Source organism: Nicotiana tabacum, chromosome 18 (assembly GCF_000715075.1).
Source record: "Nicotiana tabacum cultivar K326 chromosome 18, ASM71507v2, whole genome shotgun sequence".
Taxonomy (NCBI): Eukaryota; Viridiplantae; Streptophyta; class Magnoliopsida; order Solanales; family Solanaceae; genus Nicotiana; species Nicotiana tabacum.
Window position 1 is genome coordinate 129,363,342 of NC_134097.1, and position 72,089 is coordinate 129,435,430.

At 37.2% G+C, this 72,089-nt stretch overlaps 3 protein-coding genes across 6 annotated transcripts; all 3 read right to left on the bottom strand.

Annotated features, from left to right (window-relative positions):
• Positions 1 to 19,848: 19,848 nt before the first annotated feature.
• Positions 19,849 to 24,487, bottom strand: LOC107831475 (GATA transcription factor 11-like). 2 transcript variants are annotated; one of them, NM_001326262.1, is given in 3 exon segments: positions 19,849 to 20,804; positions 22,821 to 23,081; positions 24,157 to 24,259. In NM_001326262.1, coding segments are annotated over 3 exon segments (918 nt in total). In that variant the 5' UTR covers positions 24,160 to 24,259; the 3' UTR covers positions 19,849 to 20,150.
• Positions 24,488 to 28,942: 4,455 nt separating this feature from the next.
• On the bottom strand, positions 28,943 to 36,627 carry LOC107831476 (protein-tyrosine sulfotransferase). Of its 2 annotated transcripts, none has more exons than XM_016659242.2 (13): positions 36,437 to 36,627; positions 34,752 to 34,839; positions 33,902 to 34,079; positions 33,706 to 33,777; positions 32,797 to 33,082; positions 32,370 to 32,510; positions 30,897 to 31,001; positions 30,653 to 30,800; positions 30,127 to 30,176; positions 29,943 to 30,011; positions 29,726 to 29,845; positions 29,444 to 29,578; positions 28,943 to 29,279 (listed from the first exon to the last, which is right to left on the bottom strand). In XM_016659242.2, exons 2-13 carry the CDS (start codon positions 34,807 to 34,809, stop codon positions 29,136 to 29,138), a joined length of 1,506 nt encoding a protein of 501 aa, XP_016514728.1. In that variant the 5' UTR covers positions 34,810 to 34,839; positions 36,437 to 36,627; the 3' UTR covers positions 28,943 to 29,135. The 2 variants fall into 2 exon arrangements, with proteins under 2 accessions (XP_016514728.1, XP_016514727.1); XM_016659241.2 differs by lacking the exon at positions 36,437 to 36,627 and adding an exon at positions 36,312 to 36,379.
• A 4,516-nt stretch (positions 36,628 to 41,143) lies between these two features.
• LOC107831477 (protein ENHANCED DISEASE RESISTANCE 2) lies at positions 41,144 to 51,662 on the bottom strand. 2 transcript variants are annotated; one of them, XM_016659243.2, is made up of 21 exons: positions 51,238 to 51,662; positions 48,590 to 48,664; positions 48,409 to 48,462; positions 48,278 to 48,343; positions 48,150 to 48,208; positions 47,580 to 47,710; positions 47,348 to 47,394; positions 47,166 to 47,263; positions 46,036 to 46,131; positions 45,895 to 45,959; positions 45,743 to 45,814; positions 45,310 to 45,456; positions 44,895 to 45,193; positions 44,357 to 44,420; positions 44,092 to 44,267; positions 43,544 to 43,645; positions 43,411 to 43,461; positions 43,176 to 43,319; positions 41,952 to 42,047; positions 41,566 to 41,667; positions 41,144 to 41,460 (listed from the first exon to the last, which is right to left on the bottom strand). In XM_016659243.2, exons 1-21 carry the CDS (start codon positions 51,391 to 51,393, stop codon positions 41,368 to 41,370), a joined length of 2,193 nt encoding a protein of 730 aa, XP_016514729.2. In that variant the 5' UTR covers positions 51,394 to 51,662; the 3' UTR covers positions 41,144 to 41,367. The 2 variants fall into 2 exon arrangements, with proteins under 2 accessions (XP_016514729.2, XP_016514730.2); XM_016659244.2 differs by having other exon boundaries at positions 48,150 to 48,204; positions 51,238 to 51,629.
• Between the last annotated feature and the right edge of the window lie 20,427 nt (positions 51,663 to 72,089).

A 72,089-nucleotide genomic window follows, 5' to 3' on the forward strand; every position in this document is an offset into this window, starting at 1 on the left:
CGATAATACTAGTTTCTGGTTCCTGGTCGACCATATTTAGCCTGTCTTTCGATCGAGTGTTGTAGGAGTGAGTTTCCAGAATGTCAGTCAACTAACCACCTGCCTGGACTTAATACATCACAGAAACAACCTTATTAGTGATTAGGCTTTAACAGATTGGCAACTGCACATTGGGCATGAATGCACCTAAACAGTTAATCGTCTCTATTATGTATTTGATCGGTTGCATGCGTTATCCCGACCTTTTCTTTCTTTTAATTGCAAAAATCCCCTTTTCTTTTCTTTTCTTTTCTTTCCTTTCCTTTTATTCTGGCCTCTATTCTCTCTTTGTTTTTACTCTCTCTTATTTTCTCTTTTTTTTTCTTTCTTGTTTTTTCCGCTCTTTCCTTTTCTTTACTCTCTTGTTTTTCCTCTTAATTTCTTTCCCTCTTTTCCTCTTTTTTTTTCTTTTTTTCGGTTGCGGTCGAATCCTATGGAGATTGCCTACGTATCATGACCCCGCATGAATCAGACCAAGCACAGTTTTTGTGGATAAGTGTAAAATAAAGTAAAAACATTTGGGATTTTTAATTTTCATATAGAAACGCTATTACAAAGACTGAAACTAACAGACTCGAAAGAAACTAATAGACTCGAGATACAGGCTTAAAAACAAACAACCCGCATGCTCTAATAACAGAAATACAGACTCCAAAACAACTGGCAGACTTTAACGGAAAGAAAATACGGACTCAAGAAATCATGAATACATCAATGCCTCAACTGACCCTAGGACCCGCGGGGCGTCATTCGGCCTTGCTGCGGGCCGACTTGCTAAATCCTCCTGAAGGTGGTAAAGATCTTCCATTACCCGACGAACAAAAATCATCACAGTGGCGAAGAACATAGATCTCGTCATATCCTCACAGCTACTGCACTTCATTGCGATATAGTTGGCAACCCTTTTGACTCGCTCTCTTATGACGCCCTTCTCTTGCAACAAACGCCCAATTTGTTCGATTCTAGCTTCCAAAGTTCGTTCGGCTACCTGGTTTTGCTCTTGGAGTTGTTGCAAGTCCCTTTCTAGACGTGTCATTAAGGCGTAACAATGTTCTCTTTCAACCTTAAAATTTTTGGCTTGTTTAGCCATTTCACCCTCGAGGTTGCCGATTGCCTTTTCCCAACCTGTGACCCCTCTTTAATATCTTTCTTTCATCTGTTGAATGAAAGCTGCATGCCCTTCGGCGCTTTTGGCCAACCTTGCCCGTGTTTTTGCTAGTTCAGACTCAGCTTTCTACAGGTCATCTTCGTAGTCACGTACCTTTTGAGTGAGGTTGTAAATGAGCCTCTCATCTTTCCTGCTTCTGCCTGGGTTCTCGGCTTCAATTTTCAACTGTCGAACCTGAGCTCTGAGGGAATCGTTTTCTCGCACCAATCTTCTCCTTTCACCTTCGGCCTCTTGTGCCTGCAAATCGTTGTTGAAGGTGACATTTCTCAATTCTTCTCGCAGACCGTGGATAATGGCCTTATATTCCTTCTCATTCTCCCCCCAAGATAACCTCTCTTGAATTTTATCATCAAAGGCTTGAACATGATGCCTTTTGGCGGGCCTCTCGGGTTTTGGCTCGTTATTTACATAAGACATTTCCTCAAACCAAGCAGCATAATTTGGATCTACTTCCCCCTTGGCGACGTCTGGTACTTAGGTGCCGTTTTTGAGATACCGGCAGCTATTCCAATCCTGCTGAACTACAACCTCAGGCAATGTGGCTTCTGGATGCAACTCTATGACCTGGATGCTTAGATCTTCATCTTCAGGCACAATCTGATACCTCCTCAATTGCATCAAGACCCTCTGCGGTGCATATGGCTGAATACTCTTTACTCTCATTATCCTCAAGTATCCTTTAGTAGCAGTTATATAGATGGCTTCTGTCCTCGGTAGCCATCCTATAGTCCACTCAACCTGACCTGCGTCAAGAGCTTTCAAATGAGAAACCCATGCTTCAAATCCTTCTGGTGTATTGTAATATTTTATCCTCTCCTCGTAACTAATGATGAAGTTGTTTGGGCTCGAACCGTAACTCATGAATCTGGGATGATGGCGAAGATGCTCGATCAGCCACATTTGCAGAATGATAATACAACCCTCAAAAAACTGAGCCCCTGCTTTGCATACAGTCAATGCGCGATAGATATCTGCTAGCACCAACGGGGCAAGTGTATGATCTTCCTTAGTAGTGAGGATTTGTGCAATTCTAGCCATACGAATATCCACCGTTCCTTTCTCATTTGGAAAAACCATGATCCCCAAGAATGCCACAATAAATGCGAACCGACGATGAATTTGCCAAAGGCCCTTGTTTTGTTTGTTGCTCAGACCCTTTTCATGTGTTTCAAAACCAGAGGAATGCCCGAACCTGAAGTATAAGAAATGGAAAGCACAGCACCCGTTGCTCACACGTTCCTTATTTGTCTGTTTACTAATATTCAAGAGGTCAAAGAACTTGTGCACCAATGGAGCCCTTGGAAATATGAGTTGTTGCTTCCTCAAGTCCCGTCCGAATTCAATGTACCCGGCTATCTCCTCCAAAGTAGGGGTGATCTCGAAATCTGAGAAATGAAAGACATTGTGGACAGGATCCCAGAACGTTACCAAAGCTTTGATCAGATCTTCCCGTGGTTTCATTTAAAAAATGTCTATAAGAGCACCCAAGTGATTTTTCACCCATTTTTGACCATCTTCGTCTAGATCATTCCACCACATACGCAAGTGTAGCCGAGCCTGTTCCCTGACCATTTCTGGCGGTTCTTGGATGGTACTCATTGTTCCTGTGGAGGATTAAGGTTAGGGTTTGACTCGAGTTGACCCTTTTGTAAACAGTTTTTCAAAGAAGAAAACAAAAAGAACAAATAAAAGAAGAAAAGAACTATAATCTCTTCCCCTGTATGCCAACTTTAGCCAAATGGCTATTTTCGCAAATGCGGCCCCTTCCCAATTTCACGCGAATTTGAGGCCGCGGGAATTATTTTATGACCCCTCACAAGCTTGTCCATTTTTTTACGAAAATAGCCTTTCGAAAACTGAAAAATACTCTTAGACCACCTTGGCAAGAACGGTTTAAGACATAGCCGAAGCTGGATCGGCTTATTTTGACCAAAATTAAGATTGCATTCATTCGACCACCGACTCTCTTTTCTTGTTTTTCTTTTCTCTTATTTCCAAAGAATAAGACCGAACCTTATGTAGGTTGCCTACGTATCCCACATCCGGTGAGAATCAGACCTTCGTAGTTCGGTCAGTTTTGACACATTTGAAAGAACATAGTGTTTGACTCTTTTAACAAAATAAACCCCCCCCCCCTATTTTGAAAAATTTTGGGCAGAGTTTCAGGACGTTTTTCAAATACCGGGATGTTTTAGAACCCGGTTTTATTTCCTTCCCTATATCACTCTTTGTTTTCCTCTCTTCTTTTTCGCTTTGTGTTCCCTAGCCGGTCAGCATGCAAGCCAAAATAATTAAATGTTTACATAGCACATAGGATACATCAGGATGGTCTGTTATTTCGGGCACACCAGTCCTAGACGGACCCAACCCCTGTGTTAAGTCCCCTAAGTTAAATGCACATGATGCAAACAAACGTTCCTACTAGGGATCCGGCATGGGGCTGTGTTTTTCTAGGTTTAAATCTTGGGGTTTTGGTATAGACTTGGGCTACCCGAGCGGACAACTAGGATCGAGGAGGGGGCAACGTGCCGGGAGCACTGAAGTCTACCCGGCCTTGTCGTTTGCCCAGCCTCGTTCTATTTAGTATAATTTCTACAGAAAAAGCGGGCTACACGAATGTATGCACCATTTTCAGAAGACTCAGATGGGTGGCGTAAGAAGACAGTTATATACGATTCCAACAATATCAAAGCGGTAAACAGATAGCAATTAGCATAAAGGTTCATAGAATACAGTATTATGAACAATAAATAAAGCCAAGTAAAAATCATGAAACAAGCTCGAATTCTTGAACCCTGAACTAGAGATTCTGGGTTCGATCCCCAACAGAGTTGCCAGAGCTGTCACACCTCCTTTTTACCACCCCCGGAAGGGTATAAGGATAAGGGATTTCCAATTAAAGGACAATCGAAACGGGATTGTTCATTTATTTAAAAATTAGAGTCGCCACTTGGGAGATTTATGGTGTCCCAAGTCACCGGTTTAATCCCGAGTCGAGGAAAAGATTGACTCTATTTAACAGTCCGCAAACCAGACATCCGGGTAAGGACTTCTGTTAACCCGGGAGAAGGTGTTAGGCATTCCCAAGTTCCATGGTTCTAGCATGGTCGCTTTGATCATACTTGGCTTATTAAAATCATTTAATTACTGATTTTAGATCCTATGTGCATTTGTCTATTAACTGTTTTTAAATCACTTGATTATTCGTAAATAAGGAATTGAGTTACGCGTACGTATACTCTTTTCCTTTGGCGCGTCAAAAATCATGTCACGCGAACGTGTCCACGATTAATGACGCTTTATTAATTATTAGGAGGATTTGGCCGAAGTTGCACGAACGCATACCTCGAGTTACTTTTAGAATTAAATTCGCAACTATATTACGCGAACGTATACACAGTCACAATAGTAGTCTAAGTTAAGCCTCAAGCAAACTACGAGTGTTTAAGGTTATGCGAGGGACATAGATTATTCGTATTATCCGATGTGTGTTAACTCAATTCTAACTCCAAATATGTTCGGACTGCTTTTTGAGGCTATGAATTACAGCCCTTGTCGACACGGCGCAATCCAATCTAATTAATGGGCTTGATCAGTTAGAACTAAATGTGATTACGGATTCTATGGGTGCTGATTAGAGTAATGCATTGCATAAAAGAAAACGGAATTACCACAAAGGCTTGGAGGCCCAACAAATAGAAGGTTCGTCTCAAGAGAGACCTTCAACACTAGGCCTCAAAATGGCCCGAATGTGGAGCCTTAAGGACCTCATATCGACTCCTCACTACAACACTTTGAGACAATAAAGGAATTCTAAATAAGCCATTCGCGAGACTAAAGCCCATGCAACCAAACTGGGTAGTTCGTTCTTAACTCGCCATTAGCCAACCAAAAGACATTAAACAACGATTTGAGCAATCGTGAACTTAATTAAAAAAAATCAGTAGAGGCAAATCGAATTCAAAAGCTTCTGACTCACCGCAATTCGAATGACCACCATATTCTACCCAGAAACTATCCTATATACTAACTTCGATTCATTCAACACTTGTTTAAGCAATTACCACTTGGGATTATAGAACTTCAACACTGAATGTGATGTCCCAATTTCATGCAGGGAAAGGAGATATATGAAACAAATGTTTGCACAGTAGGGGGGGTTCTAAGCTTATTCAAACAGACTTGGACTCAGGTCCATTTCCTTACATCAGTTTATTTACACAAGTAGGATCCAAACACTGTTATAATGTTAACACTCAAACATTTCAGCCAAATTACTTTGGGCTACTAGCCTTAACCAACAGTTCAATAGAGCAGAACTTTAAATTTATATAAAATAAACAGTTTGAGCACACATAGTTATAAAAATTGGTAAAATTACACCAGTAATCAGCACTTAAGCTTCAATTTGAATCCAGATTTTTATAAAGCTTATTCAGAACTCCAGTCTACTACAGTTGAGAATATACCTGGAATTCGAAAACAAAGAACAACAAGGAAGGATCAGCAACAGAACAGTAACAAGAGCAGTGTGTCAGCAACAAGACCGACCCAGAAATGCTCAGGAGAAGAAAAAACCACTTTGAACCAAATTGGAATCCACAACAGCAACACTCAAAGCTCAAAATCGGGATACAACTAAAATCTAGACCTACGCCCATGGATGACAACCAAGACTCAACTCATTTTTTACCCTTAGCTGTTTGAGAATTCTATTGAGGTGAGGATCTGAAGAATTTCAGGGATTTCTAATGGAATAGTAGACCCCTTTTAGCTGCATCAAATTTCTGATATTCTTAGCTCTTTCATCCTTCAAGTGGGCTGCAAGTCACTATGCCTTTATAGGCAAGCTACTAGGGCAACCTTAAAGAATTTGAAATTGCCCTCAAAACCTTTTGAAAATTTTCTTTTAGCTTAAACACTCCTAGTTTAAATTCAGTTTTTGCAAAGCAGTCCCCTCCCCAGCTTCCTAGAAGCTTCCCATTCAGTTACACTCAAGATTCCCTACCCCAATTTCCTAAAGTACCCTTTTAAAAACCCCATTATTACCCTATATATGCCAGGCAAGACCAGGGTCCAATTGACCCGAATTAGTGGGTATGAGCAGACCCAAATCAATCTCCTCTTGGGCTAAACAATCTTTGTGACCCAATTAATATGAAGAAAAAATCAGAGAACCAAATGTTCAACTTCAGAAACCTAATGACTCGGAGCCAAATTAGGCCCAAAACGAGCATGCAAGATTCAAACTATCCCAACTAGGACACAACTGATAATCAAACACACCCTAAATCTAGCATGCAGACACAGATGATAAACATAAAATAAGAGAAGTAAAATAAAAAGAGAAATGAAACCAAAACAGAAAATCAAAACAAAAAAAATGAGAAAGAGTAGAAGAAGATGGGAAAAGGAACACAAAATAACAGGGTAAAGAAGAATACCTAGGAATTTCGGATTAACAACAACAAAAGAATATGGAAACATGCCTTGAATTCTTCAAATTCCGGATTTTTCGGCCAAATATGATATTATAAGAACACACGACAAAAATCAAATTTAGGCTAGAAATTCCCTCAGAACCTGATTTGGAGTTTCTAGGGTTCATCCTTTAATCTACGATTCGAGGAGATTTGAAACAAACGGAATGGGGATTTGAGATGAGGGGAGTAAGGTGGTTGTTTGGTGTGAATCTGGTCGGGATTGGAGGCTCGTCGCTGACGGATGGCAATGGGGGATTTAGGGCGGCAGCCTCTAGGGTTTGGGTGTTCTGATCTGTAAGAGACAAAATGGGGAGGGGGGGGAGGCGTTAGGACATATATATATATATTATCAGGGGCGCACTTCCGGGACATTAGATCAAGTGCAACCAACAGCCAAGATCTCACGGTCATTTATACGGGGTCGTTTGGTATTACTGGGGTGACCGGCCCGGGTATGGCACGGGTTTGGGCCGGGTTTCGTGGGTTTGGACGGGTACGGGGGAAAACTTGGGCCTGGGCATATTTTAACTGAAGGCAGCCCAAAATGTCTATACATTCTTTTATTTTCCCATTTTCAAATCAAAACACATTTTTCTTTTTTTCAAAACTAAATAACAAAAATCAAATTAAATCCTAAAATCTAATTACCCCCTCAAAACACTACTTAAACCCAGATAATAATTATCATAATTAATTAAGAAAGTAAAAACAAACTACTTGAAATTCAAAATTAAAAATTAAAAGTGCAAAGTAAACTATTATTATTATTTTTTGATTTTCCCATTTCTATAAAACAACTAATTTGTCCATTAATCTTCCCATATCTATAAAACAACTAATTTGTCCATTAATCCTAAAAATGTAAAATTAAATCCTAAATGCAAATGCGGCCTATTTTGTATTTTTCATTAATTAAACGAAATGAAATGCACAGACAGATGCAAATAATTAACAGAAGATGCCACCAAATCCACAAAAATTGCAAATGATGAGAAGAAATTATTGTTTTGAATTTATGGGAGTAATTCATGTAAGGAAAAATCACGTGCTCACAACCGTGACTTTCACGGAACTTGGTGTGATGACCTTTTTGGGTCATCACTTGTGTTGCAAGTGAATTTAGTGTTCCCAGGCCTAAAAACCTCCTTTTTACCCTACCCTGATTTACATGCGTGGTCCATACCTATATCTGGAAAGCCTTCTATGTGAAAATATGAGAAATAGAAATTTTAGAGTTAAAAATTTTATTATGGTTGGCTTTGGTCAACATTTTGAGCAAACGGACCCGGATCCATGTTCCGACGATCCGGGAGGTCCGCAGTAAAATATGGGACTTGGGCATATGCCCGGAAATGAATTCCGAGGTCCCAAGCCTTAGAAATCAATTTTTGAAAGAAATTATTTTACTGAATTATCTAAGAAATAAAGAAAAGAATTAATATTTGAAACCATTGTTATTGGACCCGTATTTTGGTTCCGGATCCCGGTACAAACTTGTTATAGTATTTGAAAAATAACTGTGAAATTTGGTTAAAAACAGGATTTATTTGACGTGAGTTGGACTTCCGGTTGAAGAGTTATGAACTTTGAGAGTTCTTGATGAAAATGTCGAGTTTTGAGGTTTAATTCATGATTTTTACATGTTATTTTGATGATGTGATCGCACGAGTAGGTCCATATGATGTTTTTGAGTTAGTATGCACACTTGGTTTGGAGTTCCGAGGGCTCGGGTGAATTTCGGGTAGGTTCCGGGATGTCTTAGGCCTAAAACATAGCTGTTGCAGGTTCAGGGAAGTGGAAGGCCTCTGAACAAACCAGTGCGGTCCACACAAAATGGAGTGCTGCTGTGGAGGGGCATGTGCGGCTGCACTAGATTCTGTGCGGTCCGCGGTGAAGAACATTTTACTAGTCTAAATTCGAAAGCCTATATCTTTTGATCTACAAGGAATTTTGAGATGATTCAAAAACTAAAGTTGTAGCCCTTCGTGTCTAGTTTCCAAAGAGGTAAAGAAATCAGAATTTGGATATTGATAGAGAAAGTTATGGAAGAAATACTAAAGCATGTCACTGCAGTCCACAGGAAGGGCTGTGCGGCCGCAGTCGATTTTGTGCGGTCCGCACAGGGGGGCTGAGAGGGGTATATTTAGACGGGATTTTTAGTTATTTTTAATTTTGCAAAACCCCAAAAACATAAGAGGCGATTTTTCAAAATACCTTTCTTCTCCAAAACATTGGTAAGTGATTTCTAATCATTTTCTTCACTCCTTAACATCTTTTAACATGATTTCAACTCAAAATCAATAATTTTCATGAAGGAAATTGGGTGTTTTGGGTAGAACCTAGGTTTTTCAAAAAATTGGGGATTTGGACCTCGATTTGAGGTCCAATTTCAAAATAAATTATATATTTGAGTTCGTGGGGGAATGGGTAATCGGGTTTTGGTTCGAACCTCGGGTTTTGACCATGTGGGCCTGGGGGCAATTTTTGACTTTTTGGGTAAAACTTTAGAAAACTCATTTTCATGTATTCAAATTGATTCATTTGCGTTTATTGATGTAATTAAGTAACGTGTGACTAGATACGAGCGAATTGGTGGTGGAATCAAGGGGTAAAGCTATAATTGAATCATGAATTGTGTTCGTGACATCGAGGTAAGTGTTTGGTCTAACCTTATCTTGAGGGATTAGGAGTCGAGTCCTATTTGCTATGTGGTAATTGTTGAGTACGACGTATAGGCATGGTGATGAGTATCTATACGTTGGTGTCTAGCATGCCCGTGAGTCTTATATTGTGATTATCATGACTTCGTTGTATCTTTCATGCCTTGTTAATGGTTTCTACTTGTTGTGTAAAGTTTGTGGAAGGAATTGTTACCTATGAACATTGAGGAGCGTTGGCTCAAGTTGTATAACGAATTGTGAAAGTATAAGTGATAATTGAACCTCTAGAGCATTGGCTTGAGTTGTGAAGCGAATTGTGAAGTAAAAGTGAGAAAGAGAAGAGATCATTATGTTGTCGCCCTTGCTGGGATATTGTTGATTTATTCGTTATCTCCCTTGCCGGGATGTTGAGGTTATTGATGATGTTCCCTTGCCGGGATTTATTTGTTGTTTTGTTGTTCCCTTGCCATGATCTTTATTGAAATTTCATTTATTCCCTTGCCCTATTATTTGTGATTGTTGTTTGGGTGAGGAAGAGAGTTAAAGCACGAAGGGTGATGCCATGCATTGTTTGTTTTGTAAGGAAGGAGTGTAAAGCACGAAGGGTAATGCCGTGTATTATTGTAAGAAAAGAGTGTAAAGCACGAAGGGTAATGTCGTGCCGCACGATGTACCATTCCGTGCTGATTTTATTGATTATATGGTGAGGAAAGAGAGTAAAAACATGAAGTGTGATGTCGTGCACATTTTTTTTATGTGATTGCTTTGGTGAGGACGAGAGTAAAAGCACGAAGGATGATGTCATGCATTTGTTGATGTCTGATTCTTTGTTGATATTCGAGTTATATTGTTTCTTTCATTACTTGTTGTCTTTCTATTCGGAATTGTTATCTCCCCCATAGCACACTCCCCCTCCCATATTGACTGGTTATTTTTGTATTTCTTTCCGTTGTATATGTATTTGAACTGCATAGGTTATTTGGTAGTTTGGTCCTAGCCTAGTCACTACTTCGCCGAGGTTAGGCTAGACACTTACTAGTATATGAGGTCGGTTGTGATGATACTACACTCTGCACTATGTGCAGATCCCAGAGCAGCTTTTGGACCGTAGTGTGGAGGCTACCTTCAGTCCACGCGGAGATCCAAGGTAGACCTGCAGGCGTCCGCAGGCCCTGGCGTCTCCTATATTCCTATTTCCTGTTTCATTTTCCTTTTATTTAGAAACAGTATATTATCATTTTCTTCAGACTTTGTATGTAGTAAATCTTAGACCGTTTGTGACACTGTGACACCAGGTTTTAGGTGCTTTAGGTTTTAAGAGTTGTAATAGATGCAGATTTCAGATATTTAGTTATTATCTTCCGCTAGAGTTGTAATAGATGCAGATTTCAGATATTTAGTTGTTATCTTCCGCTTAATTATCTAATGTTCCACTATTTCCATGTTATCGTCTTATATTTGTTTTAAAGAAATAATTGAGTAATGAAATAAGTAGTTAAATTATTGGCTTGCCTATCTCACATTAGTAGGCGCCATCACGACTCCCGAGGGTGGGAAATCCGGGTCGTGACACTTGGGGAGTGCCTAACACCTTCTCCCCGAGTCAAATGAACCCCCTTACTCGAATCTCTGGTGCGGACTTAATTTTGGAGTCCAAAGTGTTTTAAAAGGAAATTTTTTTTTTTAAAAAAAAAACAGTGACCTGGCACACTGAAATCAAATGTCAGGTGGCGACTCTGAGTTAATCCTTTTGAAAACACAAATTTTTGTCACTTTCGAATTTGAAAACCCTTTTTAGCTTTACAAATCTTTTTATTTATTTTAAGAGGGTTAGTAAGGTTAAAAAAAGGGGTGTGACAGTGACAACTTTAATCTCATTGGATATGCTGATGCAGACTATGTAGGTTATCTTGTGGACATGAAAAGCACTTATGGAATGGCTCACTTCCTAGGTTCATGTCTCATCTCTTGAGGCACAAGGAAGCAAAACTCAGTGGCTCTTTCAACAGCTAAAGCAGAATATGTAGTCGCAGCATCCTGTTGTGCACAACTTTTATGGATCAAGCAGCAACTGGAGGACTTTGGGGTACTCACTGAGAGTGTGACCCTTCTATGTGAGAACACCAGTGCACTCAACATGGCCAAGAATCCAGTTCAACACAAAAGGACCAAGCATATTGATTTGAGGCATCACTTTCTGAGGGACAATGTGGAGAAAGGATTAATATGTATGAAGTTCTGTAGCACAGAGGATCAAATTGCAGACATCTTCACCAAAGTATTAAGTAGAGAACGTTTTGAAAGAAACAGAGTGAAGTTGGGGCTTTTAAAGCCCAGTTGAGAACCTGATTCCTCATAATTTGGCTATGAAAATCACCTTTAAAAAAATTGGCTAAAAGTGTTTTTTGGTCATGTCTAACTCACTTCAATACCATTGTAGGTAAACACGCATGATGAGTATAGAAGCTATAGATGCAGTGCATGGATGATAAAAGAGGATTGATACTTTCAAATAATAGGTCAAGAGCATGGTTCTTGTACCAAAGGTTAGTAGTTCTGTGCATTCTTTAATACACGTCTTAAAAAGGTACAAAACATAACTGTCATGTCATCCAACTTTTCAGACTCTGTTGTTATGTCTCTTCACATCAAATCATTCCATCTCCCTCTGAAATGTTTCACTTCTCCACGCCCAACCATCGTTTCAGAACCGATACCTATCTCTCTCTTCATAATTAACCATTCTTAAAAAAACCTCTGTTCTCGACAAACCATAAGTCCTCCATTAGAACTTCACACAACACCTTCACTCCATCTTTCCAATGGCTGATACAAACTCTGACCTCCCTGCCTCAGTCATACCTATTACTGAAACACTTGTGGAGTCCTCCGCCCCCACTGAGTCTTCTTTAACCACTCTTACCCTTCCCGCTAAAATCATACCTCACCCAGATTCCCTATCTCTCTCCATTTTAGAAACCCCTAAAATTGTTGATCTATTCTCTCCATCTTCTGAGGTTCCCAATAATCAAAGAACAGGTGGAGAACAAGGTCAAAACCCTTAGGTCACAGAGGGTTCCGTCGTTGTTGCTACAGATTTCGTGGTGGCAGTAGTACCGATTGAGGAAGAAAATGTTGTAACCGTCTTTGTGGTGTCTACTGATGGTGTATTGTATGATATCATCTCTCAAAAAAATGAGGTACAGGGTATGGGGGATGGAGGGGCCATTGTAACTTTTGAAGGCGCTGCACTAGCAGAAACTACGGGGCCCTCACATAAGGAACCTGATCCCTCTCCGGAGGACCAGGTCAGGGTTCTCATTCCCAGGACAGTTTTGCTCCTACATTCGCTGTTGTGCCTTTGGACATATAGGCACCTGAGATGAGGTCCAGTGATTAGGAGGATTTAGACAACCTAGCTCTTGATGCGTTCATAATCAAACGAAGGGTGGTGTCCACTCATGAGTCTTCCGCCAAGCGACTCACTACCAGGTTGAAAGCTAAGGTGTCCTATGACTCTGCCCTTTAATAGAGCAGAAAAAGAAGTAAGAAGTATAGGAGGAGGTTGGTGAAAGATAATGTGCCTGTATGTGTTAAAGCAGTCCCTGTGGTAGAAGTGGAAGAGGAAACATTGTAAAGAGGATGAGAAGTGAAGTCAACCTTGGTTCAGAACGCCTGAGGCACCAAAAGGTTCTGTTGGGTCGTACGTTTGACCCAGCAATCTCTGAGATGGCTGGTATGCGACAAATTCTTGAAATGGTTGAGTTTCAACGATAGGGGAATTTATTCTGAATAGATGCACCTAAGGCATATGAGGATGAGGTACAAAGCTTCTTTGCTAGCCTCTCTCCCGTTAAGACCGACTGCATCTGTGCTTTGGTGAAGGAGTAGATATCGTGTTCAATGTAAAGTTCCTTGGAGAAATTCTTAAAGTTCCTACAGTTGGTGTGTCCAGTCTAAAGGATGTATGTCAGTTTAACTTCAGAAATGTCTTGGTGAAAGACAATGCAACCCAAAAAGGGGACTAGATCTATAAGAAGGCATCACTCCTTGTCTATCAGCTGCTTTTCGAATTAGTAAACAAAGTTCTATTGCCTCGAGTTGAGAGGGGGTCAGTGACTTCTAAGTCTGACCTGTTCTTGATGGAGCAACTGGATAGCTTTACTCCTGTGAGCCTGCCTGCTATTATGGTAGAACACATGCAAAAGTTATCCACCTTCAAAGATGGTAACCATGGCCTTCCTTACGGGTTCTTACTTATGCGGGTGTTTGTGTTCTTTGAGGTGCCACTGGGGCAAGGCAAGGTAGGGACTAAGAAGAAAACTTTCTCACAGACAACATTGGAAGAATGCAGAGTGCATAGAAAAGAATGGGGGGGAGGTAGGAAGTACATCAACCATCTCACAACTCATTAATGCTCAGAATAGTGCAACTAAGAAGATTCGTCGGTTGAAGGCTAGGAATGCTATCCTGGAAGGTCAGCAAGCCCAAGGGGTTCCGGTGTCAAATGATGAAGTAGCTCGTTTGACAAAGAAGAATGTTGATCTCAGGGCGCAAGTAGAGAACCTGAAAGAAAAACTGCTCAATGAGTGAAAGTCGGCCAATGCCTGAATAGATCTTGTTCTCCAAACACTTGCTTCCAAGCCCTCTACTCCTAGTGCCCCCTAAGTACCCCTTCAGTGAGCAGTTTCTAGAAATGTTCTTTTAAGTTTTTTTTATTTTGTTTGATAGATGTTTTATTTTCTTTTTTGATGTGGTTGGGATGAAATAGTACTGCTGCCGTCTTAACAGTCCAATGTTTGCCTTTGCTTTTTAAGCAAAGGCATGTAAAATTTTCTATTTATATCAACTCTATCCTCTTTTATTATCCCATGCTTAAATTATATGTTTCTCTTCTCTATCATGGTGTGTGCACATATGTGGCATGGGTTAGCTCGGCTAGATTCTTTATGCTGTTTATTTGTCTGTGTTTTTTTAATGATGTCAAAAGGGGGAATAAATAAGTGTAATAGATATACGGAAGGCATAAAGTCAGGGGGGAGGCATAAAGTCAGAGGGAACTTGTGTTCTCATGTTACTTAATATGGTTCTCCTTGTTCTAAATCCACATTATCAATGTTAAGTTTGTCATCATCAAAAAGGGGGAAATTGATAAGTTTTAAATGTCCTTGCCTTATGTTTTAATGATCTAACAAACTTACTGTCAAGGACCAGATTGGGAACCTGATACACTTGGACTACTGCAAGATTAACGGATTCCAGCTAAATGTGAATTGTTATAACTTTAGGAGATAGGAAACCAAACAAGGACCCGATACCCTTGTGGTTCCCTCATAGCAGTACAAAGTCAATTGGACACGGCTAGAAGCGATGTGACCGCCTGCACTGTTTCTGCCTACACTGCACTGTTTCCAGTGCCCACTTATTCCTTGACCAACTAAAGTGCTTACATCATTTCAAGTGATGTCATCAAGGTGTATCAACAATGAGTTTATATCAAAACATCACTTGAACATTTCTGTTTCTTTTTCAAGCCTTTTGCAAAACAGAGAAATCAATTCTCACGAGCTTGAAGAACAAAGTTAAACGCTACTACGGACTAGTTCCTAAAGTTAGTATTTTGTTGTCCTTAGTTGAGTTGTAACTTTGTGATTGTTCTTAATTGTATCTCCTAAGCTGCTTAGCCAGAAGCGTTGATTAGGAACCTTCTTGTAAAATTCGTAAACTCTCTGAGTTTATGTTGTGACTAGGTTTAGTCATAAGTTAAAGTCTTTGTAACTAGAGAGAAACAAAGTGGCTTGTTGTGAGAGTATCACAAGTTAGTTAAAGTCTTTGTAACTAGAGAGTAACAAAGTGGCTTATGGTGAGAGTACCACAAGTTAGTTGAGTTGAATCCTTTGTAATAGAGTTATTACAATGTGGCTTCTAATAGGTGTTTACAAGTTAGTGAAGTTGAAAGTCTACAGGTGTAGGTCGTGATTTTTGTCCCCTTGAGTTGGGATTTTTCTACGTAAAAATCCTGTGTCTCATTTACTTACAGTTTTACTAGCATTCTTAGCATAACCTCATAGAGGACCAGGTACTCTACTGTTTGGTGGACTCATAAAAATTAACATATAGTTTACTCAATACATAATAGTAGGAACAAGCATAAAATAAAGTCAAAAACTTCCCATATATAAATAATTTCGGATATTTAAAAACTTAATTACAAATATTTATTGGTCTTCAAATATTTGTGAATTAAATTTTGAACAAAACCTTCTCTTACTCTAGGGGATTTTGTTTTTCTCTAACTTTGTCTTCTATGAACTTTTAACAGTTGTGTATAGTATATCCTTTTTCAATTCATAGTAATTTAAACAAGGATAAGATCAAAAAAGATGCTACATAGAAAAGCTTGCGATAATTGTGAACTTAATTATTGTTATAAATAGAATTCTATTTAAGGTGAATATCTATATTTAGAGAGATTCTAGGGTTTATTGCTTGGTGGCTAAGCCAATCTCTCCCTATAAATAGAGGGTTCTATTCCATTGTAATTCATCCCATATCAATAAGAATTCTCTTCTCTCTACTTTTCTCTGCAATACTCTTCTTCTTCTTTTATTGTTTCATAACACGTTATCAACACGAGACTCTAACCTATTGAGTAGAAGCTTTGGGATTGAGCATAATGATTGTCAATTGTTCCATGAACTTCCTTCATGATTAAATTCAGGATTTAATGTAAGTATTTTACTTTTCTCTTTCAAATTATTGACATTCTATATTTGATTTTAAATACAAGCAAAGACGATAAATTGTGATTGAACTCTAATGGAGTTTTAAAGAAATTATAACCACCCAACGTGGTAAAATTTCTATGCCTTGCCATGATCAAATTCATGTATGATTGTGGGCAAAGAATTAAAAACCCGTCCCATTGAATTTGCTCCATTCTCATTCCCCTTAAGAGAATGTGATAGCAGTATGTAATAAGTCTGAAAGAAGACAAAATTATTACTATGAATGTATCAATGAATGTGGACGTGGCAATAGACAAAATTATAATCGTCATTATTGTGACAATGAGAACAATAAGGATTCTCAAAATAATCCTTCACTATGTGAAAGTAATATTTGTCATCGATTTGACATGAGATTTTGTAAAGCACATATAGATGATTATGGTCCATTCATGATATGAATGTGACAACATGTGATTTATGAATACATATTCATTCTTGGAAGAATATGAGTGTGCTAATAGTATATACTACACTCACCTCTAGAAGGAGGTTTGAGAGGAAATAAGAAAATAATGTCATTATTATGGCATAAATGGTCACTGGTCACGCCAAAATATTTTGGCAATGTGATTATTTAAAGACAACGGTAATGCAAGAAACAGATCTTGCATATAATTTTGACCATAACCATAATGGTATAACTTTCTCCTTTAAAGAGATATATGATCTTATGAATGATGATGAATATGTGGTAGTACAAAATTAATTGAGAGCTCTGGAAGAATCAATTATACTATTTTGGAGAAACACAATTGATTACCAATAAGATATTGTGTTGTAGTAAGTCTCAAAGAAACTTATTCTGTTTCTAAAGTATTCGCGAAAGCGTTGGTCATATTGAGACTATAAATAAAGGAAGATTTAATATCTTCTATTACTACAACTTGTAGCGGGATAATATTTATGTGAAAATTTACCCGTTTTACTCTCCAGTTTGTACTACACAAATAAAAGAATACCACAATAAAGTAGAACTTTATTGATATAAAACTCATATCATAATAAATTTGGAGTTTATTGATATCCAGTTGGCATAGCTGGTTTAGCCATATCAATTTAAGTATGATGTGCAAAAATAATAGAGAATTCACATGGGTAAATATTAAAGAACTAGAAAGTTCTTTACGAATTCTCTTATATTGCCTATTCTCATTAATTAATTGACCAATTAAATTGGGATTGAATCCCATAAACGCTGGAAATATCAAAAGTGAATATGGGCTCATTCACTTGCCATGTATTCCACATAAGATGCATTTATGAGATGGTTACATGTACGATTATTATTAACCCACAATATGATATTTTGCGAGGTAACTTGCTCAATAATTTAATTTCGAGCATAATTTCCAGATTTTCTACTCAAGAAAATTTATCTTGATAAGTTGGTTTACATCACAGCTGGTTTAGCAAAATAATTTATTGAGTGCCTCCATTTAATAGCTAAACAATTACTTATGAGAACAAAGTTATCTATATCAGTTTGATATAGGTTATATACGAAAGTATATTACATTCTCCCCTCACAAGTGGTTCAGGGTCAGGAACCAAATAATTCCATCTTATTATTATTGATGTGCGGTGTATATTTTGACTAACACCATGACATACAAAGATGGGCTTTCAAAGTTGAGGAAGCAAATTAGTTTTTCTAACATGAGGGGGAGATATGATAAACAGTTGAGAAAAAGTTACTTGGAATTGATTATCATCTGTATATCTAGATCCTCAAATACGATAATATGAACTTGAAGTTCATAAAACGATAATTCATTTGCAATATATTGCAAAGTATGCTAGACGCATTTGTTGACCCAAAGAAAGTAACTATATTCTCATTGTAAATGCTCATATTAAGTCCTAGAAGGACAAAGTCTATGATACGCTTAAAGCGTATAGACAAATCGGTTTCAAATAAAACTTCTTGATAAAGAAGATGAGAAAATGATCAAACTGATCATAATAAGAAGACAAGTGATCTAGAAGATCACATGACATAACACTTCATAAAATCTCATGAGAGATTCAGGTACCTGAATATATGAATGAAGAGATCTCTATGTTATGTCTTTATGAAAAATTATTGGAACCGATATAAAATGTTCGTCGATGACATCTATCATAGCGCTAAGTATAGATGGGGATCTTAAGGCTGTCGAGACAGATACAAAAATATTGGCCAAATAGACGATACACAATTCAAATAGAATTGGTTTAATATGAAAGACATGTAGTTTTGGACATGTAGTTCAAATACTTGAAAGTATAAAGTCAATGGTATGTGCAATCAGTTTTCGATATCTTATATGTCTAGCATGACATAAAAACTTGATATGCATCTAAAGTCTATTATATGGCTTATATGACTTAACTTATATGACAATCCATGAAGGATTTAAGTTGCTTGAAGCATCTACAATTCTTGATCTTGAGGTACCACTTCCTCAGTGCAATTTGTGCACAAATGTATCTTGCTATAAATATGGGCATGATAATATGATAGCAAGAGTTTTCACCTCTATGTGAAGATATTGAACTGACAATTCCAACAAGATCATATGAAGACAATACATCTTAGCTTCTACCAAAGATCTTTTGAAGATGGTGCATAAGATTGGAATGCAAATGCTTAAAGATGTGAATTGATGCTCTCATCAGGGGAAGTTAATGCGCGTTGCACTCTTTTTCCCTTACAAGGTTTTGTCCCGCTGGGTTTTCCTTGCAAGGTTTTTAACGAGGCAACCAAAAAGCGTATTGTTAGATATGTGTACTCTTTTTCCTTTTCTACAATTTTTTTCCCATTGGGTTTTATTTAGTTAAGGTTTTAACGAGACACATTATCTGTTGAATAGACATTCAAGGGGGAGTGTTATAAATAGAATTCTATTTAAGGTAAATGTCTATATTTAGAGAGATTCTAGGGTTTATTGCTTGGTGGCTAAGTCAATCTCTCCCTATAAATAGAGGGTTCTATTCCATTGTAATTCATCCCATATCAATAAGAATTTTCTTCTCTCTATTTTTCTCTACAATACTCTTCTTCTTCTTTTATTGTTTCATAACAATTATGAATTTATCCTTGATTCTTATTCTTCGTGAATTAAATTATGAACATATATTTTTTCAAAATTTTCCGGACATTTGACCTAAAGTATAATATAAGTAAAACGTAATACCAACTACAGTCAGACCTCTCTATAACATCCTTATAACGTAGTTGGCATCGCATATTTGCATTGCACTGAAACGAGCTTGAATAGAACGATATAGGACCCGGTGCACAAAGCATCCCGCATTCACGTAGGGTCCGGGAAGGGCCGCACACCAAGGGGTGTGATGTAAGCAACCTACTCTGATGCAAGTATTACTAACTGATTTCACGACCTGAACCCATGACCTATAAGTCACAAAGAGACGATTTTACCGTTCCTCTAACTTGCTTGCGATTGAAGTGTAGTTATTTCTTTGAAAAGGAATGAGCACATGAATAGTGGAACAGCAAGCAAGAACATCTAAGTAAAATTTGAACTATGCAACATTTGAGTATAGATTGAAGTTGCTAGTGTTGGATGTGATGCAACTCCAATCTCTTTAAATTTATCACAAAATATTTGCAGTGCGGTAAGAGCAATCCACTTTGAAGAGAAAACATTCAAATTCATGTTGCAAATATGCAAATTCTTGTATCTAAAAGCTACTACTCCATAGACACTAAGACTAATAAAAATATATTGAAGGCCAAATCAAGGGGGGGAAAATGAAACCCAACCATCTACTATATCTAGTTCAGTTTTTACATAAGAGGAACTGCTTCATCAAACATTGATTCAAAGCTTTTCCTTCTGACCTCCAATCAATTATCTAACCTAGACAGACACCTAAGATTCAACATTTGTACATCAACGCATAACACGAGTAGCCACCATACCAGCAGAACCACCCATGACCCCATCGAAAATAAAACAATAAACTAAAAACTAAGCTCCTAACTAAAAGTATAATCATCTCTTCAGTATACATCAAACAAATAGCTACTCATTGGAACAAACTCTGGCGCCGGTGACATTGGAGGGCCCTCTACGATCACATTGTGAGGTTCCTCAAGTGCAGATGTTTCTCCATATATAGCTTTTTTTCTCATCTCTACGACTTTCCTGTGAGAGTTTGAGTGCAAAGTTGGAACAAATGTTGGACTAGCAGCAGGTCGGTACTCTGGGAATAATCGCCCTGAACGATAGCGGACTCCACAGGCGTTGCATAGTGTCTTCGGCCCCAGTGGTCCCTCTCTCCACTGAGGTGTCTTTGTGACTTGACAATGTGTGCATTTTTTGAAACTAAACTGTTGCGCGGAGGTTGTCTTCTTCTTGGTAACATCTGCTATCTGTGGCACTGATAGCAGTGACATCTTTCTCTTCTTCTCTTTACCCTTTCTAGCATCACAAGTCTTCTTGGATGCAAACCTTGTAGAAGATATGGGAGGCATCAAAATCCATGGATTAAGAGCTGAAGATCGCGGACGCTTGGAGCGTGGACGTACGGGAATGGCAATGTCATGTTTGATGGATATGCTCTTTCCACCAGAGCAGGAGTTGCTGCTTTCAAGAACTGAAACCGGGCTTTGCGTCTGGAAAATACCACTTCCCTGGCCCTCAGTAACTTTGATCTGATAGGGTAGCGCTTAATTAGGAACTTATGTGATATATACATGACAAGAAGTTTCTGCACTCTACTACTCTTTTGAGAGTTGATTACAATAGTTTACAAAGAAAAAATGTGAGAAACAAAAGAACTAAGAAGTAAGACCAGTTCAGCTTTCAATACTTCTAATGCATGGATATCCATGCAATACACGAAAAGAAAATGCAATTTAGCTCATTAACCAGTGACAAACACAGCTAGATGGACTTGCATGTTTACATAAGCAATTCAATAAGATGAGAATGTTCTGCACTTTGAGAAACACAAATAAATGCGCATAACAGCTTAAAGAAAAGCATCATGTTAATCGCTAGCGACCAAGGTTTCAGAAGTTAAAATTAGTCTATTAACTTCTAACCTAGAACAGCGACATGAATTCCTTTATTAGGTGGATTTTTTCCAGAGAATTGCTTTCGTATTCTTTTCAATGGAACACATAAGTTTTTTGTTCACAGAAGCAAAAGACTGAGCAACTCGATTAATCTTCTCTTTTCTTGGCCATTATGGTCAGCGATTCAAGTACTTTTACAAAGGTTCAATATGCTCTTATATGAAAAATACAACTTACTCTTCTTCAAAAGATCAAAACTCACGAAGAAGAAAGAATCGCACAGAGACTACAAGAACATCTTTACTGACTCTATCGGTCCCCATCATCCCAGAAACTTGAGGTTCATTAATCTTTAAGAAGAACTACAAATAGGGATAGAAAGTTCTTTTATATTTTCAACAGATTCTATCCTGACTCTGCTGGTCCCCATCTTCCAAAAACTTGAGGTTCATTAATCCTTAATTCAGCTCCAGTGGCCCGAGACCATGACTTAATTCTGCTAGTTGCAATCACTCGTAGTAACTTATATAAGCCGCATTACCAACTTCAAACTTCAAGCAAGCCAAGCACTTCAAGAACTAGCTTTTCTTGCACCTGGTCAATCTGTACAGTCGATCCTGGCACTATCCTTTAATCAGACACTACAAAGCATTATATTGCAGCTTCTACATAGGGACATTTACGTTTTTCGTTATTACCTTTCCAATAACGACACTATCATTTTTCTTTAAATGAGGCACCAACTTGAGCAAGATTCAAATATATATTTCATCCTTCCGTTTCAATCCTGTAACATTTTGACAAGCAGGTACAGTATATTCGATTTTGTCTTTAGACAGAATTTCATGTAACACAGGCTCTGGCCTTCGGTCATGCAGTTTTTACCTAGGAGGAACAGAAAACACAAACCAAAAATAAACAAAAAAAAAATAGAGAGGGAGAGAGAGAGGAAAAGAAGTCTTCTTTTTTAAATATTTTTAGAACAAGTGCTACAAGGAAAAAATAGAAAATCCTATTTTCTCCTAAAACTGCATCGCAGTTAGGGAGAGCATAGGACTACATTTGCAGAAAAAAGACAAAGGACAGATTGAAAGGAAACGAAAAAAGAGAAGCAATGCCAACTGCCAACACAATCACCTTGAGACAGACTTACATTGTTTATTAGGAATCAAGCATGGGCATATAGTAACATTACATAAGCTGTTCTTTGTTTGTCAATCCTTGGATTTCCAAAACAAGAATGCCATTGCTTTCATATACAACAACATACCCAGTGAATTTCCACAAGTGGGGTCTGGGGAAGGTAGGGTGTACACACTTTACCTCTACCTAAAGCGGGTAGAGAGGCTGTTTCTGGTAGACCCTCGGCTCATGGCACACATTAATGTGAATCCATGATTGAGACCAGTAGAGCATTAGCAGGAACATAAAGATAAAGGGAATGCGCGAGCCAAGCCAAACAAAGGACATAGTTCACCCTTATTATCAGCAGCATTCTCATTAAAGAGCAACACTATAAAATAATATTACCTCTTAACCATAAGTCTACACCACCAACTTGCATATTTGTTTACAAAACAAAGAAACCAAAAACATACAACACAAGCATTCAACATAAACAAGCTTTACAAAAGAAAACTGAAAACTCACAGGATGATTGGAATTTGGCTCTGCCTTCACCCGACCGTTACCAATGTTGCCTTGAGGCACTGGCGGGAAAGCCATAAGAGCGTCCATCGGAATAGGTCCAAGAAACTTGGACTCACTAGCATCCCATTCTACGCCTTGTCCATCTTCTTCCAAACTTTCCAAGGGAAAATCCAAGAAATTGAGTATATCATCAAAATCTTCATCAACAACAGGACCAGTTGGAATTCCATCCAAATAACCACAATGTCCAACCATAGTCATCTTCTGAGGTACAAAAAAAGATTATAACTTTATAACACCCAAAAAACAGAACAAAATACTTATGACAATGATACCATTAAAGAGTATTTAAAAAGGACTCATGCACAAAATTCATACACGTAACTCACCATATAGATTATATTTTTTTTCCAAAATTATGTAGCACTATTTAAGTAAACGTGAACCTAACCTAGGAAATAGATTACTAATTTTATTTAAAAGAAAAAAAAAAGGTAACACTATCTATAAGGATGGATTAATATTACCTATTCAAATTTTATCCATATAAGGGTACACGAGTTTTTTGCTTCTACAAAATCTTAGTAGGTAAGGAACAAAGTTACAACTTATTTGTTACGTGTCTTTGTGCTATGTACTAAAATTGTACCAAAAATAGGATTCTAGTTAGAATCCAATTATGAAATAGAATCTTCATCTAATTATGATTAAGTACTTATCACACTAATGAAAATTAAATTTAAAATAGCCATTATATTAATTACTTTAAAATATAGACTAATTCTGCACCTAGATAAATCAAGAGAATGCTGCAGAAGGAGAATCTTTTGGTCTAAATAGAGTAATTGTTGACCAAATTAGGGAAAAACTAATAATTAAAAAAAACACGTGTTAATTATAAATTATAAAATTAAGAGAAATAATTTTACTCCTAATAAAACGACGACGTTTTGTCAGTCACTTTCCTAAACAGTACCATCAACTTCTCATGACCAAAAAAACCTTTGCCCTAGCAAACTAAACAAGACACAAACATGTCGGCTCAGTTCAGCAGCTAAAAAAAATATGAAAAAAGGCAATAATAGAAAAAATTAATCCCAAAGGAAAAAACTCAAGGACTCAGCAATCTCAGTGACCCATTAAGCTAAATTAGCCCAAAAAAAAAAAAAAAAGTAGCAAAAATCTTCAAAAAAATTTGACCCATTTTCTCGACACACCTTAAAAAGCTGGGAAAAAAAATACAAGGTGAGTTTTACCTTAAAAAGATGTAAACTTTAGTTAAAAAAGTGAAGTGGATATGAGAAAAAAGAAGTAAATATTTTGCATGTGTACTTACCATAGAACAAAAACCCCTTAAACCCTTGAGTATGGCATTTGCACTTTATGGGGGAAGTTTAGTTTTGCAGAGACTAGACGAATAACAAAAAGATAGGGTAAGAAAGAGGATATAGATAAAGGGGAATAAGAAAAATAAAAGCTTTTTCTTTTTTCTTCTTTTATTTTTTATAACTTTTTCGAAATCTTTTTGTCTGAATTTGGTGAGTATTTGGAGAGTTAGGATTTTCAAAATTCAGACTTTAGGTTTTCGTGAAAAAAGTAAAGTAGTAATTGAAATAATGCAATTTGATAGGGTGAAGAGGAGGAGCAGGGAAGGTGAAATGGTCGGCGGAGCATGTGATTGTTTTGGAGGGAGAGACAAGTGATCTTATGACTTATGGTCTAATTTTAAAATAAATATTTAGTTGCATCTGATATTTATTGAAGGCGGCCCGGTGCACAAAGTATCTGGTATTCACATAGGTTGGGGAAAAGGCAGCACACAAGTGGTGGCTACTTCTAAGGCTCAAACCGTAACATGTAGGCCACACTGAGATAATTTTGGGGCAAGTGCACAAATAGTCATTCTCAGAATGTTATTTAGAGATTAGCAAATATTTATATTGTCCTAAATTTTAAAATGAAAATTTTAACTTCAAGACCATTCTAAACATTTTTGTCTTGAAAAATTAAAATTTAGGACGCACTGACTAATTCGTAAATAACAATCTTTTAAAGTGGCTATCTGGTGTCATTTCTGCGATAATTTATCGTTACTCTAAGGTTTCACTTCATATTTATTTATGTCAAATAAAATAATTTAAATTCAAATAATTGTTGTTTCATTGTATTGTTAAGTGATAATTTAGGTATCAAAGATAAATATTTTATATTTTTATTAATTTAATATAAGTATCGAACACGAATAAATTTTTACTATAATTTTGATGGTATGGGACATGAGTTTGTGTAAATGTTACTCCAATCTGATAATTGATGAGTTGTTAAGTGGGTCCAATATTTGTGATGGTCCCTTCTGACCAAAGGGTAAAACAGTGTTATTCCAAAAAAGAAAATTGATTTAACTTTTTTTGGTTCTATTTTTCTTTGACCCCATCAAAAAATATTCTGACACTAATAATTTGATGGTGTGAGGATGCAATAATGCATATGATTTTAGTTGAGAGGTTTTAATGTTACTGTGTGCCGACTGGACAGTTTCTGTTTGAATTGCTTTCAAAATTTTCTTTTATCGTATGCTTGGATTATTATATTTGGAAGAATTTTTTAGAATATAGTTGTAATTGGATTATATTACAATTTGCATCTATAAAAATGCATGGTAGAATGTAAGGGTAAATCCATTGATATGTGCTAGTACGCTTGGACCGTGAATGTTTAAACAGTTCAGATTGAATATAAAACTCGATTGGGATTTCCGATTTCGAATTACAATTCAAATATAAATCAAATAAGCTCGAATTTGTTGGATCTTTTAAAATTCGATTGAGCATTTATCTACTTAGTTATTCTAGGATTAGGATTTTAGCTTAAAAGTTAAGTTTTTTTCTCTTCTTACAAGAAAGTACAAACAAACAAAGTATTTCATCAATTTGCCTTAATAATTCCTCATTCCCAACATAACCATCCAAAATAAAATATTTATTTCAAAATTGTGCAATTACTCTCTCAATACAAATGAGGAAAATGAAAAAAAAAATTAATTCCACTTTTATTATCAGTAGAGGGGTCTTGAGTGTTAGTCACTTGATCGTGTGAGATATTTACTTACGTATTGGTATGTGAAAGTAACTGATTAAGTTTACTCGTGGACTTGAGGAGAAGCTTCTCCTGCTGGCACCTGGCATGTTTATTGAAGTAAAGATTGGATAACATATAATACACAAGTACAAATCTAATCTATACGAACATTCAAAGATATTTATTAAGTTTTTTATATTATTAACTAAAAATTGGGTATTGCATGTTCAATTTGTTTTTCACAATCCAACTTTTAGTAAGTTTATTATCTCCTAATCGCTCAAATATATGACTAGAGCCGTCAAAATGGGCTTGCCCATGAGCCCAACCCAGCTTGCTACTTGGGTAGGGCTGGGTTGGGATTGTTTTAGCCCATTTAAAATTAGGTTTATAAACCCGGCCCAAATCAGTTCGCTGGCCTTTGAAACTTGATCAAGGCTGGGCCTAGGCTGGCCCGTGGGTCAAAAATTAATTAAATTCATATTTAAATATTTAAAAAAAGTAAAAACTAAAAAATTATTAACTATATCCACATTTTTCAACCTTAGAATTCTCATTTATCCTTCCATATTAACTAGAATTTATATTTTTGATATGCATGTAATATGACAAGATTAGTTTTTCTTTTGCTTAATTAACAACGAACTAGGAAAGTTTTAGCTGTCCAATAATATTTTTTCAAAAGAAAATATTACTTTAAGTGGCCAATGATCAGTTTAGTTACTTTAATATATTATTAATTATTAAATTTATCTTTATTATAGAAAAAGGTCAAGTTTTAATACCCAAAGGAAATTGATAAACACTAGCATATTTCATGAATTTTAAAAATTTCATGGACAATAATGATGAAATCAACAAATAATGTTAAACCTAAATTAAAAAACCTTAACAGGTAAACTTACCGAAGCAATTACTGAATCTAAGGAAAGTGAAAGAAAAATACTAAAAAAATATTCATGCAATGTTAAAAAAAGAAGAGCTAGAGATGTAAAGAATTTGCATTTCAATTACGAGTTTTCTTATCAAATATCAAGATTCTTGTACACTCTAAATAAACAGAAGTGGTTCATATGATTAATAGATTATGTCATGAAAAAATATTTAAAGATTTGAAAAAAAAAATCTAAAAAGTTGAAGGGTCGGCCCGCCCTAGCATGCGACCCTCTTAGGGCTGGGTTGGGCTAGCCATTTTAAGGCCCATATAGATGAAGGGTCAGCCCACCCTAGCCCACCAAATTTAAAAGCCCATGAGACTTGAACTGGGTTGGGCTGTGCTAGCCCGTTTTAACAGCTCTATATATGACCAACGTATGAATTCTAGATTCAAGCTATAAAAAATGGATCATCCAACCCATGTTATTAAGGTTTTGCATTAAATTAGCATATACTTTCGCATGGTAAGAAATGTACAGGATTTATAAGCTAGACAATCCATTTTGTTAGTAGTATATACTACTAGCACATTATCTAAAGAATAACATTATATGCACCACAAATATATGGAAGTGATATTCATTGGCTGTGTATTCTATTCTGTTTTGATCAGAGGTATTTTATTTTATTTATCCCATCATCATTCTATATTATAAGTATGACGATCAAAAGTTGAACATGAAAGACTAAATTGACCCTATTATACTTGCCCTTAAAAGATATATTAATAATACGTTCAATAATAATAAACAAAATACATAAGCTACAAAAGTTAGTTTTGTAACGTTAAATTTGGCTTGGGATTGTCAAAGAATTTATTAAGGTACATGTACTATCTAAATTCTTCACCTTGCAAAGTTAAGCTCTTTAACTTCTCATCTGTATAATAATTCTTTTGAGCTAACATTTACAATTATATTTTATCTTCTCCAACTATTTTTCTTAGCTTAATATTCAGATTGCCCAGGGACTAGTTTAAATAAATGAAGGGAGAAAATAACTAAAGAAAACTGTAATTTGGCATGACTCTTCATTTCAACTTCAAAGCTGAAATTCCAATATGTGAGAAATACCAATAAACCAATGTAAAAATTATCAAAACAAGATATCAAAGGCCATATGGTTTGCCCCGAGAATCTGTTTCTCTGAGACTAGGTATTTGTTACAACACAAGTAGTTTTACTCCCTTCAAAAGTATAATATTCAGGGGTTCGTTTGGTAGAGTGTATAAGAATAATGCGGAATTTGGTATATTAGTAATACTGGTATTAGTTATACTTGCATTAGTTATGCTGATATTAGTTATGCTAACATATTTCTTATTCATTGTTTGGTTTGATATATTAAAGCGTTGCACAATTTCTAAAAGAATTGTTTGTTTACAAAAATACCCTCATAACTAGTCCATCACTTCTTCTTTTTTTTTAAAGAAACATATATTGAGGAATATTTTTATATGAATAAGGTTTTAAGAAAATTATTTGATTTGTCTACTTCTGTTGTAGTATATAACTAAATATTTATTTATTAAAAAAATATGTTAAGTATTTATTTATTTACTAGGATATAATTTTATTTCTCACTTTCTTGGATCATTTTAAACTTGCATTAATATAATAACATATTTTAATCAAGCATAAATTTTGAAGGACAATATTATCTTTAACTAAGCTAATGCATGTATTAAAACACATTGCATTGTCAATACCATGGTTTCTTATGCATTAGTTATGCATAGGATAATACCAAATAGAGTGTATAACTAATACATATGTTCAAAAAGTGTACCAAACAAGGTACTATGAATACACAAAGTTAATGCATAAAGTGTACCAAACAAGGTACTATGAATACACAAAGTTAATGCATGCATTATTTTGTCTAATGCATCCTACCAAACGACCACTCAATGAGACAACAACAATAACAAACAACATACCCAGTGCGGTCCCACAAGCGACGTTTAGGAAGGGTAGTGTATACGCAGACCTTACCTCTACCTTATGAAGAAGGGGTTGTTTCCGATAGACCATCGGTTTTTCATTAGCTCTTGCTTGGAACATCTATTAGAAAAGTGTATAGTAAGAAGTAAGAACCAGTAGCCAGTATTGGATCTGACATAAACAAAATTTTACATTAAGCTTTGATTTACTCACAAAATTGCATGTGGGTGTAGTTACCTCCACTAATAAGGCATGATCATCTTACATGCTAACTGAGCTAAATTTATCTTTCTATTCAATTTCTTTTCCTTTTTTTTTTTCCGGTCACTAATGTTGGTGATATTGCAATACAGTTGTATCATAACTTAAGTTTGGATGTTCTTCTTTTTGCAGTTACAAACAGGACAGCAAATAGAAGCACAAAGAGCACGGAAACGGCAATAGAAATGGCTTCCCAAGAAAATGCACTATATGATTCGTCGAATCCATGGTCCTGCTGGTTCTGCAAAATAACACAAACGATTAAGCTTGCAACTTGTTAGATAGAATCGTCTCGTGGAAATCCATGCCCTACATAAAATTCCTTGGGATGAGACATCAACATGCTCTAGTGCTTGTAGCTTATGCAAAGATATGTTGGCTTGAAAAGATCGTTTGGGCACTTACTGTGACAATCTTGTTCTGCAACATGAGTTTGTGTTGATTTGCAAAGATCGTTTGGGCATATTTATAAAGCTCCACGTCTAGGCTGTTTAACGATGTGATCTCCTGAAGAAGTGCTTCAGACACCTGACGACGTCCCTGTCAAATTTGAAACCATGAATGTTTATGATAAGAGGATTGAGCCCTTGATAAATCTGAAACCAAGTATGTAGAACTGCGTGGGTAAACATGTAAAAATGAAAACTGCAGAAGGTTGAAAAACCGCACAGAGTTTGTCTAAAATACCTCCTTTGTAAAATTTGCTGGAGAAATTTTCTTTAGAGAATTTACACGTCTTTCAGACTGGGACTTCCTTAAGTTCGAAATGCAGCTTTCATACACATCCATGAGTTTTCCTACAGTCATCTGTTGTGGTAGCAGAAAAGTTACATTTTGGAACATTCTCATATGTTGCCGTTAGAACAGAAAGACATTGTCTTAGACTTCATAGGAACGGGCTTACATTTTCCTTTGTCGCTTCACCTCGCTCAACTGATGAGATTTGACTGGGCTTTTCGTATGAGCTGTTGTTCTGAAGTTTGGGCGAAAACAAGGATTAAAGTCATAGATCAGTATGATATTCGAACAGGCACTTAAAGCCGATAGATCTATTTATGATCATATTTCAAGAGAGACAGAAAGCTTACATGGTGATAAGTGTTATCAAAATCAGATTCTAGCAGTGAAGATCTCTGTTCTGCGCACAACCAGATGATGTAATCATCAAAACTACAACTTAGTAAATGTCCAACTTGAATAACACTTGATTCTAGCAGAAAATAGGTCATTCTTGAGAAATCAGTTGTTGAAACATTTCTATAAACTCAACTTTTGAAACATTTCTATTTTTTTTTATAAGGAACTTTTGAAACATTTCTATAAACTCAACTTCTAATTCTGACCAATTTTGGAATTTTTGATGAAGCAATAAGAAAAAAATGGGACCACCAAAATAGGCCTCTCGTAAGGTGGAAGCTTACAAGACGGGTTCAATAACCCACCCCATCAAAAACAAAAATAAATAGAAAAAAGAAGTGTATAGCTGAGCGTCTGCTAGTGTGTTCAAACTGATTTTCATCCAACCATTGACTGTTACATGATACCCGTAGAAGAAAACAGGAATATTCCTAGCCAAGGCATCAATTCGGTAAAACAAGTAGCTTCTAAACTGACCTGAATTGTTGTTAGCAGCATGATCTCCATGTGATCTAGAACCAGTGAACTGTGAAATTGCCTGAGTACCGACTACATTTGCAAACATGGTGGCTGATTCCTTGTGGTTTTCTGTGAGTCCAACATACAACATATCATCCAACCTCTTCTGCAAGAATTTACAAGTAATTTCAACCATCATCAAGAGGGGATATAGCAGAGTATAGTACCCAGAGTCAAACTTAATTTAGCGTGGCTTGATTACCTTTGCAACCTTCAACACATATTCTCCAAGAGACTGATACTTCAGTACACAGTGACGAACGTCATGTGCCTCTGTCAGATAAGAGTTGTTTGTAAGTCCCGCGACCTATAAATTAGACACTATCAGGCAGTTGAAACAACTTCAAGAGCATTTCCTTTGGGTCGGGAGAAGAGACACCCGGGTGAGGGACTGAGAGGGGAGGGGTTGTGAGCAAGAAAGAATTAGGAGTTCCTTTTCTTCCTATCCTTCAGAAATCAACAACAAAATTTTAATTATGCTATTGCTGCCACACTCGTTAGACACAAGGAATATTGCATGCATACAAGTATAATCAACTTTATCCCAGGTTACAAGATTATCTAATCTCACTAAACTTGTATGGTACATTTGCTTATAAGAGAAGATTGTTTTAGTTCAAACTGATGATGTGGACATTTAATCTTGAGGGAACAGTCCCTAGCTTATTCTATATCACAGTGGACAAATATGCCATCGTAGCTGAAAAGCTTAAAATGTGGATATCGAACAGTGGTGGGTGCTACATTGATTTGGACGTCTTTGGCTCTCACGTGGATATTGCAAAAATAAAGAAAAAAAAGAGTGTTTGATGGGTGGAAAGTACTTTTTCACATATTAGGGAAAATTATTTTGTTCCGTAAATCTTTGGGGCTCCATGAGGTTCCAATTAGTATAGATGAGGGTGTTATTGGTTAAAACCATATTTTTATGTAAGCTCTCCCCTTTTATATCCACTTATATGCCAGGAATATCAATAAATTATTATTTTATCAGAAGAGAAGATAGCCTACAAGAATGGGGTCTGCCACCTTGTAGGATACACAAATTAGCAGTCACAAGTTCTTCACAACAGAGGCAGAAAAAATAAAAAGAAAACCATCCTCCATCGCTCTTGAATAGCAGTAATGTTATTTTTTTCTTTTCTTTTTATCCATTCTCTAAGAAAAGAATCCCTCCTTTGCTACACCCAAAGAAATGAAAAGGAGCCTCGTCTTATATCACTGTTGCTTCTCCTTTTTTGCATTAATTGAATAATCTGTTTTGTGAAACATTTTCAAAAAATATAAAATTGTTAAAGCAAGAGACTATTTCATGATACAGCATATAGCACGCAAGGCAGTATCTGAGGCTGGTCTAGCGCCACATATTCGAGGTTTAAAACAATTCGCAGTTTCATTGCAGTTTGCCAATGTTTTCTGAAAAGAACGAAAGAGAAAAGAAAAGGAATCCCACTGCAGTTCCAGTAACAGTTAAACAACAATTAACCAATCAAGCAGAAGAAAAACTTGAAAATTATAGTAAAATACCATAAGCATGTTGTGCACAACCTTCCCCGAAAAATTCCGAGTTGGATCCCTAATTTAAGCTTTTGTACAACTCCAAACAATAGATTGCAGAAAACAAAAAAGAGGTCGCACGGTTTCAAATTGTAACTGCAAAAACAGGCAATAATACCTGAAACGTGGCTCCATTGTGAATGATGTCCCGAGCAATAGGGTTGTTGATATATTCATGTAGAGGCATCACCATCTCCTCCATATCATATGGATTAGTGCTTGCAACAACAGAATTGCCCTTTTGCTTTCTTGCTTCCCTCTGCAGTCCAGAGGATATGCAACATATTAATGCTTAAGCAAGTCAAATTCATACTGCCACGGAGAAATGCATGACAGAAGTTCCCGTAGCATGCTATCAACATTTGGCATTGATAGAGTCAGAATAGATTTTGAGGAGGAGGAAGGGAAACCAGATAAGACAATTATACTTTCAGGTTAATAAGTTTGGCTGAATACATTTTAAGATGTATATGCAAATTGTTGCTTAGATAGTAAAACTTGCTGGACAAGATGATGAATCGACAAATGCTGTTAAAAAGACATACTCGAGCAAATAGATCTTCTCTCATCCAAGGGACCAAGTACTTCCATGGCCAAATATCTAGAGTGCTTATTGTATTTTTCGAACGCAGCCGTCCAGACATTCTAGTGGCAGACGTTAAGTTAGGGTGCACCAAGAACCTAGCTGCTACCTCCACAGAAAACTCATAAGCACTAAAAACACGGTCAATTGGATTTCTAAGGATTGTCACCACAGAAGTTTCATCCTTGGGAAGTTTGGACATCATGCTGTAGTCATTGTGAGTAACCAACAAGCGGCATTTTGGTTTTCTGCACCAGCAAAAAAAAAAAAAGTAGTAATATTGAGAGCAACTATTAATAAATTTCCTGAACTGGAAAAGGTAAAAAAAAGTAGGAAGCAGAGAAACAAATTGTACAGTAGAGCTAATCCAAATTGCTTCTCTGTTACTATATGTTACGATAGGAAGACTGGCTGAAGTAAAAGCAGAGAGATTTAGTGTTGCACACTTCAAAATGATTGATATAATAGCTTCTATCTCGGATGCTTTCAAAACAACCAGACCTTATAAAAGATCTGTACTTTAATTCGGTAATCCATTTATTTCTTCTCAATAAACCTAAATACTATGATGCCTCTAATGCTCCCATTAACTCTAACTTTTAAATACACAAGTAGGAGTAACACAAAGAATCAAATGGGTAGAAGTGACCTTATCGTCAACAATGTCTACCTTTTCTAAGACAGCAACATTAGCAGTCAATATCAGAGGTTCTATACTGGACTGCCTAATGCAATTTGTCATTTCAACTAAAGTTATAGGTTTGCTTAGGTGCCTTCTTATAGCTTCGGATTAACATCCTAAAAACTTTGAAAATAGTAATATTTAATGTTTCCTAACGATTTAATGCTAAAGGATGAAAAAATCTATTACCTTGGATCAATCCTTAACTTGTCATAAGAACGTGGACACTCCAATGAACTGGCATAAAGCTTTTTAAGAAAACTGCAAACACGATAAATATAAATTGTTAGCTAATATTCAGATCATAGTATGAAATGTTTAGAAGCAGTTCTATTCCTCATCTATGTCAAAGGGAAAGGAATTTATCGATGGAAACTGTTTTTACCAATGAAAATATGTTCGCCCTCCAGTCCTGGGGACATGAAGAAAAAAGAGCAAGTTCTGCAAGACATGTTTGTCATCTTTGACTTCCAAGTCAAGTGAAGAAGACGCCCACTGTTTGACAATGTGTTCACACCGATTGAAGCCATCTTTGCTTTCAGATGCCTTTGATATGGTAGAAACTGGGCACCAAACAACATTATCAATTTCCAGATAAATATAAATTCCCATTCCTCTAAAAAGAGCTCCATCACATGCTTATCAGCAAATCTTATGTACATATGAATTGTATCCATAATGCTTCGCTTACAACATAAATAGCATTCACATGTAACTTCCAGAAAGAAAAAAAAACAAGGACCAATATCATCTTCATGACTATATATAAATCATCAGTATCATGAAACATCTAGATTTTGATTAGAGCTATAATATAAATTTCCAGGACGAAAACTTTTAAATCACAAGAAGGCCTCAAGAAATTACAAGCCATCACCTTTTTCCAAGAGTCAAACTTTAAGCTAATTGCTTCGATCGATCGATCGAGAGAGAGAGAGAGAGAGAGAGAGAGAGAGAGAGATTTTTGCTGTTTAACTTCGCTAAACATATCAGAGGCTCAAAGACTCAATTAGCTTCTTTAACAAACATGTTCTCCAAACCCCAAGAAAAAAAGGGAAATCAAGAAATGAATGTCCTTGCAATACTAGAAATAAACAAACAGGGTATAGTTTAAACAAGTAGATAGTGAGAAACATACATGTCTTAAGGAGAAAAATAGCTAAATTTCCTTCAAACCAAAATCTTTCATTCATAACATATAGTACAACGAATAAGCAATAAATAAAGAGACATACCCAAGAGCAAAAACACCAGGATCACAAGAACGTCAAACTTATCACCTATTTGCCTCATTCCCACCTCCAATCTTTCCCAAAAGTCAAACTGAAAATAAAGAAACAAAGTAAAGATTCAAAATTCAGCACTTTTAACTGCTATAAATGGACATTAGTACATATTGTAACACCCATCCAATTATATAATCGCCAATAAAAGGAGGGGAGGCGCGACCTTCAACATTCAACTAGCTGAATCAGCATATACATAATATGTACACACACAAAAAAAAATTCAAGAATCGTATAATTAAAACTTCAGCACTTTCAACTGTGATAAACGCACACTAGTCCAAATTATAACACCCGCCCAAGTATAAAATCACCAATACGGGGGGGGGGGGGGGGGACAGGGGATCCATTAACATTCAACTAGCTGAATTTACAGGGCATACACATATAGCACATACACTCATTCAAGAATCCAAGTAAAGATTCAAACTTCAGCACTTTCAACCGTGATAAATGGACATTAGTCCATATTTTAACACCCACCCATGTATAAAAACACCAAAAATTGTGGGTGGGGGGGGGGGGGGCAGGGCAAACAGTAAACATTCAACTAGTTGAATTTACAGGGCATACACATATAGCACATACACTCATTCAAGAATCCAAGTAAAGATTCAAACTTCAGCACTTTCAACCGTGATAAATGGACATTAGTCCATATTTTAACACCCACCCATGTATAAAAACACCAAAAATTGTGGGGGGGGGGGGGCATAAAATTGAACTAGTTGAATTTACAGGGCATACACATATAGCACATACACTCATTCAAGAATCCAAGTAAAGATTCAAACTTCAGCACTTTCAACCGTGATAAATGGACATTAGTCCATATTTTAACACCCACTCATGAATAAACAAGGAAATTTGGGGGGTGGGGGGTGGGGTGTTAGAACCTCTTACATTCAACAAGCTGAATTCACAGCGCATATAACATAATAAAATAACACTCATAACTATTCCAGAATCCAAGTAAAGATTCAAGCTTTAACATTTTAAACCGTGAAAAATGATCAGTTATCGAAATTTAACACCCACCCATCTATGAAAACACATCCAGAACTTGAAAGTTTTTTCTTTCTTTCTTTTCTCTGTAGGGGTGGGGGGTGGGTGGGGAGTGACCTTTAGCATTCATCTAGCTGAATTCACTGGGCATATACACAATACACAAACATTCGTACTAGCATTTTTAACCGTGAAAAATGAGCACTTTTCCAAATTTAACACCCACCCATCTACCAAAACACCAGTCACAAGTCACAATTAGAAAGTATTTTCGGGGGGGGGGGGGGAGGGGGGAGGACCTTTAACATACAACTAGCTGAATTCACAGGGCAAATACTCAATACTATTTAAGAATCCCAGTAAAATCAACCTTTAACAGTGGAAAATGAACGCTTATCCAAAATAAACGCCCACCCATCTATCAAAACACCAATCACAACGTAAAAATCTTTTTTTCTCCTTGTTTCCCTGTGTAGGTGTGTGAGGGGGGTGGGGGTTAATTACCTTTTAAAATCCAACGAGCTGAAATCCACTCTCTCACACACACAGACAACACAAAAAAACACACATATATATATATAAGGGGAATGCATGAAAGAAAGAGAATTGAGAAAAAAAATGGGGCTAGCCTGTTTATGGAATTTCGAGATCTCGTGCTCATAAATATGCACAAAACCAGACAAAACTCCTCCACAATCAGGAATTGAGGGGTGCTGGGGTCCACTTCGCCGCCGGTAACCTCTCCGATCGGAGAAGTATCCGGAATCTAACCACCGAGCTTTTCCCTGGAAAATTCGAAACACTGTTTCGCTGATCAGTGTGATGTGATTTTTGTGTTTTTCTTAATTAATAGTAATACAGAAAATGAAGAAGGTCAAAGTCAAAAAGACATTTATATGAAAAATATTTTACTGATATTTAATTATTGAGTGAAAATATTTTTTGAAAAGAAATTACTATGTTAGAGTTATTAATAATAATAATAATAATAATAGTTGTAATAGTAAAAATACTCTCTCGAACCACGGTAGTGACAAACTTTAGATTATTTTTTCGGGTATTTATTATTTTTCTGGAATACAAATATAGGATAAATTTGTAAAGTTCATTAACAATTATAGTAATATATATATAAGAGGGACAAAGAATGCTGACTTGGCACCTCTTATAGACTAGGAAAGGTATTTATTTAATTTCTTAATTTTTTGGGTTTTTCTTCTATTTATGTGTTATATTAAAAAACCCAAAAGACATGACTCCTCATTAAACATTATCCTTTCGTATCAATTACAAACTTATCATTTCACATCAGTTACAAACCTTTATGTGGTATATTAAAAAATTAAAAAACTGAAAAGACATGATCTTAATTAAACATCATAATTCCATTTCAGTTACAAACATTTTCACTTATAATTGCTCTTATTCCAATCCTATAAATTCAACTTTCTTTCTAACTATTTTTGTTCGTAGGTGAAGTTCAACTATGACAAGGTGGAGTAATGCTTCTGTTTAATTAAGCTTCTATTTTCTTGTAACTATTTTAATGGGTGTTGGTTGTTCAACGTAGTACTTTTTTCGTTTATATATTTCATTTGCTTTAAAATTGGTCTGTTGTTATATTGTAATCTCTAACAATCTTTATGAAAGAAAATATGTATGTTATTATTTGTGTTTCTCTGATTTCAGGATGATTTCAAATTTTGAGAGTTACGTTAGTATCATTAGTGTCGACTTTGTAAGTGAGTCATTCCACTGTCTATAATTTAAAGCCTCATTTAGTAATGGTTCAAAAATATATTAGATATAATTAACTTTTTTTCTTGATAATCTAAACAATTGAACATGATGCAAAAACCTTTACTTCTGTTAGACTGACGTGTAGTTACATTGTACATAATGTTTACCAATCTTTATGGAAGAAAACAGGTTTTTTTTTTTTTTTTTTTGGTTTTTTTTTGGGTTATTTGTATTTCTTTGGTTTCATGATGTTTCAAATCTTGAGAATTGCATTAGTACCATACACAGTATTAATTTTGTAGGTTAAAAATATGTACCTACTTAAATTAAAGAATATTATGTATATAAATAAGTTTTCACACTTACACTATACACAGAAATAATGCAAAGAATTAATTATATGAGAAATAAAAATACAATATTTTTATGAAACATAGACAATTTTTCAAATAGAAAACTATGTAAAATTGTTAAATCAAAGAAAATAATATTTTAGTAATTTTTTCTCAAAATAAAATAAAGTGTTGAACGTATATTTGCAACTAAAGGGCTCAATTTTTTTTATTTATATACTTAAGAGATAGGAAAAGATGATTGTTTCATATTTTAATCAAGTGACTCATACGTGACTATGTGATGATAAAATATTTTTTACAATTTGCTTAACCACATACATTTTTGATATTATGAATGTGTAGGAAATTTCAATTTTAATTTGATAATTCAGCTAAAGTTTTTACTTCTCAGATATTTTTTACAATCGCGCGAAGCGCGATCAGTTAACTAGTGAAGTTATAATTTTAGATAATTAGAAGGAAATGAATTATTTGAAAATTAACTTTTTCACTTTTGATGAAGAAAGTGTTATTTAAAATATTAGATAATGAGTGCCTCGTGAAAAATATTTCTGATGTTACGTTCAATCTACGATTTAGTACAAAAATGTTTACGTTTTAAATATTTATGGTAATATTTTTTACGTTTCAAACAATTTTGGAAATACAGACCCTTAGCCATAAAATGGTAAAATCCTAAAAAAGAAATTCGAACTAGCAGTGGACTTTTACTTTTAAGTCTTAACTGTTCGTTTTAGACTAGCAGTAGTGGAATCCACCACCACTTTTGCACTTGCACTTGGTGGAGTATTCTTCTTTTTTTAAGGCATCTTTTTAGTGTTTGCTTTTTAAAATTTATTTTTCAATAAATAAAGTTTACCATTAATAAATTGGAAAAGTAATCCTTGACTCGGATTATTCAAGAGTTGGATGTGTACAACTTTAATTTTGTCCTTAATACTCTTTCCCTTCTTTTCTTTTCTTCTCTGACTTGTAAAACTTTTATGCATACATATTTTTTTTGTAATTTAACATGTGGTATTTATTACAGCATTATGTATCCCTTTTTTGGACAACCTACACATTTGGTCAATCGTTTAAAAATAATTATATATCAAAATATGTATATTATGCATTACTATACGAAAGGTATATAATTGTGGGTTATTATTTTTTGAGAACGTCTATACCGTAGTTTTTCCTTTTTTGGGTTGCAGTATTGATTAGCTCTATAGAAATTTCATAATTTAGCAACGCGTTAAAGAATATTGTATTTGTAGCATTTTAGGATTGAAAATGGAAGTCCTCGTTCACTTTTTACTACTAAAGTTATTACTTCCTCCGGTTCACAATAAGTGACCAATTTGTTTTTAGCACGCCTATTAAGAAAATACTAAATTCTATATAAAAATGCCTACTATGACTAAACTACCCCTAATTAAACATTTAATTTGAGGAGTAAGAAAACTTTTTAGGGATATGTACATAACAGTTATTTTTTAAAAATAAATTGAATTCTTTCTTGATTACATAACTGGACACTTATTTTAAATCAAAATGAAAAAACAAATTGGTCACTTATTGTGAACCGGAGGGAGTATCTCTTTAAACTATCTGATCTTTTTATTTTGATCTCCATTTTGTGATAGTTTGTGCAACTCTTAACACGTTTGATTCAATAAAGAAAGCAGAAGTGATTATAATGAGAGAACTTATTCGCAGCCGGTGCACTAAGCTCCCGTTATGTGTGGGGTCCGGGGAAGGGTCGGACCATAAGGATCTATTGTACACAGTTTTACCCTGCATTCTGCAAGAGGCTGTTTCCACGGTTTGAACCCGTGACCTCCTGGTCACCTGTGGCGGACCCAGAATTTTGTGCAAGCGATTTCAATCTTAGAAGTACTTAACTTTAGTCGTAAAATAGTAGTTGTCAAGTGGGTTCAAATAAAATATTTATACAAAATTTACGCAACTTTAATCGTAATTTATACAAATACATAATATTACTTTTTGATGAAGCGGATTCAATTAAACCCGCTTGCCACCACGTGCGTCCGCCACTGCTGATCACACGACAACAACTTTATTAGTTACGGCGATTGAACTTACTGATTCACTTTTAATATAGGAGGTATTTATCCTTCATCTCAAGTCTCAACACGTTTCATTATGTTCATATATGCCTCTCACATTCTATTTGTTCCACAAACTGATATAAAGAAATATGGCGGAATAATAAAAACTTTTTTGGCCATTAATTAGAGTTTCCGAATTCAAGTTCTCGAATATAGTCCTCTTTGGGGCTTTCTACAACACAAATATGGATTAATGGGATCAATGTATTTCAAACACCAAATTATTAAACAAGAATAACTACAACAGCGATGACACAAACTTAACTTTTATCCTTGTGGTTTTACTTCCCCTAAGTTTTGCATCTTTCCACTTTAACCATTTAACAAGAAAACGATTTTTAACATCATATAATAAACTCATTTGGCACACTCATTAAAGAAATACGAACTTTTAGAGAAAAAAAATATTTATTAAATTAACCTTAATTAATTATTACCTTGACACATTGAAATATGTAAATAAGGGCAAATTTTGGAAAAACAAAATTAACTCCTTCTTGATAGTGTAAATAGACACTTATTTTGGGTCAAAATAAAAAGGTAAAATGGTCACTTATTATGGACTGAAAGGAGTAACTCCTAGTATATAAATCTACCTAATCTTAATAGACAAAGTTATCTTGGGGGCGTGAAAAATAGTAGATACTCAATAGATTAAATGAAGCGTCACTCAAATAAATAGATGGATCATCCTTTCCTGTCCTGGAGCTGGAAGTTGATCCCCGTTGCCCCTTTTGCCTCACAGAGTGCTTTCGGGAAGTTGTGCTCGACCGAAAGGGTAAGGGCAAGAATACTTATCATCCCGAACACCTCAAGTTATTAAAAGAAAAACAGGAAAAAGGCACTGAGGCATAGAAGTCTAAGCCCGATAACTCAAAAACCAAGACTAAAGGGCAGACATCCCCACATGTAGAGTTCCCTAGGGTCAAAACCATCCTTTACTTCTTTCATTGTTACTTCTCTAGAAGCTTTCCCCTTTGAGGCACATGCATTACATCATAAATCTCATTTCCCCAACACCACCATTTGGTTCTTTTCTTAAGAGAAAGCATTGAATTTAATAATGGAAAAGAAAGAAAAGCATGTTCCCACAATGGGGTTTACCAAAAACTAGAAAACAGCACAATTTTGTTGACTATACAACAAACATTAATGCAGCACACTGCTGGTGTGGCTTTTGATTGAATCAAAGAATTGGACATTCACTAGTCACTTTACACCAGTTCTGTATTTTTATATAAGGTGTCATTCATGTTTCCTGTGCAAATGAATAACCCTAGCTTCCTGTAAGCTTCTGGACTAATTACCTAGAAACTGAATGTATTAGAAATCAACTGAGATTATATAAGATCATGGTTTCACTTGAACAGCTTTTGTAACATCCAGATGGTTAAGACGGCAGGTCCCTAGAAGATACTCAGGGAGCTCTTCTGGTGTGTTGGCCTGTAGAGAAATATCGTTAATGTGCTTTAAACAGATGGTCCCTAGAAGATACTCAGAGAGTTAAACCATCTGTTTAGATGGAGAATGAGGACATGGAAAGATTACCTGCACCAGAAACGCCATCTCAATGACTAGATTGCTCAGGTAACCAACAACAAGGCTGACAACACCTCTTGCCACAGTAGATGAGCCAATATCTATACCAAGCTGCAATTACAACATAACTTTTCAGGTTCACGAGTAAAGCACAATACTTAATAACATGGTGATGTCGGTCAGTATTAGCTTCAAGTTCCACTTATAGTTATGAAGATAGTCAACAAGATATATAATACTGCTTTTTTAAAAGAGAACAAAAACTATTCAACTTTTACCACAGTGGTAAAGTTCAGAAATCCTTAACCGTGAATATTTAACTGCACTGAGCATTAGTTCCTACCATTGCAACAACACTTTGCATCATTTAGTGCCAAAATACTCTTCTACTTTACCTCTATGTAGTTCTTTCCACGAAAATAATTAATTTCCAATGCTTGACCTATAAGACAAGCTTTCTTCCCAACACTCTGCTTGACTATCCATGGTCCCTGGAAAGTGAAAGCTCATGTAAATACAACCACTGTTCATTGATTGATGGAATATTTCAAGGCATCCAACAGTTGAGACAAAAAGTATGAGATATGTCCAAAGTACTACCAGAAATGCTAATAAAAATAGACGGTGCAACCAAAATGTGAACAACTACTAGGCAAACTTTACAATCTTCTACATGGAAAACAGGACTCTAGGATACATGGGTTTCTGAATAATAAACCAAGCATGCAGCATCCAACTTAAACATGTAGCATCCCTGTGTCTTCATAGACGACCTTTCTGCATTTATACAACAACAACAACAACCACCTAGTGAAATCCCACAAATAGGGTCCGGGAAGTGCAGTGTGTACGCAGACCTTACCCCTACCTTATGAGGGTAGAGAGGTTTTTTCCGGTAGACCCTCAGCTCAGGAACAGAGAAAGGATTAATAAACAAACAATAGCAACAACAATGTAATATGACAACGAAAGCAAATGGCCATGTAATAACAAAGATCTACAATAGGAAAACACAAGAATAGTGCAAATATTACCAGTAAGAATGACACCGTGTACCAACAAGGGACCAGGAATAGTAAACTAAGACTAGTACTAATACTGCCGGTGAGACTAGGAAAAACTCTCGACTACCTGTCAACTCACAACCCTAATACCCGACCTCAACGCCTTCCTATCGAGGGTCAAGTCCTCGGCAAGCTGAAGCAGTGCCATGGACATGACCCTCGATAGCCCAAAAAGAATTTCTTTGGCCATCCTAATTTGTAATATCTATAGACCCTTGAAATTGAAAGATTTGCCGTTGTTAATATTCATTACTGTTATTTCTAGGTATAATCATTTGCACCAAATAAATTAATCAATTTTAAAATCTCTATGAAAACCTATCTGTAGAAACACCAAAAGAAGACATTCAGTTTTGCTAAAAACTGAGCACACTAGCTAGCTACTATATGCTTAATAGCTGAGATGCAACAGAAGAGAAGTGTAAAATGACGCACATGGCACATGAATGTTGATGTGCCATAACATTTTGCTAAATGGACTAAGCAACTTTGAGAAAAATATGTTAGCCTTATATGAAAAGTGATTTGTTCACTCTCAATCTGCAAAAAACAAACCTTGGATATGTATGGTATCAGCTTGAACCTCGAGTTTCTATAAGCATCATCTCCATTGACAAAACTCTCCAGCAAAGGTGAATCTTCTAATGGGGTATCCATCATATAGTAGAGAGCAAGACTGTATGTTGTTGTACCTGGAACCTGAACACAAGTGATAAACCGCAAAATGAAGCATTTGGGTGGCAGATTTTTAGGAAATCAAAGTATATGAAGGAAACAAGAGAAATTATACCTGTATGTGCACAATGAAGAAGAATTCCGGACCACCCTTTGCTGCATATTTCTGCAGAGAAAAGATAGTGAGGAGCAGGCCCATAGAAATTAAACAATATGATCACGGTATTTTATTGCATAACAGAAGAAACCTGAACAATGCCTCCAGGCCGACCACCTAGATCATCTTCTCGTTTGTCAGACTTCAACCAATCTGCACCCACCATTTGCATCAACGAGCCTTTTGCCTTAATCTGTATAAGAGAGGCATAATGATGAAACGGAATAATAACACGAGGAAGTATCTAGATTCTGATTACAGTAGCAAACATAAGAATCTGTTGACATTAATAAAGAAAAGAACACCAGAAATCCACATGCTCTCCAGCATAGCAGACACCTAGCCAAGTAGCGTGCAGGATTTACAAGTAATGCTGTTTCCTTTAATGCAGCTTGACTAACATTTGGATGTGAGTTGTGGTTAGCATGTTTTGCATGCTGCTTCAATGTAATGATTAGAAGGAAAATCTCAGACCTTAATCTTTAGTCTGCAGAAAAACCGAACTGTACATGTCCACTAAACAATGGAACCATTCCGAAAGTCCAAGATCAATCAATTAAGAGAACGGGACCACAACAATTGAACCAGAACATGCTTATGGTAAGCGAAGTGAGAAAGCTGAATCAAATGAAACCTCACCTTCTTACGATCATCTAGGTACGTCAACCCACGAATAAGAAAAGTAGAAGGATCTGTTTCAGTCCAACTGCAAGGCAAACTACAAGTTGAATCTTTTGGAAGAGTGGATCCATAGTGACAAGATGACGTATCTTCCTTTGCCATCTCATGCAGATCTACATAGCCCCTTTTCTGAACTGCAGCATTAAAAGAAATCATAAGTCCTTAGAACTTTAGCTAGAAAGTTAGTTGAGTTTCCTAACATATCAACAAACATCAAACTTGCCTGCAAGATCATGCAGCTTTTTCACAAAAACTGCAGCAGTTGACAATTTGGGATGACGTGCATCCTGTAAACTCAAAAACCAGCATACACATGAGGAAATAGGAATAAAGATATGCATAAAAGAAATGGGAAGAAGAACCAAAGGATTTAGGTTTTGATGAGGTAAATAAAATAATACTGTAGGAAAAATGATTCTTTTGGGTGGGCGTTGAGAAAATGAGGTTGATTTATTAACATTGTTGGCTACTAAGATTTGGAGGTTCCCAGGATATTTCATAGATCCTTAATTCAGTCAATATACCTTAGACCAGGTTAGAGACTCTTCTTGTAACACCACAGAAACAAGCATGAAGCTCTACTCAAGTTATGATTCATTTGAACCTAAGTGTCACTTTCACTCAATACTAGAAGGCAATCCGACAAAAGATGATTTCATCGCGGATGTCGTGCCTCGTGCAGACTCCTGATTTTCTAGGATACTACCTGTTTACAGAATAACTCCCTAAGCTTATGGTTTAAACTTTAAACAGGTAAATACCTGAGAGTATGTCTCTGGGCCAAAATCTGAAGGCCAACCATTTTCTGATTGGTCATAATCCAGTGGCTCAGAGACATCAAAGAACTCATCTGCCGCATCGTTTAAACCCATCAAGCTTGAAGGTGTTTTAACTACTTCTTCCTCCAGATCGGCCAAATTCTTTCCATTTTCTAACCGGGTTTGCACTTCAAGCTTAATTTCTTCTTCAACTCGACGCAGTCTTTTGCTTTTGACCAGCTCCCCTGACACATCAGAGGGCAAGTAATTTCCTATTTTTGCACTGAAAAGCTCCCTCAGAGCTATAAAAATGCAGTGGAAAATAGTTTAGTTGAGTCTGGTAAACAGTCATAGAATACAAATTTGGACTAATCAACTAATGAATTTGACAGAACTAGAAATCACATAGAAAACGCACCAGCAAGTCTCCCTATCATGCATATTGTTATAGATCTGGCTGCAGATGTTCGTACGTATGACTTCCAGAATTTCCAATCAATAGCAAGCATATGCTTGACTACTGACCTCTTCTCTTGATTAACTGGTGATATCACATAACCTCCACCTGCATGGATTTAGGGGATGCCAATTTGTAAGAGTCCCAATTGAATGGCAAAGTACATCCAAAACATGCAGATCTGTTATAGTAGTTTTGTGCATAAAATGGTTGTAAAAGCATATGGCTGATTCAATGTAATGACGAATCTATGTCAACATGCATAATGTACTAGAAAATCTGTCTCCAGCACATAAGTAATTTGTCATTTTGTAGTTCATCCATGATCCAAATAAACAACTGGTTCATAACAGCAATAATGAAGAACCAGCTCTACATTACAGGCATACATTACTTTTAAGGCAGGCACGAATGTAGCCCTTTTGAGGTGGACACTTCTGGTGAAACACTGAATGGTACAGAATAACTGCAAGAAGAAACGATAGGTTATGGTGGATCTAGCTCTCTAAGAAGAAGCTATAGAGAAATCCTCAATAGAGTCAGTACCGTAGGTTCCATCATCCTCCCTTCTCCAATACCGCTGCAAAAGAAGATCTCTTCTTCCCATACCCCTGCGATGTCTTATGTCAATTATAACCCTAACAGAGGAACAGCAAACTATTTCCAGAGCTGAAACATGAACCATACCAAGGTAGCCAATCCCGATTTAGAAGCTTATGAACTATATCAGTGTGACCATCAAGATGTTCAATAACACTGCCTTTGTAGAAACAGAAATCCCACCTGCAACATAAAACACAATATCTTTAGGTCACAACATAAGAGAATCAACAAAATGAGAAGCATACTACTGCAGTTTAATAAGCTTGCAGATGACAAATTGTAAAAGGCTATTTCTTGTCCATTTCTCTACACATAGAGGCCATATAAGCTGACTTTAAGAAATTCTTTTTGGAATAGTGTACTTTGTGACAATTGTAAACAGTCATTCAATACCCTCTTTTGTTGTTTAACCTTGAATATATTATCTAGGGCTTTTATCCCTTGAAAACTAAGAAGAAGCATCAGTTTCTTTGGTTCTTCTCTCCTCACAACTATCTATTTCAATCTCCAATCCGCAATTCAAAGAGCACTGCTTTCTTCAACATGAGTTGAGGCTATAATGGTTTCCTCAGACAATGGGAAGTTGAATAACATATACTGTGCTTATGAATTCTATTCTTGGACATTTGAGGTTAAGTGAAAAACTTCTATTTCTTGATTCACTTACTTGCATACTTGGTGTTAAATGTATAGTAGTATCAGTACATAAATAGATTCTGATTGTCAATAGTTTTGATCGCCTAAGTTTAAACAAATTGCTTTCAGATTACTTGAATCATACAGACGAAATTTGTTTATTCATTCTTAAACATTTAGCTGTACCAGCTTTTAACTTTACCCAAACATTATTGCTCAATTGTTGATTCATATGATCGCAAACTCATATTACAGTTCTCAAGTTGCATCCTGAATTAAAAATTACGGCAAAATTTCATTTCTGCTCAAGTTGAATCCTGATTAACAATCACCGGGAAAAATCATTCAAAGTGCAGAAGACATGGGTGACCGACTAAAATGTATCTGCCTACTAGCACCTGTTTTATAAATTACTTTAGTCAAATCTTAATCAAATTTCTGCATACAGATAAAAAATTTACTAGCAGTGAGTTCATCACTATAAAAATGCTTAAAAGTACAGTGGCTTTTGCTATGGACTTCTCCTTTTTGTTCTTTTGGGGATAAATACTTTTGCCATGGACTTCGCAGCAACTTACTCCGATCTTGAAGGACCAAGTGACATGAGTGTCTGAAAAATGGCCTCTGAAGTTCCATCAACTACACCAACAGCCATTATAGCGGGGTGATCATCCCACTGCAAAGCATAGAACAAGTTCAGCAGCATTAGTTTCATATATTTACTGCCACAGCCCACAGGAGCTGGAGAATATCGACTTACCTTTCCAAGAGATTCCCTATCTTTAGCTTCCTTAAACAGCCTAAGACCTGCATACCCAAGTGATTCAGGTCAACAAAAGGAGAGGAGATAGACCACTTGACAACTAAGTTGCACATACTTCATAAACATTAAATAGTTCCAAAATTTTTTAAGATGTGGATTGGTCTACGAAGTAGGAATTAGACATGTTATTTCCACAATCCTCAAACACAAATGTAAAATCAAAACCTACCATTCTGACACCCAAAGATTGTCCAAGGCGAGGGTGCAACAACATCAGACGTCATAGCATCTGTAACTGAGGATGAACAGACAGTCCAATCAATTGAATTCAGACGATAAGACTTGTTGGAACAATTTAACCTGCGTGCAAAACAAAACCGTAAAGGAAATAGTAATAATGATAACTACAGTCCTATGATTGAGGCTTAATTGGAACTCGATTTTACGCAATGAGAAAATTAACCAACGACTGTCCCTATAAGTAACTTATATTCCTCTGTTCCATTTTATTTGGCACTCTTTCCTTTTTGATTTGTTCCAAAAAGATTTACACCTTTCGATATTTAAAACCTCTTTAATTTTAAATATCCCAATGGTTTTATAGCCATAAAAATGCCATGGCATGTTTAAATTAAGGGTACTTTCTTTTTATAGTGGTACCTTTGGCATGTGCCATAGTTCTTTTTTTGTTTCTTAAACTCCGTGCTCCATCATACAGCCAAGTAAAATGAAACGGAGTGAATAACTTAAATGCTATATCCTGAGCAAAGAAAAAGGGTAATGCACCAACTGAATATACCTCAAAGTGTGTGAATCACTCCTTGGAAAATCCACTTGATTTCCTCTGTTCATGTCTGCCTAGATTTACTCATTATTGTCAGTTGCCAACGAGCGACAATATAACAGCTCAAATTGACCATTCTGTACCTTTAAAGCTGCTTCCTGAAATGCCTGGATCCACCTTGCCGCTTCCTCAGGACTACTTGCACCCAACTGTTCATAGATTTCATTTATTCACCTGTTGCCCATAAAAATAAAAACTGAAATGATTTCCGTACCTTCAGCTGATCATTATGATTTGAGGTGTTATAAAGCGTGAAAATGAAAAAGACCTGGAAAATGTAGAAGCAATTTTCAGCAGAAAGTCTCAGTAAAGAAACAAATGAGTTTAATCAGAATAATATAGCGAGAGAAAATATTGTCTCTGCCATGAAGTAAAACTGGGGTGAAGATACATACTTTTCTTTGAATGCTCTCTCTGCCATTGTCTGTAACGCGAATGCAGGAATCAATAACTGCACTTCTAATAGGATCCTAACAAAAAGAGTCAAGATGACGTATTGCAATGAGTCCTGGTAATATGGAAAATGTGTAATTCCAAGAAATGAAGGCAGAAGAACTTCACAAACAGACGTATCTCCCACTTGTGACCTCAGAACCCTTTAATTATCACTAACAGCTTGTTTGGGTGGTTGTTATGTATCGTATAATATTGTATTGTACTATATCGTTTTAATGTATACAATGTTTGGATAGATTGTATTGTTTTCCATCGTTCATGATGTCATGCACCAACAATATAAAGAATAAAGTTGCAATATTATAAAGAAAAAGTAAGGTACAATGTAGAATTATTATATAAAAAGGTAGGTAAATGATAAAATAGGATTATTTAATAATATGGAAGGACAAGATGAGAGGAAAAAAATAAGGAAATGACGCGATCACACTAAATTGGTCGTTTCATAAAGTGGCACTTTTGACGATGAATTTAACTATACGATACAATAAAATTTAAGTAACAATCAAAACAAACATTGTATTTAAAGTAACAATACGATACAATACAACAGGTAACAACCATCCAAACAAGTTGTAACCGTTACAACAACAACAAACATAAAGTAATCCCACAAGTGGGGTTTGGGGAGGGTAGTGCGTACGCAACCTTACCCCTACCTTGCGAAGGTAGAGAGGATGTTTCCGACAGACTCCCGGCTCAAGCAAGGCACAGACATAGCAGTGTTTAAAAGAAGTGCAGTAGTGAAAAAGCAATAAAAGAATCAGTATCACCAGCAAGATATTAAAATAACCGAAGCAAAAGAAATATCATGTACTGATAAAAGTCTAAGGATGGGAAAAATACGGGAATAATACTAAAACTACTGGCGAAAAGATATGTTCGGCTACCTGCTATATCCTAATTCTTGACCTCCATACCCTCCTATCAAGGGTCATGTCCTCGGTAAGCTCTGCGAGTGCCATGCCCTGCCTTATCACCTTTCTCAATACTTCTTTGGCCTACCTCTACCTCTTCTCGGACCCACTATAACCAACATCTCAAACCTTCTCACTGGGCATCTGGGCATCTCCTCTTCACATGCCCAAACCATCTCATTCTCGCTTCACGCATCTTGTCCACCACAGGAGGAGTCACTCCCACCTTGTCCCGAATATCTTCATTTATAATATTATCCCTCCTATTATACCCATATATCCATCTCAACATTCTCATTTCTGCTACTTTCAACTTCTGGGCATGAGAGCTCTTAACCGGCCAATACTTCACTAGTTGGCCTAACAACCACTCTTACTAACAGTTAGATATCAAATAAAGCACACATGAATAAGAGTCTACCGCTTCAAATAAGACAATGCAACAAATTACGCAACCAATTCACACCAACTACCAAATATCTCCCAATCAATGAGAAGTCAGACGCTGATCAAGGTGTGAAGTGCAGACCAACACTCTCGACTCCTTAGGGGTCGAGTAATGACTAGTGAATGGATACATTTACTGATCAAGATCTATGTGCCGTTGAGCCCGTTCAGCACATGCATCAGGTAATCCTGGATTGTGGCTCTAGAGATTCAACCATAGTAACTAGACTTTTGGGCTCCAAAAATATTAGTACTTTCAGCTCATAGGCTCCAGGAATTTGCTATCCCTCACTAATCAAGTAAAGTGATCACTTAGGAAATGATGTCCAACAAGAGGATTTGCTGGCAATCAAGAGGAAGTATTTGAAAGAGAGGATTGAGGAAACCAGTAGGATGAATATCAGTATGGATCAACATAAAATGCAAAAGTTTCTCTAAAATCCTTTCTTTGATCACAAAGTAAAATGTTAGCACTGTAATATGTATCACTCCTAAGAAACTAAATCGTGTGAATTTCAAACAACGATTGCATCCAAGGGTGTGACCTAGCAGTCAATGAAGTGGGAGGGGAACGTGACGTCTCAAGTTCAAATCGCAGAGGTAAGAAAAACACTAGGTGATATATTCCAATCTGCCCAAGTCTTGGTGAGCAGAGTTACCCGGTATCTACAAATACCGGTGGAATAGCTGAAGTGCACGCAACCTGGCTTAGATACCACAATCATTAAAAAAAAGGAATTCCAAACAACAATGAGGGGTATAGTATTCAAAATCACAAGTCACAAATTCATGCTGAGCAACTGAGAAATTAGCATCAGGATTTTCATAGTTAGTTTATAACATCCTTTACTATACAAGCCTACTCCAGCTTCATGCAAGTCCTTCCGCAATCGAAGTGAATAAACTATATCTTCTGGGTTAAACCAGCAATTAAACTGAAATATAATCTCCCATTTGTCACACAACTAGCAACATAGAGAAATTGTAAAATTGCTAATATTAACAAATCAAACAAAATCAACTCATTCCTGTTATAAGTACAAGCAAAATAATTCCTAAATCACAAATTACCACTTCCCAAACAAGAAATAAAGTACCAATATATACATCTACCAACAAACACTTAGCATTTGTTGAATTAGTTTGAGGTACACGCAAACTGATCAGAAAACACCGTCATTACAAAATATTTGAAAATATGAACACAGAAAGTACAATTATACCTCGTTACTGGAAACTGGTGTAGATTTGTAGCTCTGAAGAAAATGGTCTTGAAGAATGAAGTATCGTTTTCGTGAGTACTGAAGTCCAAACCGATTTGAACGAACTAGATATAACCACCCTTCCATCCTACTACTATCCTTTTCCGAAACACCCATTGGAAAAATCAAATTTATCAAATAACCAAATTATTCGGTTTTTGCCAAATTATGCACAACCTTTACAGAAACAAGACCAAAAATGGAAGAATTAAACTCTGATCCCCAATGAAAAGGTACCAATGGGAATCAGAGATTGACTGTTACTCTGCTGATTGTGTCTTTGCTGGTTTAGAGAGAGAGAGAGAGAGACTTTTTTTGTTTTCTGGTTTTTGCTTTTCTCTGTGTGTGTGTGTGTAAATGGTCTGTGACGAAGAAAAAATAAAAGCAACTGAAATTGTGCATACGTGAGAGACAAAAGTTTAGCTGGCAAATGATGTAAAAGCATTGTTTTGACTCTTTTACCCCTTTGGCTGTGGAAAGTCTTGATTGGTAGTTACGGCAAAAACCAATCTGGAAAGTTACATATTGAAGTAAGCACACCTTTTGATTGACTCTGGTTGGATGATATTTAATACTAGTATTTAATTTAAAAGACACCTATTACACATTTTTTAATTGTATAATCGGGTATCCCAAATAATCAGGACGGATCTTTTAGCCCTGGACCCCGCGAATTCATAGTTTTTTTTGGGTCAAATTAGGTACTATATTATATATATTTTTTTTAAATTGATCGAATATTTGCCGGCACTTATGCTATAAAGAAGCTAAATTGTGCACTTAATTGAATTCTAAGTTATTTACGGGAGGGATCAATTCCCACTTAATAGTGTACCTATGTTATAAAAATCCTAGATCCGACTTTACAAATAATAATTAAAAAAGACAGTCCAGTGCACTAAGTTCTCGCTATGTGCGGAGTCCCGGAAGGGCCGGACCACAAGGGTCTATTGTACGCAGCCCTACTCTTACACGAAGCTCTCGCTTGAACCTGTGACCTCCTAGTCACATGACATCAACTTTATCAGTTACGCCAAGTGTATAGGATAAAATATGTTATGCTAAGTAATTGCATAATAACGTGATACGTGGAGCCGAAGGCAGGGGATAACTGAAACCAAAGACAAATGTTCTTTGTTACCGGAAAGAATGATGCTCATAAAGATGCAATTAATGTCTGCCGCTCAGTAGCGTTTAATGGAGTATATTCTACAACATTTAATACACTGCCCGTTACAAAGAATTTATCATTCATGCCCGTCGTTACACATTCTCCAATGGTCCTCATAACTGACATTGAAGAAGGGCATGATCATAAGACCTTGTTCTTTAGGTACAACTATAAATAGTGAGTCCTGTTATCATTGTAAGGACATGAATTTTCTGACAAACTTATGATATAATTTATTCAAAGTTTATACAAATTTACCTTCTTACTTTGTGATTTCGTTACTATTGTGCCCGGAAGCCTTGCTCCCGAAATTACTGTTTTTGCTATTTCATCTTCATCTCAAGGCTAAATATTGTGTATTTCTTCAACTCTTTTATTATTCAAGATTGAATTAATTCACTTGTCTAGAAATCACGTATAAATTCAATTGTACTGTTTTACGGTTAAACACTTTGGCATCCACTGTTGGGACTAGATATTCGTGTAATTAAGTTGATCCTTGTCTCTTTTACTAACGTATTTTGATTATCTATTCTTAGCAAAAATCACAAAAAATTGTAGATAATGGTATTAACACACACAATCTTGAGACCCAAGGAGACCAGTATCAACACGAGGATTCAATCAGGAATACCCGCAATGATGGAAACGATGCCATGCGAGTTTATCGCAGGCGGCACCCGAGACATGTTCGTGAGGAGACTCTTGATGATGCTGAAGAGGAGCATGTTGTTAAAGTAGTAAGGGTCCTACAGGGGAAACAAGAGGTCATTTTAGGCCTCTTCACACGGCAGATTAAGGTTATAACATAACTAAAACAGGCATTGTTAGGTTCTTCCAATAATGTGAATGGACGAGGTCTAGTTACTCCCGGTGCCCCCACAAATCAAACAACGCATAAAGTCAACAATAACACCCCGAAAGACGAGGTCGGCTTCGATGGGGCCAGGGGAATGGGTCCAGTCATAACAACGAGAGCGATCCCTTCACAAGTGAACTCTTACGTTTTATAAGGGAAGTGAACACCCGCGTGGACTAAATCCCAGGTGCACCATCGGTTCTGAAGGGGGCGGACTCAAAAAAGTACACGCAGGTGCCATACAAACCAAGTGTGGCACGAGAATTAATCCCGAAGCGGTTTAAAATGCCCTACGTGCGAAAATATGATGGTACTTTGGACCCTTAGGAGCATATTACCACCTATACAACGACGGTGAAGGGGAATGATTTAGCTCCCCATGAGATTGAACCTATTTTGCTGAAGAAATTCGGAGAGACCCTCATGACGGGAGCCTTGATGTGGTATTCGCTATTGCCCAAACATTCCATAGATTTCTTTGAGATGCTCGTGAATTCTTTTGTTAAGGACCATGCCGGAGCCAGAAAGATGCAGGCCCGAAAGACCGACATATTCAGAATTGTGCAAGGAGAGTCCGAGTTGCTACGGGAATTTGTCACCCAGTTCCAAAGGAAAGAATGTTGCTCCCGACTGTTTCGTATAAATAGGCGGCTGAAGCATTCACCAAGGATCTGAATCCGAGAAGTTTTGATGCTTCTTAGAAGTTGAAGGAATGCTTGCTTGAGTTCCAAGAGACGACTTGGGCGGATGTTCACAACCGATACGAGTCCAAGATAAAGATTGAAGATGATCAAATTGGCTTTCTGGCACCGGCAAAAGGTCGGGAGAACAATAAAGAAAAATTAAGAGACAATTTCGACACAAATAGATGGTCTTCGAGGGGACGGTTTTTGCCCTACAAACGGGCTGAAGGATGTGGCAGAGGTTTTCGATCGTCAGACAGGTTCGTTACCAACAAAAGAACTTATCGTAGTCGGAACAATAGATCATTGTAGGACAAAGAAACGTCAGCTTCTCAGGATCCCTCCTATCCCAGGCTATCAGGATACAACTTCAACGTCAGTGTAGTAGAGTTGGTATCAGCTATGAGGAATATTAAATAAGCACGTTTCCTGAAGCTGATGATGTCCAATCCTATCCAGAGGGACCCCAATTTGTGGTGCGAATATCCCGGGACGAATGGCCACCGGATTGGGGATTGCTGACATCTGCGTGAAGATGTGGTGATGTTACTGAAAAATGGCCATCTTAGGGAATTCTTAAGTGATCGGAACAAGAACATTATGGTTGCAACCATGATAACGCGGAGCCCTCGAAAATAGGAGAAGATCCCCCGTGCCAAACAATCAACATGATCTTCGGGGGGAAATGAGATCAACAGGATTACCTTCTCGGTAGCAAAAAAGATGAAGTTATCAGTCAACCACAACAAAAGACTCCAGGAAGTTGCTAAAGATGACATCACTTTCATGGAGGAGGATGTAGACGGACTGTTGCTACCGCACAACGATGCATTGGTAATTTCTCTAAATGTATTAGATTTTAAAATCAAGCGTGTTCTGATGGATCCAGGAAGTTCGGCCAATATCATACAATATAGGGTATTAGAGCAAGCCAAACTTACCGAAAGCATCATTCCGACCACAAAACTCATCGTCGAGTTCAACCTCGCAAGCGTAACGACTCGAGGGGAGATCCTACTACCTACAAATGCTGGGGGGAGGGTGATGAAAACAACCCTTTTCGAGGTTGTGGACGGTGATATGGGTTATAACATTATTCTGGGAAGACCATGGTTGCACGAGATGAGAGTTGTACCATCAACATATCATCATTTGTTGAAATTCCCAACTCCCGAATGGATCAAACAGATAAAAGGCGATCAACTAGAGGCGAGGGAAGTGAATGTAATTTTGGTCTCCAGTAGCAAAGGAAAGGAGTATGCGGCATAGCAATTACAGGAACTGGCGCCTTCTCCTGAATCAATTAAAGTTAACTAGGGGGAAGAAGTGTCGGAATCTTATCAGGTGCCAAGATATTTCCAGGTACCAGAAGAGACAGACGCAATGAAATCCATAGCGGAAGAGCTCGAAGAAGTTGCATTGTTTGAAAAGTTGTTGGAGAGGAAATTCCACTTGGGAATAGGACTGCACCCCAATATTAGGTCTAGATTTATTGAATCTCTTAGGTATAATGCCGATTGTTTTGCATGGTCGCATGTGGAAATGATAGGCATCCTGATGGAAGTGGCCTTACAAAAGTTAAGCTTTGATCCCAGCATCCCTCCGGTAAGACAAAAGAAACGTCATATTGTGGAGGCCAGGAATAAATTCATCAAAAAAGAGGTAATTCGCCTACTTGATATCGGTTCGATCCAAGAGGTAAAATTTCTATACTAGCTAGCTACCGTAGTAGTAGTTCTTAAGAAGAATAATAAATTTTGCATGTATGTAGATTATAAGGACTTGAATAAGGCGTGCCCAAAGGACTCGTTCCCACTACCAAACATCGATCAAATAATTGATGCGAAGGCCGGGCACAAGTTAATGAGTTTCCTTCATGCTTAATTAGGGTACAACCAAATTAAGATGAACTCGGAGGATCAGGAAAAAACTTCGTTCATAACGAATTTTGGCACATATTGCTATAATATGATGCCCTTCGGGCTAAAGAACGCCGAAGCCACTTATCAACGGCTCGTAAACAAGATGTTTGAAAAACGTATAGGAAAAACCATGGAAGTTTATATAAACGATATGCTTGTTAAGTCTTTGAACACAGGTGATCACCTTAAGCATTTGCAAGAAACTTTTGACATCCTAAGGAAGCATAACATGAAGCTTAACCCCGAGAAGTGCGCATTTAGGGTCAGCTCTGGCAAGTTCCTACAATTTCTGGCATCATAGAGAGGGATTGCGGTAAACCCCGATAAGATAAAAGCCATTAAAGACATTCTGGACCAGCTATAAAGCTTGAAAGAAGTTCAAAGGCTCATAGGGAGATTGGCCGCTTTGAGCAGGTTCATTTCCTGGTCATAAGAGAAATGCCAATGTTTCTTCGCAGTGCTAAAAAAGAAAACAACTTTGAATGGACCCCGAAATGCCAGCAAGTGTTGAGAGATTTGAAAAGGTACTTGTCAAGCCCTCTGTTACTATCCAAAACTGAAGAAAGGTGAAAAACTGTTAATCTGCCTAGCAGTCTCGAAGGTAGCAGTAAGTGCTATTTTAGTCGATAAGGATGAAGGTATGTAATCTCCCATTTATTACGTTAGTAGAATTTTAATAGGAGCAGAAACTCGCTACCCGCACTTGGAGAAGCTGGCCGTAGCTCTCGTAGCCGCCGCTCGGAAGTTGAGGCCTTACTTCCAATATCACCTGATAACTATGGTGACCACCTTTCCCCTTTGGAATATTCTTCACAAACCTGAACTCTCGGGTAGATTGGCCAAATGGGCCATCGAAATGAGTGGAATTGACATAGAGTATAAACTTAGGACTGCGATTAAGTCAAAAAATTTAGCTGACTTTATGGCCGATTTCAGTCCAGGATTACTACCTCTAGCATCTAAAAAAGCAGTGATGGTGTCAGAATCGACATCGAGGGTTTAGAACTTATTTACAGATGGAGCTTCCAACGTAAAAGGGTTCAGGCTTGGCATAGTATTAACCACGCCTTCAGGAGAAACCCTAAGGCATGCCATAAGAACGGTCCCTTTTACTAACAATGAAGCAGATTATGAAGCTTTAATTGCAGGACTAGAATTGGCTCGGGGACTAGATTATGAGGTCATAAAAGTCAAATGCGACTCCAGATGGTGGTAAATCAGGTCTACGAGATCTTTGAAACCACAGAGGAGCGCATGCAATAATATGTGGTGAAGGTTTAGGCTCTGCTTGCTCGATTCTAGGAGTGGTAAATTCCACATATTCCAAGGGAAGAAAACGCAGAAGTGGATGCACTAGCTAACTCGGTTCATCAACGGAAATAAAAGGATTGGATTTCGGGATGGTAGTACAGCTGATGCACTCAGTTCTGGACGCAGATAACTACTATGAAGTAAATACGACTAACTTGGTTTGGGATTGGAGGAATGAGATCATTGAATATCTCGAACACAGGGAGTTGCCCCAAGACTCCAAGGCATCCCGAGCGTTGCGTGCCAAAGCAACACGATATAGCTTCAAAGGAGGCAACTGTACAGGAAATCTTTCCAAGGTCCGCTGGCCCGATGCTTGGGAGCGTCCGAAGCTAATTGTGTTATGCGAGAAGTCCGCGAAGGGATATGTGGAAATCATTCAGGCGCAGGCTCCTTAGTACTAAAACTGGTAAGTGCAGGATACTATTGGACCCGAATGGAACAAAATGCCAAAGCTTTTGTGCAAAAATGCGATAAGTGTCAACGCTTTGCACCACTGGTACATCAACCAGCAGAACCATTACACTTAGTTCTATCTCCATGACCGTTCATGAAGTAGGGAATGGATATCGTCGAACCGCTGTCGTCGACCCCCTAGTAAGGTAAGATTTATTTTAATTTTAACTGATTATTTTTCTAAATGGGTTACAACAGTTCCTTATCAGAAGATCAGCGAACGCGAGATGGTGGATTTATTGTGGGAGAACATAATTTGCAGATTTGGAATACCAAAAGAGATAGCATGCGATAACAAGCCACAATTTATAGGTGCAAAGTTCACAAAGTTTCTTGAAGATTTGAAAATCAAAAGAATCACATCTTTTCCCTATCATCCGAGCACAAATGGTCAAGGAGAATCAACAAACAAAGTGATTATACAAAATCTCAAGAAAAGGTTGGAAGCGGCCAAAGGTAAATGGCCTGAGGAACTGCTTGGAGTGCTATGGGCGTACCGAACAATGACCAAATCAAGCACATAAGAAACTCCTTTTTCCCTTGTATACGAAGTAGAAGCCTTAATCCCAGTGGAAATAGGGTAGCCCACCTTGAGATATTTCCAAGCAGATGAAGAGACAAACAACAAAGCAATGTTAATCAACTTGGAGCTACTCGATGAGCGCAGGAACTTGGCGCATATAAAAATGGCAGCCCAAAAGCAGATAACGGAAAGATATAATAATTAAAAAGTCAACCTCTGTTATTTCAAAGTAGGAGACTTGGTTCTAAGGAAAGTAACTCAAAACACCCAAGAACTCAACGTAGGGAAGCTAGGTCCAACCTCGGAAGGTTCCTAATGGGTTTTAGCTGTCACCGGGAAAGGTTCGTACGAGTTGGAGAATCAGGATGGAGAAAAGTTGCCAAGCAACTGGAATGTGGCACACCTCAAGAGATATTATTGTTGATGAACATCACTTGTACTGAAAGTATGTGCTGCACTTTTTTTCCTTCGTCCAGTTTTTTTCCCAATTGGGTTTTTCTGGTAAGGTTTTTAACGAGGTAACAACGGAAAGCATACTATGAAGAAGGTTTCAACTGTAGCAATAAGACCTTTAATAGCAAGGCACACAAGCAAAGAACCACTCTGGAGCGGTTAGATAGTCTTTTGCTCGGTAGTAAAATTTTCACCAGGAAATTAAGTTTGCTATCAAGCAGATATTATCTGACCATTCACAAGTGTAAACCACTAGGGGATTGTTAGATAGTCTTTGGCTTGATAACATAAATTCCTTAGCGGAAGTGAAGTTTGTTCCCAAACTGAAGGTTATCTAGCAATTCATTAGTAGAATCCTCGAAGGTGCAAAACTTCCAGTGTTCCAATTCGCTTCCTTCGCATTCGAACACTAGGGGGAAATAATATGAGGATATGACAATAATGACTGTCGCGTTGACTAGAAAACGAAAACAAAAAACATTTCTATATCATCGGGAACCGAGATTGCGCGGCCAGCCCCGTAGAAACAAGTTGTACAAGTTAGGCACAAGAAATGGCATTCTCTTTTTAGCATGGCGAATTCTCATGTACTTTTTAAAAATGGAAGGAATAAAGTAAAGTCCTTTTATTTCTATCTTGTTTCTTGTCTGCACGATAGATTGATTTTGTCATTTGAAAGTTAAACAAGTACTTCAAATGCTAGTGCCATAATGAACAGGAGACGTCCTCTTCAAGAGCACCGTAAATATAAGAGGGCCCTCTCTTATAAAAACCCATCACAATAAAGGATTGATTTCGGAAGGACTTGTGCCAGAAATCCAAATGCTTTCGAGGGAAAATACACTCAAAGCCTTACATAATCAGACGCAAACATCAAAACTTGCGCAAAACATTTAAGCAAAAAAGAATGCAAAGATTAAAACTTGCATAAATTTTCAAACAAAAGAATGCAGAAAAACTCATGCAATACTTGAGAAAAAGATGTTCTTATTCACAATTGACGAGCGCAAAACACACACTTAAATATGCTCACTAGTCGAATATAGTAAAATATAATATCGTATCCACAGGGATTGGAGCTAAACAATATTATCCTAGTTCGTAGTTAGATTGGTATCCAAGATGATCAACAATTTAGATTAATGTGATTAAAACTAAAATTAATTAAGAGTCTAAACTGTTGGCTAATGACAATCGATGCAAGTAATGAGCAAAGAAGGTTATCAATTGGGAGAAGATAGGATTGATAGGATAGGTACAAGACAAATATTTGGGATCTAACTCTAGATAATTCACTTCTAATGTTCAAGTAAGTCTCTCGAATTCACTTGGTTGTTAGTTCAGTTGTTTAGTAGAAACTCCTCTCTCGATTAAGTCTCAACCTCACAAGATGAATCAATTTTAAGCACATGAAGATATGCAAGAATTCGTAGTGGATTGGTCTTTAGGAGAACCTCTCTCGATTACTAATTAGAATTAATGAATTCAACCAACAAAGTAATGCAAAGATATCACAAGTTATGCCTCTCTCGATTACATGAACAAGTGAATATATATGCAACATTTAAAACATCCAAAACAATTCAATACATAAAAAGTAGAGTTAATATCTACAAATAATTATCAATACACCAAATCCATCAAACTCTAATGAAAACTACTCCATAGATATGGAGAAATTCATCACAAATATGTTTAAGTTAAAGGAAAACATAAAACGATCCAAACTCTTGTCTTGAGTGAGGATTGAATGATCAAATCCTTGCGCTTTTGCTTCTCCACATCCTCCTTAGCTTCCTTAGGTACAATATGTGTCAAAAGAGCTCAAAATAACGTTTTTACATGTATTTATACTAAGTAGGGTCGGGCCTAAACGAAAACACCTTCTTTTGCGCGAAATAGGATTCTAGCTCTGTTAAAAATGCGCAGGCGCGCCGCATGGGGCGACGCTCCAGGCGGGGCAACAATGGACTTTATCAAGGAGTGTGCAACTTTAAGGCAGCATCATTTTAGGCAGCCGCGGCATGCCATGCGCCGCTCCACGCACCGCGATTGTGGTTTTTTCTCAGAGCTCGCCTTTTTGCTTGATTTTTGAAGTTTAGACGTGGTTCTCGATACATGAACGTGATCCCAACTTAATCCTTTGGGCTTTTACACAGACTTCAAAGATCCAAATAGCTCGAATTCATTCTATAACATCTACATAGCTCGGAACCACTCCTACAAGTCATAAAAATGCAATTAGTGCAAAACACTAGCAATTAAAGCTCAAACTCAACTAAAGTGCAGTAAATAAGTGAGTAAAATGCGGGATTATAGCCTACCATCAACACCCCAGACTTAAATCATTACTCGTTCTCGAGCAATCAAACCACACTTTATAAATACATGACCTTTTTAAACAACTCTCCTAAATCATCACACCAAGAATATTTAACATAGACTAAGTACTCTAACGTAACATCCTCGCCTCAAGATTGACTCAAAAGCACCACGCATTATTTATAACCCACTTACTTACTCTAACACAGAGGTCATCGACATTACCTTCCCTTTATGAATCAAGTTACCTCACACAACAATAGAGAGTAGTTCCACACACAATAGAATTTAAGAACATTTAGGAGCTCAAGATAGAAAGAATTTACTCACTCTCAGAAAAAACATTCATATGCCACAAAAGACGTACCATAGGCTTCCCCGTAGTGTACTACTCTACTAATTGAGCTCATTCAATCAAGTATTAAGTAGGACTTTAACTGGTTATAATGTAGGCTGCAGGATGGGTAGGATACATTTAGATATAAAAGTGACTACACCTCCCTAAGCACATTATACTTACACTTTACCTTTCAAAACCCCACACTTATATCAAACCATAACTCCACCTTCAAATTAATATACATTAACTTCCTACTTCTTTAAGCATAATTACATCAAGAGTTACCACTTATCAATGAATATTTCTTTTCACAACAATACAACTATCATATATATTTTTTTCTTATTCAATTCAAGTGGCTCTTACTTTTTCAAAACAATGCACCTTTATCCTTATTTCAATAGTTCTACTCAAAAGCCAAACCAACCACCCCACACTTCAACTTTTACAAAGTTCATAATGAATTCAAGTGCTTATGAGAGGTACAAGGTTCAAATAGATAGTCCATTCAACAAATGGGTAAGGCTTGTAATGGGATTGCCAAAGAAACAGGATTACGGGCTCAAAGGGGTTAACTAAGATACATAACACATAGGTGGGTGAAAACATATAACTGGCTCAGCAAAGAAATGTATATATCACTTCCAAGACTGAATAAAATTACTATTTCACTTTGCAAACACACGAAGCAAGTTCTAGACATCAAATGCAATGCACAGAATAACACAAAACCTTACACGCACATGGCACATAACTCGCTCAGGATTGGACTTATCAAGACACTCTAGTCAAGGCAGTTAAGCTAAGTTAAAATCATACAATTTAAGGTACTTATACAAGAGTTAAAAACTGAGCCTAAGCGTCACAACTAAAGCACTCACTATTCTCAAGGCATAACTAAGTCAAGAAATATTTCTTCCAATTGAAATCACATCATAAGGTCTCCTACTTCTACAAAATAAAAACTAACTACACCTGGTTCAAATAAAACCCTTGGAAAAGAACCGCGACCCAAAGAAAAACCAAGGGGAAATTATTACACTACCTAACAAAAGAAAATCATTTTGGTCTTTTTACTTCGACATTAATCCCTCAAGAAACCTGTCGAATGATATCCATCGTCAGGAAAAATCAAAAATTTTAATTTTTTTATGTTTTTTCAATTTTTTCTGCTACTCAAACTAACAAAAACAAAACAAAACTAATAAAAGTAAAACTAAACTAATATACGAACATACATATAACATACAAATATCCCTCACCCTACACTTTAAATTGTGGCATGTCCGCATGACACACAATTAAAAAGCATAAGGTAGAGGAAACTTTCCTGAATCTCTAGTCGAGGTCTGAATCAAAGTCGGGCTCCATTCCACGCACCCGAACTAGTGCACACATCCATGCATACATCTTATTCTCAACCTTTTTAGGGTATACCCCACACTTATCTTTCTCACTCAATGCAGCCTTCTCTTTCACGCCCTTCACTTTCCATTCAACACTTGCAGCTGACTTCTCCTTTTTCACCCTCTTTTCTACATTCATCTCAAAAGCCACCGTCTCCTCGCCGACTCTAAGCATGATATATCTATATTGATCTGCTAAGAATGGTCTTCCTAGGATAAGGGGTATCTCCTTTTTCTCCTCCATCTTTACCACTATAAAGTCTACAGGAAATACAAACTTATCCACCCCCACTAAGACATCTTCAACTATCCCCTCGGGTGTTATCTTTATTTGATCTGCCAGCTGTAATGATATTGGTGCAGACCTTATCTCCCCAATCTCATTCTCTAGTTTCATGTAAATAGACAAAGGCATTAGATTAATTGAGGCATCAGAATCACATAAAGATATATCAAAGTCAAGAGTGCCTACAGAGCAAGGTATAGTAAAACTCTCTGGATATCCACACTTTTGTGGGAGTTTGTTTTACAAGATTGCACTGCAATGCTCTGTGAGTTTGACCACTGAGGTCTTTTATATCTTCCTTTTCTTTATAAGGATCTCCTTCGAGAACTTAGCATAAGCCGACATTTATCAGAGAACTTTTGTGAATGGCAAATTTACATTAACCTGTGCTCAGCATATCTAGAAATTTCTCAAACTGCTTGTCCAACTTTTCTCTATAGTGATTTTGGGGAAAAGGTAGAGCAGGCATATGCTCGCTCACATCATGTTCCTCCCTTCTCGAAGTTTCTTCCTTCTTATTTTTCTCAACTCCCTTCTTGCCTTTCTTCTTCTTATTATCTTCAGTTTTCAGCTGCTCCCCACTTTCTTTTTCAGGTATCACATCTTTTTGGATTGGAGTTCAACACTTGCCTACTTCTCAAGGTCACAAAATTTACCATTTCTTTGGGATTCTTTTCAGTATCAGCTGGCAGAGTACCTAGCATTCTCTCAGACAATATATTTGCAATTTGTCCCACTTGTCTCTCCAAGTTACGCAAACATGTCCCAAGTTCTTTGATAGCTGCACCATGAGTATCTAGACTCTCATCCGTCTTGATAATAAATGACTTTATTAGATCTTCTAACCCAGACTGAATTGGCTGTTGAAGTTGAAATTGCAGCCTCTGCTGATTTTGGAAGCCCTGGGCTCCTTGTCCCTGAAATCTGAGGTTGTTTTGTTACCATGCATTTGTTGTACCCCTAGGTGAACTCCATGAAAAATCGGGGTGCTTTTGATCCATTGCATTGAAGTTATAATTGCCCACAACATTCACTTCCTCCATTGAAGCTTGACACTCATGAGTAGGGTGTCCTCTTCCACATATGTCACATGCTACATGAGGCTCATTATGTATTGAGGCTAAGGTCAACTTTCTTATTTCTTTGGCCATGGCATCAAGCTTTACCTGCACAGATGTATTAGACTTGGTGAACACCAGTTGATCTTCTTCTTTTAGCAATCTTAGAGGGCCACTGATTTGCATTTTCAGATAACTCATCTAGAATAGTGACTATCTCCTCTGGAGTCTTCTTCATCAATGGACTTCTAGCTGTATTGCTCAATGTTCTGCGTGAGGCCGGTGTCAATCTATCCCAAAAGTCCTGGAGTTGCATCTAGAGTTCAATTCCACTATGTTGATACTATTGCACAATCTCCTTAAACCTCTTCCATGCTTTAAACACGGTATCAGTCTCGTTCTGGCAGATTTTATGGATTTCTCTTCTAAATTGGCTCGTCTTAGCCGAGGAGAAATATTTAGCAAGAAATTTTCTGGTCATATCCTCCCATGTTCTAATTGATCCCTGGGGCAAGCTTTGAAGCCAGTGCTTTGCATTATCTTTGAGAGTGAAGGGGAATGCCCTTAAATAAACTACATCTTGTGACACATCATTGTATTGAAAGGTGTTCATTATCTCCTCGAAGTTCATTAGATGGTTATTTGGATCTTCGTTTTTCTTTACTCTGAAGACACAACAATTTTGAAGGGTTTGGAGTAACCTTTGATTCAACTCGAAATTATTAGCTACAACTGGAGGAGGTCTCATACTTGATAACCTTTGGTTGTAGACCAGTCTAGCATAATCGCCAAGTGGTCTCCCTTGGCCGGGAGATATGTTTCTGAACTGGTCTGGAACCAAAGGTTGATTGTGAGAAATTCTCTGAGCCATCTCTTCTTCATATGCAATTTCTGCATCTCTAATAGCTGCTTTTTCAGCATCCCTTGCAGCTTTCTGTCTAAGTTGGGTTGCCTCCCTCGTGGCCAAATCAACATTATCATCATATCCTGCCATAGTTTCTTTGGTTGAGGATTACGACCTTCTCTATATTCTCGAGGATATTTCTTTCCTTCTTCAACTGTCGCAGTTATCTCTCGATTTCTGGTTAGTATGGTTGCACTTCTTTCCTCGAAGATCGAGTCATACACCAATCTAACCTGTAGCCTGCGCAAAGTCAAAGAACACTAAGCATAAAAAGAGAAAAATAAAATAAAAGGAAAAATTCCTGAATTAGCACTACAAACTATTTCTAACACTATTGATTGTCAATCCCCAACAACGGCGCCAAAATTTTGACAAGCGCAAAACACACACTTAAATATGCTCGCTGGTCAAATATAGTAAAATATAATATCGTATCCATAGGGATTGGAGTTAATCAGTATTATCATAATTCATAGTTATCCAAGATGATCAACAATTAAGATTTATGTGATTAAACACTAAAATTAACTAAGAGTCTAAACTATTGGCTAATGATAATTGACGAAGTAATGAGCAAAGAAGGTTATCAATTGGGAGAAGATAGGCTTGATAGGATAGGTGCAAGATAAATGTTTGGGATCTAACTCTAGATAATTCACTTCTAATGTTCAAGTGAGTCTCTCCAATTCACTTGGTTATTAGTTTAATTATTTAGTAAAAACTCCTCTCTCGATTAAGTATCAACTTCATAAGATGAATCAATTTTAAGCACGTGAAGATATTAAGAATTCGTAGTGGATTGGTCTTTAGGAGAACCTCTCTCGATTATCCTCCTAACTAGATTTAATCAACAATTCAACTAGCATCTTCCGATTACTAAGCAGAATTAATAAATTCAACCAACAAAGTAATGCAAAGATATCACAAGTTATGCCTCTATAGATTACATGAACAAGTGAATATATATATATATATATATATATATATATATATATATATATATAACGTTTAAAATACCTAAAATAATTCAATACATAAAAAGTAGAGTTAATATCCATAAAAAATTATCAATACACCAAAACCATCAAACCCTAAAGAGAACTACTCCATATATATGGAGTAATTCATCACAATTATGTTTAAGTTAAATGAAAACATAAAACTATCCAAACTCTTGTCTTAAGTGAGGATTGAATGATGAAATCCTTGCACTTTTGCTTCTCCACCTCCTCCTTAGCTTCCTTAGGTATAATATGTGTCAAAATAGCTCAAAATAATATTTTTACATGTATTTATACTAAGTAGGGTCGGGCCAAACGAAAACACCTTCTTCTACGCGAAATATGATTTTAGCTCTGTAAAAAATGCACAAGTGCGCTGCATGGGGCGACGCTCTAGGTGGGACAACAATGGACTTTATCAAGGAGTGTGCAATTTCAAGTTAGCAACATTTTGGGCAGCCGCGGTTGTGGTTTCTTCTCAAAGCTTGCCGTTTTGCTTGATTTTTTAAGTTCAGACGTGGTTCTCGACCCCCGAACGCGATCCCGGCTTAATCCTTTGTGCTTTTACTCAGACTTCAAAGCTCCAAATAGCTCGAATTCATTCCATAACATCTACATAGCTTGGAATCACTCCTATAAGGCATAAAGCATGCAATTAGTGCAAAACGGTAGCGATTAAAGCTCAAACTCAGTTAAAGTGCAATAAATTAGAGTGCAATAAGTGACTTACACATGATATTATAGCCTACCATCAATAATAAATGTGTCGAAATGGCACAGGTACAAAAGTTTGGAAAAAAAGAAAAGCTAAACTGCTACATCTCCGAAAGCCGGAGGAAGATAAGCATCCACTTTCTAGAGCAAGTAGGTAGATTTGCCGCCGGTTCGATATTTTGACCTTTATCATCTTGGCCCTCAACATCATCACTTTCCGAATCCTCTCAAATTCCCGAGAACTCAAAACTAGAACCAGAAGAATCGGTAGCACCAGGTCTGGCCGGAAGACCTCTTTTTGTGGCAAACTCCAACTCAAGGGCCTTAGCAATTTCGGCATCAAAATCTATGACACCCGCTTTGGCCTCTTCCAAGGTTTTTCTCCTCATACTATACATGGAATGTGTTTTTTCAACAAAGAGGGAAGTCGCTCAGCATTGAAGCTCTTCTTTAAGTTGGTCAACCTCGGTAGAAAGATTCTCCTGCACGGACCTCACGTACCAGAATCTAACATTGAGATCGCGGATAGTAGAACTGAAAAGTTTGTTATGCTCGATAGTCCTCTTGTACTTCTCCTCCGACTGGGCATATTTCACCCTAGTAGCAGCAAGCTCTTCAGCTTTGGAGTTCAAGGCTGCCTCTAAATTGGTCAATCTTTGAGTGGAGGCAGCCTCGTGATCAGATGCAGCAAGAACGACACTATGGACTTCAGCCCATTTGGCCTTAGCCTCTTTAAATCGAACCCTCAGTGGGACAATATCTTGGCTAAGGGTTTCCACTTCTTGCTCGCTTTGCTGCGAACAAGCCTCCAACACAACGGCCTCAGCAGCTTTGGTTTCCAGTTTTGAGAGGCGGGGAGCTGTTTGGTCCTGCTCGATCAAAAGTTGATCCCACTCGGATGTAAGTTCCTCCTTTTCCTGAATCAACCTCTGAAGTCCCTCGGAAGCAAGGAAATTGGTTTGCGAAATAAGAAAGGAAAATTCAAAAATAGACCTAAATCTAAGATAGAAGAAATGACAAAGGAAAAGAAGAATATACCGTTGTGGCGTTGTGCATGGAATTATTCAACAAGCACTCTCCCGAGAGAGCATTTATGTTTTCCCAATCTTTTTCTGAAGCCTTTGGCTTTCGATAGTTAGCAAGTTCCACCGATCGGGACCACAGGTTTCACTCGGTGGAGACTGAGAGGGTAACACTCCTCCTCCTTTGCGAATCTTCTGAGGGGTAGCATAATTTCGTCCCAAATTCCCATGAACTAGGGACTGGGGAGGATGAACATCCTCTTTTCGGCCGGTGGAGATGATGTAGCAGTTGCTGATGGAAGAATGGGTAAAGAAGGTGATGAAGTTGATGGCGTTGAAGGGTGAGAAGCAGCTGCGGCACATGCAATGCTGATTGTTGGTTACTCATCAACCGAAGACGACAGGGGACCGGTACTCAACCTCACGGTACCGGGTGCAACGACTGGGATGGGGAAACAGGAGTTGGCATTTTCTACTATCTCAACCCCCCCAAAAGTGTCGAGACATCGTCTTCGGTTGGTATAACTAACTCAACAGGTTGAGCATTCTGTTGAGTTGATTAGGATCACCGTCTTCTATGTAGAGAAGCTCCCCCATCACTATCTTTTCCATCATCGTCGATCATCACAACATCTATGGCTGGCCCAGGTGGAGGGCTCATCACCACAACTTCCGGAGACAACTCGGGGGCGTCATTCTTTGCCCTCTTATTCTTTCCCTCGGCCACTGAGGAGTTCCTTCTTTTTGGTTGCTTGTTCTCCGGGCGGGGACTCCGAGAAGAAATACTTGCACCTGAAGTAGGCCTGGAGACACCTATTCGAGTAAGCGCCTCCTGAAGCAGCCTCGCCACATCAGCAGGATCGGCCTAAATGTCCTCCTCGAGGATGACGACCGACCTTGCGGGTAGACCTGAATTCGACCAAGAGATAAAGGGTTAATTAGTTTCCTCACACAAAAAATAAATATGAGATGAGTCTAAGTTACCATGATTTTTGGCCTTCCACATGTATTTAAGGGCTAGTTCTTTCCATGTGCGGGTTTCGGGTGTAGTAACATCCAGGATTTTCTGGACCCACTGGTCCAAGCCTTCAACCCTAGGTGGAACCCATCGAGTTACTGAATGGGAAAAAGAATGAGGATTGATAAGGATAAGAGAAAACTTCTAATGAAAAAAATATTAAATAAGGAGCTTACGAGTGCAATTCCATGATTCTGGAAAGGATGAAGTCATTTCTGGAATGATATCACTGGTGGCGACTGCAACAAATGTTCCATCCACCCACGGTTGTTGTCATCATCCATGCTAGATAGCAGGGCATGGTGGCCGCGCTTGCTGAATTTTATTATTACCCCACAAAAGATTTTGGGGGAATAGAGGTTCATCATGTGGGCTAGGGATAGTTTCTCTTCTATTTCTTGGCACAGGCACCAAAGACAAGCAACCGTCCTCTACACGGAAGGACTTACTTGATCAAACACACTTGAAAGCGGAGATAGAACTTCGCAATAATGGAATCAAGATCCTCGCTCAGAGAAAATGCTCCCAAAGTAAAGGGATACGTGTAAAAGTATATAAACCCTTCTTGGGTAGGTTACCCGCTCCGCCAAATCAGGAGCGATAATGTCTAAATCCTGACAACGCCAATCTTCCTTCACATCAGGAATACCGAAAGGACAAATGGGAGAAAGTTATCTGCCAACGACACACGTACGAGAGTTAGTAGAAGGAAACTTCTCTTCGAAATCTTTGGTAGTGATCAGGCTCTTTGGGACAATGGTACTCACCGTAGAGGGAGCAGCATCGTCAGCATTGCCTTTGTTCTTTGAAGAACTGGGTTTTCTTGAAGAAGAGGCCATTTCTTATCAGTGAAAGAGTTTTTTCTCTCAAAGGAGGAAGTTGAGGAAAGGTTGAAGTCGGAAGGTGAGTTGAGTAAAGAAAGTCTTAGAAAATTCAGAATGTTATGAAATGTAAAATTAAGGAAGTAGATCCGTATAAGTAAAGGTTTAGGCAGCTAAATTCATTGTCACAACCCAAATCGGAGAGCCGCGACGGGCACCCGGTGCCTTATTCAGCCAAGTACCAATATAACGTATTTTTTTTATCACACCATCATGGGTAAATGGGCCAGAACGACTGTCATGAGATAATCTGAATAAAACATAAGAGAAGACTAGACATAGGATGACCCAACATGATACAAAAACTTTCACATGTGACATACAGGCCTATAAAGCTGACATGATCATTTGTAAACTCAAGACATAGGCCGGTAAGGCCATACAAATATCCATATACATGACATTTGTCTACAATCCTCTAAGAGTACATAAATATCATAAAGGTCGGGAATAGGCCCCACCTATCATGCCCCGAACTTGGGGAGGCGTGGCTGGCACCCGATGCCGTAGTGGCCCGAGCGAACCGCTCTGTAACTCATTCTTTCCTTTTATAACTATCACGAGCCAACATGACCACAACTCGTAATGCATAATTGTAAGTAGACAACATTGTATTACTGAACTATATTTTTTAAAACATGAATACATATGGGCCTTCAAGGTCTCTGACATACAGTGCAAAATGAACCTCTATCTATAAAGCCTCTAAGATTATTCGACATTAAATGGGACAGGGTACAGACCTACCCATAAGTCTGTAGCAAAACTCTGACACGATAACTCATAGACTTGGATGTACTCCGAATGAGGTGGAGTCTTACCGATCATTCGTTGAATGCCAATCTCGTTTACTATGAGGAATCGTCAAACTGATTATCTATACCTGCAGGCATGAATACAGCGTCCCCAAGAAAAGGACGTCAGTACGAATAATGTACTGAATATGTAAGGTAAAACTGAAACATAACAATAAGTTAATATTTATTTAAAGACATATAAGAATCAACCTGTAAGTCTGGATAACTCTGTAAATCATGAAATACTTATAGTGTTATGCATATACATATGAATGTCATGTCGTGCATAGGTACATGTGCTCATAACATCATCAAGCCACTGAGGGCATCCCATCATATCGTCTCGGCCATTGTGGGCAACATCATCAACACATACCAGCTGATCAGGTGGTGGTGCGTATATAACGTCGTAACCTTTTCCCATATCCCATATACATATATTTACATATATACGCATATATAACACCATCTAGTCATGGGTCAATGCACATGAGTGAAATGCATGAAAAGTACGTAATAATCTCAATATTTCTTCCGGACAAACATTTCCAATTGACTTTTCCATATCCCATATATATGTATATATACACACACGTATATAACGCCATCTGGTCATGGGTCATTGTGCATGTATAAATGCATGAAATGCATATAAAATACGTTAATAAAATCTTTCAGTACGTCATAAGGCCATTATGCCTCTGATTAATATCAAGAAATAAACTTTATCAAGTTACGTATTCTTTTGAGACCCATGAATAGATGATAAAATAATATGACACATGGGGAATCAAGAACATAAGTATTTCTAATATTTCTATGAATAGAATCATGTATGAAAATTGTGCATTTGCTCGTTTCGTTTGTTTCGTATATATCATGCCAAAAGAAAGAAGAGATAGCCTAACATACCTGAGACGGTTCTCTATACAATCCCTCTAACACACGACAATCATGACAAAACACGTGACGGCAAGACCGGAGTAGGAAAAAAAATTTGCATGATATTCTTGGAAGATGTTGCACCGTACTCCTTTAGAATCGCAAAATCTCACGTTGCTTAAGATTAGTGAGTTGAACAGATTTGCATTACCTTTGCCTCTTTGAATGTACAGTTTCAGAATTAAATCCACCGCCATAGAATACAAAATAGTTAGCCTTTTTGAATATGAAGTCTACACTATCAACATTGGCTTTGCCATGTCATTAGAACACAAATCCAAGCTCTTGAACATGTCCAACCAGCTTAAATTGCCCATCTAATCCATCTAGTCAGGAATAAATCTCATGTGAAGAGTGGTGATAATTTTCACAAGCAGCAAATTGGTAGATCTTTTTCTCTATTTGAAATTTTCCAACATAATTACTACCTTCAGTAGATTATTTTCTCTTTATTTTCTAATGAAACCTCCAGCAAAGTACCTACTTTTATTGTAATTTTTTGTTGACAACTCTAATATTCTTTAATTTGTTTTACAAGCAGATCTATGTCCGAGTAATCTTGAACAACATTATGGGATGTCAACAATGTTATTTGTGTAGTATGCAAAGGACTTAACATGGGAGTATTCACTTGAAGTGTTGACATCTATGGTGGTTTGTGCTGTAACTGGCCTTTTTGCATTTATCCGCACCACCTATCCGCTATGGACTTGCATCAAAGTTTTCTTGCTTTATCCTGCCTCA

Excerpts from the sequence above, each read along its gene's own strand:
- LOC107831476 (XM_016659242.2), bottom strand. The coding sequence starts at position 34,809 with ATGAGGCAAATAGGTGATAAGTTTGACGTTCTTGTGATCCTGGTGTTT. Across the intron at positions 33,778-33,901 it reads GGGCGAACATATTTTCATTG|TTTTCTTAAAAAGCTTTATG; the intron begins GTAAAAACAGTT and ends TCGTGTTTGCAG. Across the intron at positions 29,846-29,942 it reads GTGAAGCGACAAAGGAAAAT|ATGACTGTAGGAAAACTCAT; the intron begins GTAAGCCCGTTC and ends CTACCACAACAG.
- LOC107831477 (XM_016659243.2), bottom strand. The coding sequence starts at position 51,393 with ATGGGTGTTTCGGAAAAGGATAGTAGTAGGATGGAAGGGTGGTTATAT. Across the intron at positions 48,209-48,277 it reads TTCAGGAAGCAGCTTTAAAG|GCAGACATGAACAGAGGAAA; the intron begins GTACAGAATGGT and ends GAGTAAATCTAG. Across the intron at positions 43,320-43,410 it reads TCTTCATTGTGCACATACAG|GTTCCAGGTACAACAACATA; the intron begins GTATAATTTCTC and ends ACTTGTGTTCAG.
- LOC107831475 (XM_016659239.2), bottom strand. Across the intron at positions 20,805-22,820 it reads AGCCAAATTCCAATCATCCT|ATCAAAGTTACTGAGGGCCA; the intron begins GTGAGTTTTCAG and ends CTACCCTATCAG.